Below are 72,089 nucleotides of genomic sequence, written 5' to 3' on the forward strand. Positions count from 1 at the left end.
CAATTTCATTTTGTAAGATAATTAGGTTGTCTAGTGTACAACGATTTTTCCTAAAACCTGATTGGGCTTTGTCAAAAAAACATTGCTTTTCAAGATACCAGATAAGTCGAAAATTTAGCATCTTTTCTAAGAGTTTGCAAAGTGTGCATGTCAGAGAGATTGGTCTGAAAGAGTTTACTGTGTTATACAGTGAGTCAGATTTCTTGATTGGAATAACAAGCGATTGTTGCCAAAGAGAAGGAAATTCTTGGCTTGTCCATATAATGTTATAAAGCTCAAGTAGTTTCGATTGTGTACTTGGATGTAGATTTTTAAGGAAAATTGAGGAGATCATGTCGGGTCCTGCTGCCGAATTTTTTAAAGTGGAAATGGCAAATTCGAGTTCTGACAAAGAAAAAGGAAGATTTATACACTCTATATGACTGGAATTTGTTGCGTAAGTTTTTTTGGATGTTTGCTGTTCTAAGGATATATTTTTACCTTTCGTTTTGTTGCTAAAATATTCAGCAATTATTTCTGAAATTTCCTGGTCATCGGTAATAACTTTATTTTCTTGGATGAGTGCAGGAATTTTATATGATGTGTTGTGTCCTTTCATTTGTCTGATTTTATTCCACACTTGAGAGGGGTTTGTGTTAGAGTTAATAGAGCTAACGTATTTTTTCCACGAATCCTTCTTGCTTTCCTTGAGGGTACGTTTCGATAAGGCTCTCATTTTTTTGAAATGTATAAGATCTGTTTCATTGCGTGTTCGTCGATATTTATTTAAAGCTTTTTTACATTCTCTTACAGCAGTTTGGCATGTATTATTCCACCATGGAACAGCTCTTTTTCTTGTGAAATTTGTATTGTATGTGCCAATGCATTGTTCAGCTGAAGAGAGTAAACAATTAGTAAATACATCTACGTTTTTGTTTACATCATATTCAAACAAGATCTGATCGGTTTTTTCCCTAACAGTTTCGCTAAAAATATTCCAGTTCGCTTTTGAAATTTTCCATTTAATCTTAGTTTGAATGGGTTGAGAAGTATTATTAGAGATGATGATTGGGTAGTGGTTACTATTGTAAAGGTCGTCCAATGTGTACCAGGAGAGGAGAGGAGCAGAACCAGGGTCACAAATACTTAGATCAATAGATGATGTGCTACCAGATTGGACATGAAAATATGTGCTGCTACCTGTATTTAGAACATTTATATTTAAATCATTTATCACCTTTTCAATTAGTTTGCCACGCGCAGATGTATATTTGGACCCCCACATAGGACTATGGGAGTTAAAGTCACCAACTAGAATAAATGGTGTTGGAAGCTGATTAATTAAATTTGTGATTTCAGTTGGAGATAGTTTGTAATTTGGAGGGATGTATAAGTTGCATATTACGATTTTTTGTGGACACCAAGCGGTTATTGCTGTTGCTTCGAGATCGGTGTCTAGATGGAATTGTTGATGGTAAACATCAGATGAAACGAATATTGATGTACCGCCACTTGCTCGTAGGCGCGAAGTTCTGATAAAATGGTAGCCGATGTAGTTTTTTAGAAAAGGTGTATGAGAATGGGTAAAGTTTGTTTCTTGGAGACAGAAAAACTCTGGGAAGAATTCAGAGGTGAGATGTTGAAGGTGTTCTAAGCGTGGATAAAATCCATCGCAGTTCCACTGGATTAGAGTGAATGGTAAAGTAAAGTGAAAGATATTATTTATTTTTGTGACTGTTGGGAGGTAAGAGAAGTATCGGAGAATGACTCGTCATCACTATGATCTGTTTGTAAAAGACACGGTATTGTTGATGTATCATTATTTTCTGCAGATTTATCATTGCATTGTTGTTTGATTTTTTTTATTAATCGTGTGAGTCTATTTTTTATTGTTCTTTCAGAAAGGTGTTTATACATAGAATGTAAATTGGTAAGAAGTGTGTTGATGTCGTTTGTAAACTCTAGGGCTTCATGGTAGGGGTCATTGCTACCTTTAGTATTTTCTAAAAATGCAAAAAGTTCGTTTAGAGAGAGGATATTTTGTGGATTTTTGTTGTAGTATTCAGTTATGTCCAGTCTAGTGATATCGGTGATAATAGTATCATCCGTTTTTCGCCTCTTCTTCTTGGATTTCTTATTACTTTTTAATTCATTGGGAATATCAGGAGGTTGCATTTCGGAGGTGTCAGCTAACGGAGATGTAGGAAGACTAGATTCGTCATTAAGTGAGTCCGAAGGAGGTCTTTTTAGGCCTGTTGCTGGAATTTGAGATGACTGGTCGCTTTTATTCATGCTTGTGCTAGGTTCAATGTTAATGGGTGGGTCTTGGGTCTCTGTCTGTGTAGGAATGATGGAAGATGAAGGTCTTTTTTGGACTGTTGCTTGAATTTGAGATGACTGGTCGCTTTCATTTATGTTTGTGCTAGGTTCAATGTTAGAAGTTGGGGCTTGGGTCTCTGACTGTGCAGGAATGTTGGAAGATGGGGGATTGTTGCAATTATTTGCAATGTGTCCGGTTAACTTGCAGAGGAAACATTGCATTATATCTGTAGAAAGGAATATTCTATGTTCGGTGCCATCGTATGGAATAAGTAATGATGTCTGTAGTTCGTAGTTTTCAGAAGGGGAATTTATATAAACTTGGCGCCTGAAACTTAATACGTGGCTGTATTCATCTCCAGGGATACCTGCTTTGAGAAACGATATGGGGGATGCTAGGTGTAAACCAAGGCTTTTTATAGCGTTTTCAGCAATTTCATGAGGAATAACAGGTGGAATATTCGAAATTAAAATTCTTTTGGTTGGAGATATAAGCCTTCGAATGTTGAGAGAAAATGTGTTGATTTGAATTAATGGGTGAGAATTTATCAATTTTTCAACTAGTTCGGAGTTAGATAAGTAAATACATACCCTATTATTAGATATTCTAGATGCGAAGCAAATATTCTTGGCTCCAATGATACTACCAATTGCGTGAACGTAGTCATAAAGTTTTAAACTGTTTTCGGCATGAAGAACTACTGCCTGATTTTTTCTCGGAAACGATGGCCTCGGGACGGCTTTTAATGCAGCAGTGTACGATAAGTTATTGTTGGTGGTTGAGTTGGTGTTGTTTGCAGTTTGGTTTGTTGACATTGTTGGTTTTGAGCTGTCCTCGTAGTCAAAGACAGCTTCTGCAGTTTGGTTTGCCATAATTATTGCGAGTCAGGAGGTTGCACCTTATTATTCAACTTATTATGCACCATAGTGGTGCAAGTTGCGAAAGTACACGTAGATACACTCTACACTTGTATACACTGCACTTTGTTTTTGTTCGGAACTAGTTTAAAAACATAAAACAAGTTTACAAACTATTTATAAACACGGTAATTTACGAGAACAGCAAAAACGATGTTCCTCGCTCAGGTACTCGTGTCAAACTCAAATTTTTTTTTTTTTTTTTTTTTTTTTATATTTGATGGTTGCATCTTAGACTATATAGGTTTCAGAGTATTTTATAAAGAATAACTTTTTTTTTCGTAAAACTGATAATAAAAAAGTTATTAATAGGTTCCAAGTTACGCAGCCATACTGTATAAGAGCTAAAAAATAAAAAAAAAATTGTTGAACATTTATTATTGTTTAAAATTTTCTCAAAAAGAAATAGTTTATTTTATTTCTAAAGTAAAATAATTTAGTGCATTTTAAAGATTATATACTAATCTTTAAACAATCTCCTATAAAATTGTAATAAATTTGTTAAAACTTGAGTAATACCGTCTTAAAATGGTGGTAATTTTTTAAAACTACGAAGTTATCAAAAATGACATTTTTTGAGGCGTCATATCATTTGAATTAAATTATTGAAATTTTTTTTTGAATAAAACATCGTTTAGTAAGATATTTGAAAGGTAAGTGGTGCAAAATTGAGAGTTTTATAAGAAAAATTGTATTAGTTACACATTTTTAAATCATTTTTAAACAAAATGCATTCCCAATTTCCGCCCACACCGTACCTATGCCCATATATTTTATTTCTTTTTAATGTAACCATAAGATAGCCTAATTATTCTTCTTTCATGTCCAATTTGTAAAATTTCATTTGATCCATTAGTTAAAGAAATACATTAAAATAACTCAACCGTGCACTTCTCCGAACGCTAGTTTACAGTGCGCCATAAATAAATAAATGTGCCCAAGCAGTGATACTGTCGGAAAAACTTTGAGTTACCGAAAGATGTTATGACATCGATTTAATATGTTCCACACATCCGTCTCCCTGATGCGAGAAAGATTCCTCGAAACAGATTGTACTTGTAGACAAGGACAAGAAGAAACACGGGTAACTACCACTATTCAATAGATTTTTAAGAATTTGTTCTCTTCGACAACGTTTTGTAACACATCGAAATCTATAAATTCAGCTTCAAGACGTACATACTAGACTACTAGACAAATTAGTCCTGAAGCTGTTTGCAAATGACTTAGTAAATAGGTACTACTTAACGTCTAAGATCACCGCTCGAGGTTTAGCCAAGTCGGGATAGCATTTGACCTTGCATTAGGAGCTGCCCCAAATTTTATTTTTCTAATCTTTAGGGAGGGTCAATATTAGTAGAAATTTAAAATCTCGACTGAATTCCACCGTTGCGTTAGCCGCCATCTTGATTTTAAACGAGAACCGTTTTTGCTCAATATCTCCGCCATTTTCAATTTTTTGACAAAAAGTGTAGAAACTGAAATTGTTGAAAATGCGATTTTCTATGGTTTCATTTATTATAATTTTTTTCGTGCGGTCGATATTTTCCGAGTTATGAGGGAAAAATCGTGACAGTTGTAGCATAATTATTGAATTATTGAATTATCTCGTTTATTATTAGTTTTACAACAAATATATACCTATACAAAAATGAAGATAATTAAATTTTGTATAATTTTAATGCCGTACATTTTTTTGATAAAATCAATATTTAAGGTAGTACGTATGTGGCAAAAGTCCGAGCATAAGACCTGATTGATTTTGTAGCAATTGTTTTTGTTCAATATCTCTGCCATTTTCAACTTTTCGACAAAAAGTGTAAGAACTGAAATTGTTGCAATTACGATTTACTACAATTTTTCGAGAGAACCAGTGGTGGGTCTACAAGGGGGGGAAATGGGAAAATTCCCCCCAACAGGGTTTAAAATTTAAAAAAAATTGTTGAAACATCACGATATATTAGCTGACATAAAACTTAAAATATCGACAGACAAATTCAACCAATCAAACCCGCTAGTTAATAAAATTAAGTAAACTTAATGCATATACTGTGTTTTTATGTCTTTTATATAGGTACTTAGTTTGGTTGATGTTTCATTGGAAGTTTCAACAATTGTATAAAATATAATTCTCATTATTTTTGTTTATGTACAATTATGTCGTAAAGTTAATAATAAATGAGACAATTCAATAAATATGCTTCCCCTCCGCTTCCATTATTTTCCCCCTTAACTCGGAGAATATTGATCGTATAAAAAAATTGTGCCAAAGAAATTGTAGGAAATTGCATTTCCAACAATTTTCTTTCCCACCATTTAGGTTGGAAAGTTGAAAATGGCGGAGATATTAAGCCACAACAGTTCTCATTTAAAATCAATATGGCGGCTAATGCAACCGCGGAATTCAGTCTAGATTTTAAATTTACACTACTATTGATCTCTGCTAAAAGATAGAATTATAAAATTTGGGGCAGCTCGGAAACAAAATTCAATTCAATAATTATGCTTCCCCCACCACTTTTTAATATTTTCCCATGTAACTCGGAAAGTATCAACCGCATGAAAAAAATTTTTAAAAAGAAATTGTAGGAAACTTTATTTTGAACAATTTTTGTTGAAAATGGCGTAGATATTGAACAAAAACAATTGCTATAAAATCAATCCGGTCTTACGCTCACGCCATTTCCGCATACGTACTACCTTAAATATTAATTTTAGCAAAAAAAGAAAGAGATCAAAATTATGTATAATTTAATTTTCTTCATTTTTGTATGGGTATATATTTGTTGTAAAACTAATAATAAACGAGATAATTCAATAATTCAATAATTATGCTCCAACTCTCACTATTTTCCCCTCATAACTCGGAAAATATCGACCGCACGAAAAAAATTATAATAAATGAAATTATATAAAATCGCACTTTCAACAATTTCAGTTTCTACACTTTTTGTCAAAAAATTGAAAATGGCGGAGATATTGAGCAAAAACCGTTCTCGATTAAAATCAAGATGGCGGCTAACGCAACGGTGGAATTCAGTCGAGATTTTAAATTTATACTAATATTGACCCTCCCTAAAGATTAGAAAAATAAAACTTGGGGCAGCTCCTAATGCAAGGTTAGGCCTGTTATTCGTCTAACCCGACTGGACTAGTTCTTTATTAACTGCAGTGCGTCGAAAGGAGAGACTACATTTTGCCAGAGAACACATAAATTAATTTGTTAGTGGCTGACTGGGAACAAGTGCTACTTACTGATGAATCTTGATTTTGTTTATACAATAACGACAGACGTGTTCGTATGTTGCGATGACCCAACGATCGATATGCTCAGTGTAACTTCTGACACACCACATTATTTGGTGGAGGATCCGTTATAGTGTGGGGCGTGGGGTGGTATTTCTTTAACCACACGTTTGGATCTAGTGGTCATACTAAATGAATACCTTACAGCTGACAGGTACATATTGGAGATCTTGGAACAACATGTAGAGTACCATTCGTCCTGTATCGCCGTATAAATATGTCTTGCTAATATAAAATAATGTCAGACCTCACCTTGAACAGATAGTCAGGAATTATCTAGAAGAGGTAAAAATTAACACTATGGAATGGCCAGCATGTACCACGGTCTTAAATCCGATCGAAAATCTCTGCGATATCCTTGGTAGACAATTAAGAGTGACCCCGATCTAACTAAACAACGTACAGGAAGTGGGAGAGAAGCTGATCCAGATTTGGGGAGAACTAGACAAAAATGAGATACGGCAATTAATTTTAAGTATGGATCGACGAAGTGAGGCTGTTGTATGTGGTAGAATTAGAAACCTTAACGTAGAAGGATGTTTATTAAAATTTTCGGTTTTATTTTTTTTTTCTCATGTATTTAAACCTGAATGGTGGTTGACAAATTGCTATAATTACTTATCAAATGTAAAATAAATCTGGAAAATTTTCATTTCTTATAATTTTACTAATATTGATCTTGTTATTTCGGTATTTTATTTATAGTACATATACAGAGATGGGAAAAATTATGAAATAAATTCATTTTCACTGAAATAGACGATTTTTGTGATAAATCCCGAAACAGGTCGATTTTTACTTTTAAATTAGTATACTGTTTTGGCATATGTATTCATACTAGTGAAGTTATCCATCTGGGCGTGATGACGTCATCGATGACTTTTTAAATGGAAATAGGGGTCGTGTAGTAGCTCATTTGAGAACGTGTTTAATTATCTATTCAGTAATGTAAAAATTAATATCAATTTTTATACAAGGTGACCAAAAGTTATTTTTGAATTAAATTAATTGACGTAAAAAGAAGAATGAATTTAATTTATTTAATTCAAAATACATTTTACTGCTATCAGAAAATATAAAAAAATGTTTATTTGATACCTAAATATTAAGTACTTTTCGCTTAAATTAAATGTTCAAACTGCCAAGAGGCAGATGAGAGGCTGTTTGATACGGCCGGCGGGCGAACTTTCGACACCAATTTGTGTTTGTACCGCCATGTACCGGGCGCATATGAAATGCCTCCCGAAGAAGGGTTTCTTACCTGTAGCTAAAATGGTCACATACGAATTGCCTCCCAAGCTCTAAATAAATTACATGCTTCTAATCTTTATGTGAAGGTGGGATGTTGCGACATCTTCGTCCCTTCGTAAACTTTTGGCAAAATTAATATTTTGTTATTTAATTTATTTTATTTTCAACCTTTATGTATTAAAGATTATTGACGCTAGGCAGTGTTTATAAATTTCAACTAACATACATAATATATAATTAGTTTTTTCTACAACCGTGTTAAAAATGCAATTTTTAGAACTCCATACGAGCGTTAAAAATGCTACTTTAAGGCACTAGTGCTTTAAAATTTTTAAGGCAATGCTGTTCGTATTGACCGTATAGGCAATTTTGATGTAATGTAAAAAAAATATAAAAATGGAATGTCAGTCAAGTTCAAGTAAAAGTTTTTGTAGATATTGTCCTGTAATTACGTTTGTAGAAAAAATATTGTATGATATGCGTGTTAAAAAGTACATTTTTAAGGCACTCATGTGAATTTCAGAACTCGCTATCGCTCAATCTGCAAACTTTCACATGCGTGCCTTAAACGTGTACTTTTAACACTTATATCATAAATAACTATCATAACCATCATATTATAATAATCATTATTTTTTGTTATTAATAATTTGACAAAAAATACAAAAATGTAATAAATATTTTATAGATTTATTAAAAATAACATCACAAAAAACTTATTTGGAAAATATTACAAAATGTGTATAAAAATATAAAATTACAAAATATTTTTCCTAAATATATATGATACTACTTTGACAAATTCTAATCTATTTATTTTACATTCTCTTAATCCTAAAATTTTTTCATTCAGAAAATTTATTTTTGCTGTACTTTCCGCAACAATTTTTTTTTGGTGTCGAAATATTTCATTTTAATGTAGGTATTTATTGGAAATTGTAAAATTATATCAACCAAATTATGAATGTTACGCTGAGGGCAGTAGAAAAAAGAATTATATTTAGAATGAAAACTTTCGCATGGGTTTGTGGTTCTTTGTAAGGATGAAGAGTGCTCAGCTCAAATATGTGGAAGAAATGTCGAATTTTTAGATATGTAATTATCAACAAGATCATCACAAAACTGGGTGACTCTTTCATCGACTGGTTTAATTTTTGCCAAATCTATAGCAAAACATCGCTAACATCTTCACGATGTAAGAATGAAAGACCAAAAATAAAAATAAGAAAATACTCAACATCTTTTTCTGGAACTCTGGAGCTAAGCCCAGTGCTTGAACCTTTCTATACCATTCCTGACCCAAATGAAAACGACATTTATGAAGATCTGCTTCAGGAATTGCCATACGGATACTATTATGAATGGAAATTTCAAAGGCTGAAGATATTACTTTAGGAGATACAGCAAAATTAATTTTAAAACATTCTTCTATGATATATTTAAAAGCGAGATGATATAAAGATGACTTTTATCTTGAAGTAAACAAAAGACGAGAGGAATATAATGTCCTTTTTCAATCCATGTATACTAAACCATTGAGTGAAAAAACGAGGACAGTATTCAAAAGTTCCGTCAACATACCAATTGGAAACAGTCGAAAGAAAATAAAGATTTGAAAAACATGTTAATATAACAATATGATCCTTTTTGTCATTTTTAATTATAAAATTTCCGTTTCTATTTGTAATAATTAGACTTAGGCAAATATGCATATTGCATATTTTGCATATAATGCATAAAAAATGCAAAAATGTCAAATTTTGCATAATTTTATAAAAGTAAGCATAAAGTGCATATAATTTGAAAATTTGGTGTTAACTATATATTTTTATATTCAAACTTACAGATAGCATGAAAATTCCAATATTTAATTTTGTGTTATAATCACTTGGTATTCAAATCCTTGGTATAGTAACTAATAAAAGACAGCGGCTTATAGTTTTGTCACGTTTTGTCCTGGAATTAAGGGTTTGTGTTTGCCAGTTTATGTCTCTAGGTAAAAATTTTTATTTTGACGGTCAGTTTAGCTTGGTTTCACTTTTGTTGTAAAATTGGAGGCGTAAACAACGTGTATTTCTAATTGTGAATAATTATTGTGCTTTGAAAATGACGAGTATAAGCAATGTTTCAACTTGGATAAAACCTTACAAAGAGCTATCTATGGATATGGATAAAGTTTATTGCTCATGTTGTGAGAAAACCGTAAGTACGTATTATTTTTTTATTTCATTTTAAAAATTTACATGGTGGTACAAACGAAGATTTTAAAATTGGAGATTATGTTTAAGAAAAGTACCGACACAAGGCTAGTTCGCAATAAATCGATGTATTTCTGAAGTTATACTTCTTTAGGCACGAGGGTGAATTTTTACATTCCCTGGCGCATGCGCACACCGACAGTATGGTATTAGTCGCAACATCTTTTAAGTTATGTAGCGCAAATAAGGTGTGCGTGAAAAGAATATATTACTAGTGTTTTTAGTAAATATATTTATTATAATTTTTATGTCTGGGGATTTGTCTTCCTCCTAATAAATATTATTGAAAATATTTATTTTCAATTAATGAACCTGTCAGCGTGATTGTAATTATTACGTCCGAGAAATGATCGGCTGAATACAAAAACGGTGGTAGATGATCGGTAGAGTATTCGCCTAGGGATCGAGAGGTCCCCTGTTCAAATCCCGACAAAGTCATATGCTTTTTTTTTAATTTATGGTATTTTTTTTGTTCGATCTAAAATTAGTTTAATATTTAAATACAATACAAAAAACTGTTTAAAGTAGATAGGTATATTGATTTCGTTGAAATCATAATATGAAGTTAGATTATACTATAATAGAAGTATAACTTCTTACGTGCGTGCAAAGTACACACACATTCTTTTTTCTTTTTTCAAGCCTTTTTTAAACACCTTGCGATAAAAAATAGGATACCTATTTAAAATTCAAATCATTCAATAGTCTACTGAAAGGTCGCTAACATTTTTTTCTAACAATAGCATATTTTTTTCTTTAAATGTAAACAGAACAGACCAAGAGCCTCTTGTAAATATTTGGGGGTTCTTCCTTCTTGCACAGTCATTTCTTGACATATTCAAGATTACTACACCGATTTTTATTTGATTTAATTTAAATATTTTAATTGTTATGCAAAAACGGTTCATTTTTAGTTTATTTCTACAATCTTAGATTTTAGAAATGAGTACAACTATAGAATATTTATATAATTTTTTAGATTTCATCTGAAAAAAAATCAAATACATCAACATGTCAGAACCGCGAAACATTTAGCTAAAGCTAAAAAAGTAAAAACCACATCCGGTGAAAAATATCAACCTTCAGTGTCCAAAAGTGCTTTCAGTCAAGTTCCAAAAAACAAACCGAACAAGAAACTTTTAACGAAGACTTGTGTCGTGCATTTGTTTCTTCTAGTATACCGATTTCAAAATTATCTAATGAAAATTTTAGTTCTTTTTTAAAAAAATATTGCAAACAAAACATTCCCAGTGAACGAGCTCTAAAGAGAAATAATGTCAATTTGTTATAGGTACTCCTCAGTTATTATACACTGACTCGGGTATACACTGACTCGTTAGGAAGATACATTGTGCACGTATTAATTGGTGTACTTAGCGATGAAACCTTTCCAAAATCGTATTTAATTTCCTGTTAGCAAGTGGAAAAAACCAACGCTCTAACAATATCACGGTTTCTACAAGAAACATTAGCACACTTTTTCTTCCTGCTGCTGTGCCTAATGATAAATTATTCCTTATTTTATCTGATGCCGCACCATATATGGTGAAAGCAGGACAAAATTTAAAAAAAATTTATCCAAACTTAATACATGTCACTTGTTTAGCGCATGGAATAAACAGAGTTGCGGCGGAAGTAATAAAAAAATTTACACTAGTTAACCGTTTAATAGCGAGCGTCAAAAAGGTATTCCTGAAATCACCGGTAAGAATACTATGTTATAGAGATATGCTTCCTGCTGTTCTACTGCCACCGCAACCCATTTTAATACGTTGGGGAACATGGTTGGAAGCAGCTAATTTCTATGATGATCATTTTGTTGATTAAAAAAAATAATTAAACTTTTAACGGATGATAGTTGCCAATCTTTATTGGAAGCTAAGCAAGCCTTCCAAAATAACATCCTCCAACAGCAACTGTCATTCATAAAATCAAATTATAGTTTTGTCCAGAAAACTAAAACTCAATTAGAATCCTCCAAATTATCATTGTTATAAAGTACAGTTTTAATTAAAGAATTTGAGTCATTGTGTCAAAACGTTAAAGGTACTATTGGAAAGGGAATTTTTCAAAAATTTAAAGTAACCATGGAAAAAAATAGTGGTTACCAGGTTCTTTCTGAAGTGGTTCAAGTACTAGCTGGGACATTTTCCGAACCACTTAATTTAGAACCGTCTATTATAGTAAATTTGAAAAATGCCCCAGTTACATCAGTTGATGTCTAAAGAAGTTTTTCTTTTTACAAATATATGTATTCAGATATAAGCCATAAGTTTTTATTAGAAAATTTTGAACATCATTTGATAATCTATTGTTACCACAATTCAAAATAATATTTATATTTTAAAATAATTGTATATGTTATGTATTTATAGTATTGTAAGTATTTTTCTAAATAAAAAAATATTGTAAATATTTTTTATTACATGCATATTTTCAAGATAAATATGGATATTTTGCATAAAATACTGCATATTTTTGCACAAAATACTGCATATTTATGCGCATATTTCATACTTTCTTATTTGCATATTTGTTTAAGTCTAGTAATAATAGAAGATGAATCAAGAGCTTTACGAAATTCAGATATATTTTTGGGAAGTTTAATTAAAGAATTAGTGGTTCCAGCATAATATAAATTTTTTCTCAGCCTATTGATATCATTGATAGTAAATATCTCTATATCTGTCTTCTTAAGTTCTTTACAGATGAGCTTCATTGGTTTTTCGCTGAGGTTTCACGGCTGCTCTTTTTATTGAATTGCTTACGGCTTTTCTATTGTAAATTTCGGCAAACAACTTCTCGTGGTTATGATTTAATATTGATTCAATTATCGTATTTTCACATCCCTGTGTGTTCACAAATTATGTATTTCAGGTTTTTTTAGTAATATCCACCGTTTTACTGTATCTTTGGCCAACAATTCTTGAAAAACGAATGTAAAACCATCAATTGATTAGGCCATCAGTTCAATATACAAAAGAGAATATAAACAAACAAAAAATTAAGGTAAAAGTACCTATTCATGGAATCATTAAGAAGAGATTAGAATCGGAATTGGAATTACCCAGAAAAGCTGGCTATTATGTTGTCGGGTAACACTTTATTTTCTAAAAAGAATTATGTCGTACTGTGAAATATTTATGTTAACATATTTTATGTACACTGCATTAAGAATTAGAAAAATCAGAATAGATCTTCTTCTCTTCTTCACGTGCCATCTCCGCGACGGAGGTTGGCAATCATCATGGCTATTCTGATCTTAGATGCTGCTGCTCTGAATAGTTCGGTTGATGTGCATCCGTACCATTCCCTCAAGTTACGCAACCACGAAATTCGTCTCCTTCCTACACTTCTCCTGCCCTGGATTTTCCCCTGTATAATCAACTGAAGTATGTTGTATTTCTCATTACGCATAACATGCCCCAGGTACTGCAGCTTTTGTGTCTTGATGTGTGTCAAAATAGATAGATAGTACCTATTATTATGATTTGGCAACATTGTGTCATTATACAGAGAATAAATAGACAAAATATCAGCCTAAATGATTAACGAAACGGAGGCATTTCGATTGTACCTGGGAGGCATTCTATTCAGCTGGGAAAGCAGATAGCTGGGTAATTACTTAGGTTTTCTCAATATTTATTATCACTTGCATCTAAATTTACACGAATATTAGTCAGTTATATTTTATTTCTTGTTTGACGTCTTGTTTTTATATATGGATAATACATTTTTATACAGTACCAAATTTTTCTCCAATTATTTACTATACATGGTTTGGAAAATGGACATTATGTTCCTTGCACAAATTGTCAATGACATACAAAAATTTATTTTGTTTACTAAAGTTTAAAATGTTTGCAACATTTCAATTATCATTAAAGTCAACTGAAATATTTTTGAAAAATTCATTCATTGTGCTGTATTGGGTATGTGACCCAATGTAAAAATTTGTGGATGCGGTTTTCACGTACAGCAAAACTGATGTAAAAAAATTATGTTTAAAAAAATTCAAGCATTGGGTTTGGTAGGTACAAGAATATAAGAATACAAATTCAGAAATTGCAAAATAATTAAGGAATACGTTTGATTTAACTTAACGAAGTTGAAGAATGCTTTGTTTTTAATTTCATGTCATACAAACCTACACACAGGGGCGTAACAGAGGCCCGCGCAGCATGAAACTTGCGGAGGGCCCCATCTTGTCGTCTAATATATCTAAAAATGTGTCATTGTTATATTATTTTGCGCATACATACGCAAGGTTTTTTAAGCAATGCAGTATTCAAAATAAAGTTGCCCATCAGATAGATATAATGTATTGTATGTAATGTATTGTATGTACATATTAATAAAATTGTAGATTTGTAGATATTGTATTCGCTGATAGTAGTGCACGAAGAAAGTTGTTCATCTCATAGAATAATAGTATGTAACAATGTAGCCGTTTATTAATTTTCTTTCTATTTTATTCTATACTTATAAAGATGAAAAATGTAAGTTGTCATAAACAGTGCATGAATACACTAATATAACAGTAAATGGCCGTTTTGGAGAGTAATTATCAGCGTCACGACGTATTTGCTTGGTAATTTGGATTTAGATTCTACTTATCCTCCACTTCAAAGTTAGAGTTGTGCCGTTGGTTGCTTTTACATGAGGGGTGAAAGTCACCCCTTCTCGTGGGTGAAAAATAAGTCAAAAAATGGATAAACTGACTAATTATAAGCAACTTTTGTTCTATAGAGCTTCTTTATCTAATATACTTTTTAAGTGACTTTCGAGTGAAAATGTTTATTTTCCAACAAAAAAACACGTATTCAGGCGGTTTTCGCAAATAACTCAAGTATTTTATCGAATTAAATATTATCGAAAAAATATTTTTAACAAAAATGTAGCTCATAAAAAACAAAAAAAAAATGGTTTAACTATTCATGAAGTCTATCGAGACAGTAAAAGGAAAGTTGTAGCTCATGAAAAATTGTTCTTATTCGTTCAATTTCAATTCGAATATTTCAACGTGAAATAACCAACAAACGAATCACTTTTCGGGGAGAACTCTTTGAAACTTTTTTTTTTAAACCAGCTTTATTTTTATTTTTTATAGCATTTTATAGCAAGTTTCTAGCATCAAAACTAAGCGAGTTACGCACAAAGTAAAGTTGGTCCATTTTTTACTAAAAAAACGTAAAAATCTCCCCCTAAGTTGGATCGGTTCGAAATTCTTATTTTTGAACAAAATTGGTTTTATAGTAAAAAAAGTTTCTTTAGTTTAGAAAAATGCCCTTTTTTCAAAATAACTTAAAAAGCATTAGCAAGGGCGGATCCAGAGAGACTTTGAGAATTTAAAATAATCTAAATTTTTATATTTGCAGTTCAAATGTTTTTAGTTTCAAAAACATATCCCGCTTGCTACGAGGAAAATGTTTTTTCCACCTAGCTCTACCGAATGTATACTTTTCCGGATCTGATTGTAGGGAGCAAAGTTGTACTTTCCCTCCCTAGGGAGGAAAAGTAAAAGTGCCGTCATGGTATTTCATTCATGAAATATAACTTATTGACGCCCTGTACAATATCTATTTTCTATTAGGTAAGTATTTATACATTTTAACGTTTATTTATAAAACACCCTGTATTTTGCAGAATGGTAAAAAACAGTAAATTGTTATTTTGATTTAACAATGTTTACATTAATAATTTGACTTTTATTTGACAGTTGACAGTTATAATGTACCTTATTAGTTTTAGTTCTGATAAATTTTGTTGGTTAGTTACATAAATAAATTAAGTAAAAATGAAAAAATTAGTTATTATTTGAGGAAGGTGGAAAAACCATATGTATAACATGGGAGTAAAGTGCCTTTTCCTCCCTCGAATGATTACTGCCCTCCGCTACGCGTCGGGCAGTAAACTTCATTCTCGGGAGGAAAAGTAGCACTTTCCTCCCTTGTTATACAAATAGCTATTAGCTTTCTGCTGAACGGTAGGAAATGTTGTGCTGAACGAGGTAAAATGTGAGGTAACCATGCTATGCATGTATCATAAAAAAAGTAAGTTCATGCAACTATATTTATTTGGTGTCGAATATTCCTGAGATAAACCGGCCTCTGGGGCTGGTGTCGAAAATTGCCATTAAATTTTAGTCGCTACCTGCTTAATATCGAAATTTCCTACGCCGGTTTGATATATTTTAATGAAAAGCAATGTTTATTTGTGAAGTAAACATTTTTTTCAATTTTCTGACAATGGTAAAATGCATTTTGAATTAAATTAATTAATTCTTTTTGGGTTAATTAATTTAATCTGAAAATATTTTTTGGACACCCTGTACAAATAATAATGTTAATGTTTATATTACTGAATAGAGGATTAAACAATCTTGAAAATGAACTACCACACGACCCTTATTCCCATTTAAAAAATCATTGATTAAGTCATCAAGTCCAGATGGACGACGTCATTAGTAGGTATGACACATAGGTATATGCCAAAAAATTATAATTTAAAAATAAAAATCGACCTGTGTCGGGATTTATCTTGAAAATCGTCTATTTTAGAAAAAATTAATTTATTCCATAATTTTGCCCCCCACTATATTTATAATCTAAAAGATGACGTAATTTCAGATGTTGAATGACCTAAACATCTTTATGATTTATAACACTGTGCACATCTTTTAATTCGCAAGACACTATTGATTTTTTTTTAACCCCATCGCAAGAAAGCAAAGACAGGCATACTAACAAAGGGTTGAAATGTTTTTTAAAATATGGTTCTGCTGTCGAGACATCGGTCGCCCGGCGTTGCGATAAAATAGTCTACAATCAAATGCGGCGGGAGCTCATGTCATTTGTTATGAGTATAAAAGGAGAGTTTGCTCAAAAATATGTTTCTATATTCCAGCGGACAACTAAATTTTGTTCGGGAGGTCCCCTCATTTATTATTGATGTTATAAAACGGCTAAAATAAGTTTTAAATATTTAATAAGCTGCTGTTTTATAAATAATTACATTTATCTCAAACTATTCTTCTTTTTTATCAATTAGGACATATAGGTAAATACCTATCTTATTTATGTTTTGGAACATGATTTCTTAGGACGCAAAATACAAGATACTTCTCGACTTTAAAAGGAGGAGTATTACTAAAGATTTATTTTTCATAATATGTTCCTACTCTTCTTCTTCATGTGCCGTGCTCGATTATCGAACGTTGGCTATCAAATTAGCTAAAGCAATTTTGTTAACGGCAGCTCGGAAAAGGGATGCAGAGAATTTGTTATACCATTCTCTCAGGTTTTTAAGCCATGACATTCTTCTTCGAACTGGCCCTCTGCTTCCGTCTACCTTGATTTGTATTATTAAATGGAGTATATTATATCTCTCAGGGTGACGCATAACATGGCCAAAATATTCAAGTTTTCGATTTTTAACTCTTCTGACGACTTCCGTGACTTTTCCCATCCGGTGCAAAACAACTTCGTTACGAACTCTATCCACCCAACATATTCGTAGGATTCTTCGGTTTGCCCAAATTTCAAAGGCTTCCAATTTCTTGAGAAGAGTATCTGTTAAAGTCCAACCTTCGACACCGTACAAAAGAGTAGAGAACACATAACATCTCATTAATCTAATTTTAAGATTCAAAGTAATGTTGTTTCCACATAAAAGTTCCTTTATCTTAAAGAATGCAGCTCTGGCCTTCTCTATACGTATTCTAATTTCTTTGCTCATGTCCCAGTTCTCATTTAGATTACAACCAAGGTAGGTGATACTGTTAGTTCTCTCTAATTGTTCACCATAAACTGTTACTACTTCCGGTTGTATTGGCGTCTTACTGACAACCATCACCTTGGTCTTTGCGGTGTTTAGCTTGAGTCCATATTCATCACACGTTGTGGTAATCCTATTAATCAGATGTTGAAGTTCTCATAATTGCTCGCAATTAACACCGCGTCATCCACATATCTCAAATTATTAATATTGACGCCATTCCTTTTGATACCACATTGAGCATTATCCACTGTTTATTGTCAACAAACTCAGAATAAATGTTAAATATTAGTGGGAACAAAATGCAGCCCTGCCTTACTCCTCTTCGTATTTGAAGTTCTTCAGACGTGTCTCGGCCAATCCTGATGTTTGCACGTTGATGCCAGTAAAGATTTTTGATAATGCGTAGGTCTTTATCACCAATACCCACTTTCTGAAGAATAGCAATTATTTCAGTATGTCTTACCCGAGCAAAGGCCTTCGTAAAGTCAATGAAACACATATAAACCGGATGTCCGACATCTCTGCATCTCTGTACCATAACCTGAATACTAAATAGTGCTTCTCTGGTCCCAACGTTATTGCGGAATCCAAACTGTGTATCACCAAGCTGTTCTTCTATTTTTTGGTACATCCTAGAGTCCAAAATTCGTAGAAATATCTTTAAAACATGACTCATCAAGCTAATGGTTCGGTAGTCACTACATCTTTTCGCGTTTGCCTTTTTTGGTATCGTCACAAAAGTCGACAGCAGCCAATCCGTTGGTATGTAGCCAGTTTGATAAACTTTACTAAAAAGATGAAGGAGAGATCTTTTACCTGAACTTTCGAAGAGCTTTATTATTTCACTCGGTATTTCGTCTGATCCCGTCGCTTTTCTGGTCTTTGCTAATCTTATTGCTTGTTCAATTTCGTCCATAGTTATGGCAGGTCCTGTAACTACTTCGTTAATTTCAAGCTCAGGCCTTTCATCATTAAACAGTTCCTCAATGTAGTCTTTCCATCTGTCTATTTTATCCAAATCAGCGATAATCAGTTATCCGTCTCATGTTCCTATTAGAAACTATTATTCTTCTAAATGAAAATAAACGGTTTCGTTTTGATTCAAATCAGGTCTCTTAACATCCCTCGACACGTGTTTCTAGGTCTACCCGTTATCAAGAAGGCTTTGCAAGAAGACCTATCTGAATCAAAACGTCCGTTCTGCTCCGGAGTATGGTTAAAACGACCTCTAAAAGGAAACGATGAAATAAGTGAAATGAATGTTGACAACGAATCAAGTATTTTTTTAACCCGGGTACAAAAATAACAGCGGGCGACCGACGCTAGGAAAATATTCCAACAATGCATCTCAGATTACCCGTTATGAAACGTTATCATTTTTGTACCTACTCTAATACAGAGTATAGTATAAAACAAAGTGAAAATAAACGGTTTCGAATCAAAAGGAAACACTGTATTCCTAAAAAATATATTTAAAAAAAATATCACTCTACAATTTTGCGTTGACATGAATAGCCACAACACCATCATCTTCATTCGTGGACAAAGAAATAGCCGCCTTACCACTTCCATCAACATTTACAGTTTTTCCTGTACAAGATCCATTTTCTAAACTACCAGAAATAACATCACAGTAAGTTCCAGCCGGTAATGAGGTTTGAATACTTTGATTGATGTCTCCTTGTAAAGTGAAAGCGATAAAGCCTTTGTTTCCTCTTCCAAAAGCGATTTGTTGGTTGCCGTCACTCCACCAGTTAGTGACATCTGTGCCAGCTACAGCGTTTCTGAAACCGACCATATTAAAGATTTCACGCCATCTGTGTTCGCAGACCCAACCATTTGTGCATGTGCCATCAGCGTTGAAACCAGGTTGTTGACCAGGTGGACCTAAAATTTAAATTCACCTTAAGGCTTTGTACATACGAGGGCGGTTTGCCAGCCGTTAACGCCGCAGTTAGCCGAGGTTTGTACCGTACACATGACAGCGGTTGACTGGCGGTTCCATTCCTTCCCTAGTAACTTACAACCGCCGCGGTTTGACGACGTTGAGCAATTGCATGTGTACGATACTATGCGGTTGCATTTTTGTTCCTTGGCAGCTTGAACCGCGGCGTTTGAGTTTTTAAGGTAAACCGCGACGTAACCGTTGGCAAACCGCTCTCATGTGTACAAGCATTAAAAGTTACAGTATACAGAAATTTGTTAGTAAAAATTAATAAATTTCATGCGAGGACACTAGGAATGATATGTAATGTTAACAGAAAATACTGAAACGAACTCTAATACTAAAATATAAAAGATATTGTAAGGGAAAAAATTTAGAACTAAGGGAAAAAATTTAGAACTAAAATATATAAAAACACATATCTATGCGCAGAACGGGAAGAAACGGAGAACCTGAACCTGGAACAGGAGACAATTACAAGCTGCAATGAATACATATATCTGGGAATGAAACTAACTAGTACAGGACGAAACGAAGAAGATATTAAGGAAAGGATAGTAAAGGAAAAACAGGAGGTGATAGGAGACCTGAATTCGGTACTGTGACAAAAAAAATATAAGAACAGAAAATAAAAACCAATTTACAACACAATATTAAAACCAGTGTTAACCTATGGAGCTGAAGTCTGGCAATTAACCAACAAGTACAAAGATAAATTACTAGCCACTGAGATGGATTTTTGGAGAAGGTCAGCAAGAAGATCAAGACTAGAACACATAAGACACGACGACATTAGACAACAAATTGAAATAGAAAGAACAATTATAGATGTCATCAAAAGACAACAGCTAGTTTGGTACGGACACGTAAGGCGAATGGACCAAAGGATAATCCCCAAAAAGTGTTAGAATGGACGTCCACAAAAAAAAAACGAAAACGAGGAAGACCAGCAACTACATGGATAAAGGGCATCTCCAAGGCGATGTGTGAAAGAAATCTAAGAGAGGAAGACTGCCACAATAGAAAGGAGTGGTGATTTATGAACGGAAAGGCGTAGAACGCTATAAAACCGATATACATAATATAGATAGAGAGAGGTAAGAAAAGGAAACATCTGAACAGAATCATATCATCATCATTGGCTCTACAACCCATGGTGGGTCTTGGCCTGTTCCAGAATCAGTTTCCATTTCTTCCTATCATTTGCCTTTTTTTTCTAATTTCGCACTAATAACACTCGCAAATCGTCTTCCACGTGGTCCTTAAATCGTGCTCTGTGCCTGCTTCTTCTCCCTACTCCATCCGGTCTTTGGCTATAAATGTGTTTCGACGTCTCTACCTAATTCGTTCTCTCTAAATGACCTAGCCACCGCAGCCTTTATATTTTGATGGATCTACCAATACCAGGCTCACTATATAGGTGGTAAAGCTGAAAATTATAGATATAGATATAAGTATCAAGGTTGAAGAACTTAAGGACTGGTTTAAATGCAGTTTAAACTCAGAGCAGCGATAAATGATAGTGATGATGATCTCCAACCTCCAAATGGAAGACGGCACTTAAGAAGGAGAAGATAAAATTACCAATCCACTAAGTAAACTAGCTACCTATTTTAGCCAAATAGGTATGTCAAGAAGACATTACATTTGGAATAAGATAAACAGAAATAGAGACCTGCCATCAATACTGAGCCAGATTTGTCTATATGCACTAACTATTCACAATATTATGTAATTTATATTACCTTGATCATGACTGTCAAAAGCATAACTTGACATTAACCTAGTAGTACCATATGGATGAGCCAACATGAAAGCTATTGCCATCTTATAAGGTTTGGGGTTCTTATACGTAAGAATAGCTGACGATCCATCTCTTTGGTTATCGTGGTTGTCAATAAAGGCAACTGCATCAGTACCTGCTAATAATCCCCATGCTGGACCCCAGTTTTCCAACCAGTGGAGAGCGTTGTGGCCTTGGAAGGCGTTACCCAATTCGGTACCGTATTTGAATTCCAGTACTGTTCCAAAGCTATTGTATTCTGTTTTCTTTACGGCCTCTCCTCCTACAATTAAAAGTAAACGTTAGAATAATATACATATAAAAAATTATACTAGCATAAAACGTATTGAAAAGTTCCAATTTGCTTATATTACCAAACTTATTTGATACATTTTGAGCTTTATCGATCAATGATTCTATCTATATAGTTATTTAATCAATGTTTAGTTCACTTTGTTTGCTTTTTATATTTAAATCTACTGGTTGTGTTTATAGTGCTTAAATGGAGTGATATTAGAGGCCAAGCGGATACTAGGCCGATTATGGATTAGTAACCGCGAGGCCAATACTAATCTATGAGTCGTTTCGGAAAATTGTCTGTCGAAAACAGGCCACCTCTAAGTTTTCTCTATAGACAAAAAGTCCTTTGAGGAGCTAAATAGGGATACATGCTTCCATACTTTGATATATGGAGAATTTGGTTTCATACGAAAGACGACGGACAAAGTAGGTTCGCGAAGAACGAACATCAGGGTTGCAGGCTGTAGCGATCACAACTTTGACGGTTCATGAAAAACAAAGAAACAGAATTAAGTGTAGAGCTCTAACGCAGCTATCGGAACTAAAACCCTAAGTAATAAGAACCTCCCTGAACGAATCAAGCCTGGGGAGAGCGCTAAATGTAAAATGACTGCAGTTCTTCCGAAAAAGGCCGTGCGGTCAGAACTGACGATAGTAGGTTTGTTCCAACTCGATACAAAACCGTTCTTGAATCGTTACGCGCTTGCGAAATAACGAATAATTTTGCGCAGTAACACATTTTTCATTACTGCGCATACTCGTAACCGTTCAAGAACGGTTTTGCATCGAGTTGGAACAAACCTAGTGTTAGTTCACCCAAAAGGTAAGAGACCACTGTCCATCGCCATGGAAAGAGAAGAGTTCTCAAGTTAGGTAGATTAGTAGGCTTCACGCTGCTTGTAGGTGAAAGTAAAAAAGTCCTGCAAGTAAACTTTCAGCATGCCAAGACTACATCGGCTATGTTGTGCAAAATTTTTGATAATAAGGCTTATATTTTGCCCTATTTCAGGAACCTTGGCTTTATAATGGAAAGATTGAAGGCCTGATGCAAGATTACAGACTGACGCCCAAACACGGTAAACTACTGTGTAATTCGTTTGTGGCAAAACTTTAAGTTTGCATAGGATATGGTGATGGTTTAAACTGATCTCGACGCTTTGTACCGAAGATGTTAATACAGGTTTGGGCATACCTGTAGACCGAATGATCCAAATCTTTGACAAACATTTTAATATTATAGTACCAAAGAATAAAGACTGAGAAACGGATCTGTCAGTAATTTCAAACTTAAGTTGGTGTACAGACGGCCACAAATCTTATGAAAATGCAGCAAGTGATCTATACAACACAAGACCAAGAACAGAAATCAAGCGAAACTTGGGAACATATGTCACCGTATATCACGGAGATGTTAACGCCACAAAAAGGTGGGTTATAGAACTAATATGATAGCAAATAAAGAATGATTCAATCTTGATCAACATCCATAGTCAAGCTGCTCTAAAATCGTTGAGTTCTCTGAATCTTGGATCAAAACTTGTATGGGACTATTTGGGTACCTCTTCCTGGTTTAAAGTCGGAATAAACTAATACTGGGTTCCAGGTAACAACGGCTACGTAGGAAAAAATGAGGCTGGTAAATTGGACCGAGAAGGTGTTTGTGTGTCATTAATTGGTCCATAGCCTTGCTTTGGTATTGCAACACACAAAAAAGAGCAGCTATTAATAAATGAGTGTAAGGAAAGTCTTTGGAATTCTGAAAAAATTCACCAGAAGAAACACAGGCTTAATAGTTATTAAAACACCATTCAGCCAAATTCATAGCCGACTTAATAACCCACAATCAAATGATTGTTAACGTAATAGTGGGGCTATTGACTGGACACTGTAGGCTCAATAAGCATGAGTGTCGTATATGTCGTATATGATTGATGGAAATAGATGTGTACTTGTCGGTTCCATCTAGAAAAAGAGGAAACCACTCACACTATCAGTGTGAAAGCCTCACAAGTCTACGGTATCTTAAACAAGGCCGTGGTAGAAAATTAAGAGAATGATGATTGATGAATAATGAGCTTTATGTAACAAAAAGAAGCGCAATAGATTTGTAAAAGTGACAGTGTATTAGACCAAGGACCATCAAAGTTACAATTTGCAATATGTATTTTTAACAAAAAGAAATACCGCATAATATCTTAGGACCGATAGTAGGTTTGTTTATAATTGTACATACACACAGATAATTAAAATATAAGTACTTGAAAAATATTCTTTGATGTCATACCTAAATCAATAACTTCTTGATATATGAAAGGTCTTCCACTCAAACCGCTTCCTGTCAGATCCTTAACGCTTCCATAAATAGCTTCTAGATCAGCTGGCCACATATGTTTGGCAGCATCCACTCTAAATCCTGCTACTCCCAAATCTACCAAATGGTTCAGGTATTCAACAATTTTTTGACGGACATAATCATGGCTCTATAATCAAAACAATATAAAAATAACAGTACAATATACAGAGCGCTGAAATAAGTGGTACCCCACTCCTCCCCCCCCCCCATATTAACTTATTAATTTTAGCACATAAGCAAAACGCTCGGACAAGTCGATTTTTAAAATAATCATAGTATATGATAGTATCAATGTTTCGAACTTTACGCGATTCCTCTTCAGGTGACAATCAAAACTTTGATTTTTTTGAATGGGAAAGTACATCATGTGACACCTCATTTACAAGTTTTTGAAATAGTGATTACAAAAATGTATAATACTTGCGCAAAATTTCGGTCCAACGTTTTTTAAATGCATTCATTTTTTTAAATCTTGCGAAAACCATTAAAAATTTTTGAAAAATTTAAACAGAGAATGAAAGATTACATTATTACCGAGGGCAGAAGTCCCTAAAAACTTCTATAATGTTTATTTTAATAACTTACAGGGGTGAAAACGAAGAGAAAATTTAGTATGATTTTTAATTTTAAATGTATCATTCAAAAGAAACTTTTGTTTATTCTAAGGGACTTTCGGCCCTCGGTAATTATATAATATTTCACTCTGCGTTTGAATTTTTCAAAAATACTCATTAGCGTTCTCAGGATTTGAAAAAATGAATGCAGTTAAAAAGTATTTGATCGAAATTTTGCCCAGGTATTTTACATTTTTGTATTCAGTATTTCAAATGCTTTTAAATGAGGTGTCACATGGTGTACTTTTCCATTAAAAAAAATCAAAGTTATGACTTTCACCTGAAGGGTTTAATGTAAAGAGAGCGAAATCATTAGACCGAAAGCAGTAGACCGAACTTATTAGACCGAAAAGCACTTTACCGAAACCTCACTAGACCCAACAGCAGAAGACCGAAAAGCAGTTCTTTTTACTTGTCGCAGTAAAAGAGATAAGACTAATGTAATTACAACTAAATGTTATTTGAATGGTCATTATAAACAGTTAAAATAGTGTTAAGGTCACTCTACCCATAATTTATTTTTACCTTCACTAATTTGTTTAACGGATGAAAATTATTTCATATCAGACTGTACAGAGTAACAATTTACACAGTCTATATATAAAATAATACAAAAAAATACAATAAACAAAAAGACAGATATACAAAATCTTAGCATAATTTACTTCAAACTTTTTAAATTTATTTACCATTTCGGTCTAATGCTGTTAGGTCTAGTGAGGTTTTGGTAAAGTGCTTTTCGGTCTAATGAGTTCGGTCTACTGCTTTCGGTCTAATGATTTCGGTCTAATTGTCGTGTACCCACCTGAAGAGGGATCGCGTAAAGTTCCAAACATTGATGCTATAATATACAATGATTATTTTTAAAAATCGAAATGTACGAGCGTTTTGCTTATGTGCTTAAATTAAATGAGTTAAGAGGGGTCACACTTATTCCATCGGACTGTAATTAGAGTATCACATAAAATATACTATTTATATTGTTTTATAAATCTAAATATAGATTTATAAAATATGTATGATTGGGATTCATTTTAGAACATACTAGTAATATAAAGGGCTCTTGAAAAAAATGTAATTTATTGATTTAATTTAGAACATATTATATTAGCACAGTATTAATTTAATAGGAATCTTAGCTAAGGCTTCTTCCTGAGCCGCCCTGGATTATTACAATAAACGTAAATCAAAATAGTAAATTTCAGCACCTCTATAAATAGACCAAACTAAACATTTCATCTAACGAAGCGGAAATTTTGACATTTTAATGATATTGGCACAGTATAAAGAGGGACAGTAGAACCACTCTCCGAAAAATTGGAAGTAAAATCTGTAGTCGCGCAATGTTGGCAGTCGCTTTTGCCTCACTCTCGCATTGCTATTAGCACAGTATAAAAATGGACAGTAAAACCACTTGCATGTCGGCACTTTGATCTCAGGAAGTAATACCGGCAGTATTGCGGTGGATGCGGGTTTTCCCTATTAAAACCAGTACGCTTCTATGCGACTAGCAATGCGAGAGTGGGGCAAAAGCGACTGCCAACATTGCGCGGTCGCCATGCGCGACTAAAGATTTTACTTTCAGCTTTTCGGAGAGTGGTTCTACTGTCCCTCTTTATACTGTGCTATTAGCATATAAACGTACGGATTTTAGCAGGGAAAACCTGCATCCACCACTGGTGAATTACCAATTGCATACTGCCGGTATTACTTGCTGAGATCCAAACGCCGACAGAAGAGTTATTTTACTGTGGAACCTCTATATACTGTGATATTGGTATGGTGAATTACAGAAGCTATGGAGTAGAAAATGATTAAAAAGGTAATGAAAATAATCAAAATATCTGACGTTCAATGCTGTAAGAATAAATTATGGCTTTTATTAAAAAGTTCAATATCGTAGAATGATCTAGGCCTTTGAATCGAAGCCAGTAGTTTACCTTCGCTATTTAATTCTTTAGTATAGGAAATGCAGTATATAGTCCAACAATATATCTAAGAGACGCAGTAATATTTAGCTCAGCGGGGTGCTACTGTTCAAAATGTGTACTTACGTAAACAAGTGATAATTCTATAAAACTCTATCTTGGATAATAAATACGTATGTACCGTTGTATTGGAATAACAAAGTTCTATCTGCCTCAGGTGTCATTTTTAGTTATAACTGTGTAAAGTTTCTATGTTATGTATTTATTTTACTATTATCGCCACTTGTATGTGTTAACAATTTAAATTTAAAAAAATAATAATAAATTTGTATTAACCGTAAAAGGTTACTTCAATAGTTAATGCAAAATTGTTACATAATAAAACAACTTGAAGATATTTGATAAAGTCTTATTGTTAACTTATAAACACTTTTAGTTCTTGCAGATAGGACCTTGTGTACTTAGTTGACTGATTTTTATGTTAGTCAGAACCTTGTTAACTATCAACATTAAAAATTCTATCAGATAGAACCTTGTAACTTACGTATTTCAGCCACCTGTAAATAGATGTCGGTGCTAGTATCATATTAAGGTGAAGACCATAAAATAAAACTAAGTTACATAAAACTCTCAGTTTAGACAAAAATTGTAGATAGAACCTTGTTATTCCGACGCAACGATATAGGTACGGTAGATCTCTTGTTTATAAAATTTAACACCTCAAACAATAGCAGCCCGCTGAGCTGAATATTAATGAGTATCTTAGATAGATTGTAGTACTATACTTTTTTAATTATTATGCACAAACCTGGTCCAAATCTGGTAATCCACTAAGCCAACAATTCCTAATATTGTTCGCATCTTGATAATTGTTGACATCACATTTAGAATGAAAGTCATTTGATCCGAAAGGTACTGATGGGTATGATAGAGATCCAACGTCACATGAACCCCCAGCAGTACCACCACCAGATGTCGCTGACATGTGGTTGAAGACAACATCGACGTATATTCTACGAAAAACAAGTAATTTATTAATTTTATGAAAAAACGCATTAAATCATAAATAGATAGTCATAAAAGGTAAAAAGAACTTTATGATACACTTATAATACCAATTTTTTACGTCTAAGTGACAACTAAACAAATCATAAATAACATAAAAATCAAAATCAAATTATAGTATAGGTATACGACGAATGAAAACTAAAAAGTTACGCAAGATAATTAGTACAGTGTTTCACGGTTTTTGCTTTAAATTTTAAAGAACCGCTTCGATTGATGCCAAAGATGCCAAAGAAGAAAAGTGATATTGTGCGGATGTGTGCTTTTGCCCTGGGCGTGAGTTTTATTCCATTTCGGGGGTGAAAAGATATATGTTCACAATAAGTCTGTAAATTGATAAACTGGCTAATTCTAAGCCACTTTTGTTTTATAGCATTTTTTCACTAAGTTAATACTTACTTTTCGAGGTATTTGAGAGTAAATATGTTATTATGAACGTACATTTTTTCACCTACGAGAAGACGTGAAACTCACCCACAGGGCAAAAACACACATAGGCACAATATGACTTTTCTTCATTGAACATGTCAATATTTAAATCTATGAACCTATTTGTATGCCAAATTCCATGTCAATCTCAGCGGTTCTTCAAAATTTATAGGTTTTGCAATATTTTACCGTAGAAGACACCTTCAGCCTTACACCTAAAGGTAGAAAGGCTTAGGACTAAGTAAGTAAGTAAGTACCGTAGAAGAAAGTACTAAATTACTGGACTAGAGTTGGGAACCATGCAGAAATAATAGATTGTTAGACCAATAAATCACTGGAAAATAGAATTAAGAAATTAGGCGGTAAAGAAAGCATGATGACGATGACAACAGAAACCTTATCGAAAAGAGGACAGAATTATAAATTATAATAGAACTTTTGAAAAAGCTTAAAATATTGTTTGCAAAATTCCAACAATTTGTGTAAATATAAAGGGAAGCATTCCTTTTAGTATTTGCTGAAATCTTATTGATATAGCCAAAACCAACAGTTTTAAAGAAAATATCTACAAATCAATTCCGGAAAATTGTTAATTTTGATTTTCACATATTTTAACATTGATAGCAAACGCATAAAATTCCTTATGAAAGGTTTTACGTTTTAAGGAGGATCTTAAGATGTTTTAGTTGTCGCTTTTTACACCAGGGAAATAAGGCAAAAATGTACCATGTTCGGAACACTTGACCAGCCAGGTTGTCAGGTTGTAAATAGGTTTTTTGGGTACTATATACCTAATATATTATAAATACAAAAATGCCCATCACAGTTAGGACGAGAATTTTAGTTATTAACTAATAAGGGTCAAAAATGGCAGTTTTTTTTGTTTGAATCTCTACAGGTAAAATCTGGTAAATAAATATCTTATTTGGTGTATTTGTCTTTTAGCAGATGAGCAAAGGTTTAAAATGAGAGTTTTTTAAATTTGGTCCGATCATTTGTTGCTACCTAAATTGCAAAATAAAACTAAAATTTCGAAAATAAAAAATTTGCTATAAGTTTTGCGAAAATGGACTTAAGACTTTCATATTGCACGAAACGTAGAGTCTAACAGTTCTTATAATACACAAAAAATTAGAAGAAAGAAGGCCAATATTTTTTATTTCTTTTTTAAATCCACAAAATGCATTTTTACCATTTCAAAAATATTTTAATGTAAAGTTATTTTTGGCATATAAATAGTTTGAAAAACTGTTAATATTAACTGTAGACTATATCCACTTTGTTGTTTTTTATAAAGCTGACATTTTTACACAAATTATCACAAAAAAGTTTGCCCAGAACAATTAAGGTCAAAATTAGCCACTTTTTCTTTAATTCACAGCTCTTTTGGTTATAACAATTAAGCAACCTAACCAGCGCCATTTTGAAGTTTAGGGTATATAGTTTTTGTGTAAAAGTTTGAACTTTAAACTTCAACAGAGTGGTTAATGAAGCTTTAAATATGACGTCTTAACGAAATAACAGGGTCGGTGGAGGGGACTTATTAAAATCCGTGCAATTAAAAAATTAAATTCATGTTTCAAACATGCTGCGATTAATATCTCCGGAACTTTTTGATGGATTTTGATCATTTTTTTTATAATTTTTATGTGCTAGTACTCTTGTAGAGTACGCTATGTATACATATCCCCACCTAACAATACAAAATGTAAGAGTTGAACCCCTTAGCACTCAGGGATATGAAAAATAGATTACGACCGATTCTCAGACTTACCGAATATACATATATAATTTCATAAAAATCGGTCAAGCCGTCTCCGAAACGTATCGCAAGTAACACTGCGACAGGAAAATTTTATAGATGTAAATGTATAGATTGCCATTAAAAAATAGGGGTTGGTGATAGAAGGGTGAAAATCAGGGGTTGTATGTAAATTAAAGCACCCAATTTTGTCCATAAAATATAAAAAATGTCAGGGGCCACCCCCTTATAATTTATGGGTATGATAAATAGATTAAAACCTATTCTCAGTTCTACAGGATATACGTGTAAAATTTCATAAAAATCGGACCAGCCGTTTCGGAGGAGTATGGTAACTAACACTGTTACAGGAGAATTTTATGTATATAGAAGTAACTATGAATTAAATAAAGAAAGTGGCTAACTTTGACCATAATTAATCCTGGCCAAATATTTTTGTTTGAAAATTTGTGTGAAAATACCAGGTTTTCAAATCCCTCAGAAGTCCAAATTAAACATTAACAAAGTTATTCAAATTGTTTATAAGCCAAAAATGACCTTACTTTAGTAAAATGTTTAAGGAATGGTAAAAATAAGTTTTTATTGATTTTTTTAAATAAGTTGAAAATGTAAGTATTCTTCTTTTACACAGTTTCCACGAAATTGCTGTATCATTATTATTTTCTGAGCAATAACATTGCAAAGATAAGCGGTTGGGGATAAAAAGATTGAATAAAATGTAAACTAATAGACGAATCGTCTTGAAATTTTTTGTATATTATAAGAACTGTTTGACTCTATTTTTTGTGTAATATGAAAGTCTTAAAATGTATTTCGCAAAACTTATAGCAAATTTTTGATTTTTCAAATTTTAAGCTTACTTTGCAATTTCCGAAGCAACAAATATAATCATACCAAAATTCAAAAAATGTCATTTTAAACCTTTGCCTATCTACTAAAAGACGAATACCCGAAATAAGATATTTAATTACCCTATTCTTAACTGTAGTGATTTAAACGAAATACTGATATTTTTTACCTTTATTTGTTAAGGTTGATCTGAACCCACCAAAAAAAAACTTTGAAGTTCAAAAATTTTGAAAAAATTTGAGAAAGTGTATGTGATTACTAGAAGTATTTTGACAAATTTTGAGCAAACTTCATGTTTTCGTTTTCGAAAAAACTCAAAAATACTCTTTTTTTCCAAGTATAAAGCGGGAAAACCAAACATACAATTTTGTTAATTTTCTTACAGCGTAAAGATATAATCCTAAGAAATACTTATGAATTTTTTGGAAATTTTTGATCTTACAGTTTTGCCACAATAGGAAAAAATAATATGTTTTGGCTTATAATAAAGCTACCGGTAAGAAATCGGACAAAATTTTAATAACAACATATATAAAACTGTAAGAGTGGAAAATATTTGCAATAAAATGTTGAATATTTTTTCCTAAACATATGAAAAATCTCGTTAAACAAGAATTATATCTTGAATTGCCGCTGTGAATGTGTGCCGCCATGAAGTGACTCCATCTACAACATCGGTAATATTTATGTTCGATAGATAGCAGTACCTTCTGCTAGAATCACGTCAAACATAACTTTATCCTAGCAGCGTTGCCATATCAATTACTTTGTACAACAAAATGTTTTATTGTATTATAGTTAGTAGGTAATATAATATAGATATAAGCATCAACGTGACCTTCTGAAATTAATTTAACTACTTTTCTTGAAATATTGTCAGTCCCCTTGGCCGTATTAGATTTTGATATATTTAGGGCCGGTACTTTCTGTCTCGATTAAACCCGAGTTGGCTTTTTAATGTTTTTAAGTAACGTATAAAGTTGTCTTTTTTATTTGTATTTTTTCATGTAGGTATCTCCGAAGCTTTGTATTTGACTATGAATTGGAGCATAAATAGTCTTCTTTTGTCAAATAGTTTTTCTAATAACTACCATCCATGGTGTTTCTCTGTTGTCGCACTTATGTTTATTAAAAATTATAATTGAAATCATTATATTATCTTTAAAGTTTTCATTGTTCATTACTTTTTGCATTTGTGGTGAGCTAAATTTAAAGGAAACAATTGGAAACACTTCTAAAATTAATTCAGGAAAGGTTAAAAAATATTTTCACCTTCATATTAAAAATAAAAAAAGGATCAATATAAAAGGAATAATAACAATCAATTTTAAAAATCTTACATCTATATTGATTTCTTCTATGTACAAAAACAACAGAAATAAATAAATATTAGCGAAGACAAAAGAAAAAATGTGTTGACACTTAAATATGTTAAATAAACGTATTGATTAGTCTGATGCAAGTAGAATTAGAACTGTTATATGGAGCTAATCTGGATCGATATAAATTAGACGAGAAAGAAAAAAATCTAATAAACAGTTTCTTTGAGAGCAGGAAGAGAAAGAGTATGGAATATTAGAAAATGAAAACGGCGCGGCAGAATAATCATCGATAAAGAAGTAAAAACGGGCGGCGAGAGACGGTTCCCCAATAGGAAGACGATCAGTGGGAAGACCACGAAAAAGATGGAATGACAACTTACTGGAGGCACATTGAAAAACAGACAGAGTAATGTCTATATAAAAAGAAGAAGAAGTAAAAAAGGAAACGCGATAACGATGTCTGGAACAATTGTTTTATCTGATAAGAACGAAGAAAAGCCAGAAATTGCTATCAAAACAAAAAATATAGTAAAGCAGTGTGGATTGTTTGTGTGATTGTAAAAAGGTTATCGGTTTTTATGAGCTTCCCCGGACGGGTTAGTACGTGACAATAAGTTTGTGGAAGTTAAGTGACTGTACTCAGCCCGAGAATATACACCTCTAGAGACAGCCAAATCCATAAAAACATGTAGCTTGAAGTGAATGTCTCTAAAGAAAACAATAACTTCTTCTTTAGCCCGTTTGAATCCACTCCTTGACAAGGCTCCCCATGACTTCTCCACTCTCAGGGCCTATTTTACCACTAGGCCAGTGAGGCACCTGCCTCGGGCCCGAATTTTAATGGGGCCCGGAAAGATCATCAAATAAATTTTATTGCAATAAAACAAGATAAATTTTCAAATTTGTCAACTGTTGTCTTAGAACAATTAAAAAGCGTGATATCAATATTAACCAATTAACTTAATTAATATTATTATTAAATTATATTTAGGGGCCCGAAAATTATGTAGTGCCTCGGGCCTGATTTGAAGTAAAATAGGTTCTGTCCACTCTTCTCTGTTTTGTGCTATTTGGTACCAGTTTCTCCCCACTTTTGCTTTGAAGTAATCTAGCAATCGTTTTTGTGGTCTTCCTCTGCTACTACTATGCTCGCGTGGTCTCCAATGTACAATGTTCTCGTCCACCTTTCGTTGTTTTGCCGTGCCACGTGTCCTATCCAGTTCCATTTCATTTGCGCAATTCTTCCAATTACATATTCCACCTTCGTCCTGTTTCGTACGTCCCATTTAGAATATGTTCTCTCAGAGATACTCCTAACATGCTGAATACCATTTTTTCTAGATTTATTGGTATCTTTTTGTTTTTCAACACATGACTGAGTCTTGCAACTGCTGCCCAAGTAATTCGGATTCTTCTAGTTATCTCTGCCGTTTGATTCTGTTTGCCTAGCTTGATCGTGTGACTCTTCGACACTTTCGATCTCACTTCCATCTAAGTCGATTCTGATATTTTGATTTGTCATCACTTTTGTTTCATTTAAATTTATTTTTAAACCGCTTTTCTCAGATTCCTGTTTAAGCATCTTTAGTATGTAGATTAGTTCTTCTGTATTGTTGCTTATGAGCACTATGTCATCGGCAAATCTTAGATGACTTAAAAATTTAAGTGACAATTTAACTTTTTCTTCTAAGACATAAGGCATCTTCGAATGCAACAGTAAATAATTCTATATCTGGAATCAATCCTTGCGTTGTTCATTCCGTCTAATACGGCCCAGAGTTCTATGGAATCGAATGCCGTATTGTAATCAACAAATGCCGAATCAAGAGGTTCATTGTATTCGTTACACTTTTCGAGAAGTGTCCTTATTGTCTGTATGTGTTCTACGGTACTATAACCTTTGCGGAATCCCGCTTGTTCAACAGGCTGGTAACTATCGAATTTATCTGATAGTCTGTTGGTCATTATTGTGGTAAGCAGTTCGTACGGCATGTACGGATGTGGTAACAGACTTATTGGTCTGTAATTTTCGAGTTTGTGTTTGCCTCCTTTATTTTGTAGTAGAAGTAGCTGCGCATTTTGCCAAGTGGTTGGAATAGCAATATCAAAGAGGCACTTCTTCATTATTATTTTAACTGCCTCCAAGGTAGTTTGACCTCCATCTCTAATCATCTCTTTTGTTATTCCGTCGTCTCTATATTTTCCATTTTTCATTTGATTTAAGGCATTTATAACTTCCTCTTAGTAATAAACCATACCATAATAATAACGTTAGTAATAAACTATACCATTTATACTACAGCCAACGATCAAATGTGTAATTTGGAAGAGAAGTATCAGCAGGGCCGCGTTTAAGTCAGTTGACGCCCTAGGCAATTCTCTACTAGCCGCCCTTCAAGCATGTACCATTTTTGGGCAAAAGCAGAATTTTTTGTTTCAATATGAATACACTAAAAATGGATTTAAACTACGATGTTTATATACATATACTTAACCGAAAAAATTGCCATTCCAGTTCGATTTCTTTATTGATTTTCTTTGGCGAAATCATCTATAACGTCGTCATAATTTATCGCCTTTATTACGTCACTTTCTATGGACAAAATCGACAAAATGGTAAGACATTGACATCGACAAAATGACCTTTCAGCAAGAATTCACAAATAAATGCGCAAACCAATGTCAAAATTAGAGAAAATATCTTTCAATCCACTCTTCTTTAAATATTTAGATATATCAATTTTTTTTTATTTAGCTAATGCCTCGACAACTAATGGCCATTGGCATGGTAGGTATATACGGTGAATTTTTGCAGTTAGGTACCTAGTGTCATGTGTAGTGTGTGTGTTGAGTAAGTGTCTTGTTACTTTGCAAAGTCGACATCATTGTCTTTGCAAAGAGACGCTAATTGTACCCGAACGTCTGCGGTCCCTCCGGTGAGTACCGATTCCACAAGGACAAAAACTATTTTCATTTATTAATTTATAATAAACGAAAAATTCCTGACCCTGATGAGATTCGAACTCACAACCATTCGGATCTTTCGATCCAAAGGTAGGCGCTCTTACCATTGAGCCACAAAGAAGGTTTAAATATATCAATTATTGGTAATTTTATTGTGGTATCCAAATGATCCTTTTAAGTGAATGCATTCATGTATGAATGATGTATCTAGGTCGTCTTTATAAATTTGTATCAGATTTTCAGCTTCTTTAATAATTTCTTCATTGTTTAATTTTGGCAAATCTTTTATAACACGAAAACCTTGATAAATAAGTCGATAACATTCCAGACGTCTATTCAGATCTCTTATCAAAGTGCCGATTTATAGAATGTGTGGATTTTTATCTCAGCTGAAAAGTTCGTTCGTCGGCTCCCTAGTCAAATTGAATTTTTTCTTTTTTTATTTCTTATTTCTTTATATGTTTTATTTGGGCACAATTTTTTGGCTTCCTCTTCATAAATGGCAAAATTATTTCTGATTGAGGTAAAGTAATTTGAAAGAGCTTCATACTCTTTAAGGACAGAACCCAGGGCCTCGATTTTTGACCCTTCGCTTCGTTATCGAACGTATGCGCTACGTATACTAAACAAATACGAAGCGAATACGTTCGATAACGAAGCGAAGGGTCAAAAATCGAGGCCCAGCAGATCCATTGCAGGACTCTGGACATACTTATTGGATAGGTTCACTCTTTCTAAAATATGTTGCCAAATGACAACTAATAATGTCATTTAAAAAGTGTCCATTTTTTCAAATATAGAAAGTGATTGATATTTCACAGCTGCAGCTTGACATTCGTCTTTGAGATATTAAAAAGCGCAGTTTTTATTTCGCTGAAGCCAGTGTATAACGCTTTAGTTGCGTCTGCCCTTGCGGACCACCTAGTTTCACAACAGGTGATTTGTTGTCAGTCAAAATTTTTCATCTATATGTGGAAGCCGAAAAACGTAAATAATTCTTGTAAAAAAATGAAAAAGTAAGTGGCGGTCAGACAGGATTCTGCTACTAAAGATCCTACCAAATTGAGAGAATGTTTATGGTACCTACGTACTCAGCAAGTTTATTGTGTTTTTTTATTCTGACCTGCAGTCCTGAATATTTTACAGATATATTGGATGCGTTATTTTATGACTGGCAGTGAAAATCACTTAAATCAATGGTTCATTCCTCTAAAGTCGAAATCCCTGTTGATTCCAAAGCAGCAGATTTGTGACCTTAAGAAGGAATATATTTGGAATATATTTAAAAAAATCTTTCAGTCGGCATACCATCACCAGAAACATAGCGAACTAAAAATGCTAGCTGATTACCATGAGACACGTCTGGTGTCGAAGTAACTACTTATAGTATTTTCTTGCTTTAATTCGCCAACAATAGTTCTTCTTACTTTTCTTCCCATCAAAACTATTATTTCCTCACATATAGTGTTTGACAGATAATTACAGTTCTCTTATGACCAATATTTACAAATTTATTAAGGTGCTCGCGTAAAATAGGATCAAATTCTGCTATGAGCACTAAGCAACCTAAAAAGTTGCCGTTTTGAACTGATCCTATAACTGAATTATCTCCTCTAATGGCAAGTCCCCTTGTGACCAGTGTAATTACTGTTGCAACAACACGTTACAAAACGTTGCGCCAGTATTGTACTTCGCTTCTGAATGTACTTGTTATGGAACAGTCTATTCTGCTTTTTAATTTACCTCGATTGAACAAACTCAAGACATTTGCCGTGTGGTCCTTTGATTCTTCATATTGTTTTAATCTGCCAGCATTCTTCCAGTCATTGAAACCTGTAGTGAAAGAAGTCGGTTGCGCCTGAAATAGATGGCAAGGAATACAAAATACACTCTTTTTAGATGTAGAATAAAGTAGCCAATTCCTAAACTTCATTTCACTGTTCAACATTTTTCTGGAAAATGATTTCTTGTTAGGGATCTGTTTATTTGTACATTTTGTACATTTGTTGTTAGGGATGTTCTCTAGAAATTAATGCCCACTTCTATTCCATTGATGGATGTACTTAAATGTTATTCGATTTTAGTATTTATATACAAATATTTTTTGTACAGTATTTTTGCCGCCCTCTCATAATTTGCCGCCCTAGGCAACTGCCTATATTGCCTAATGGATAAAGCAGCCCTGAGTGTCAGAAGAAATGGAGATAAGGAGAGGGGCCAGGCAAGGTTACATACTGTTGCCGTTATTGTTTAGTGCTTATTCTGAAGAAATCACACATAAAGATATATGTAGTGGAGAATACGGACTCTCTCAACATCAAAAAAACCAAATTTATGAAAAATAGCAAGAACAACAATACAAATGAAATATTAACGGTAGGCGGCCAGCAGTCTGAGAGAGTAAAAAAATATACTTGGGAATGATAATCACAGAAAATAACGATTAGACTGCAGAAATAAGAGAGAGAATTGAAAAAGCACGTGCCAACTTCGTGAAAATGAAAAAGGTTTTATGCAGCAAAGATCTGATATTGGTCCTCAGAATAAGGCTAATTAAATGTTATGTACACAGTGTGCTTTACTATGGAGCTGCATCATGGACATTAAATCGAAATGCAATAAATCGACGGTTCTCTTAGCAAGACAGAGACGAACTAGTTTTGGTGTTAGTGAAATAGTTATGAGTATTTTTTTCTGTTAACAGTCATTTTTAATATCTTTATTATAACCTTTTGGGTCTTATTCTGCGGTATCTCATGAAACTGATTACGCAAAAAGATCTCATGGGAATATTTTTTCCAAGAAACGCGAGGTTTTCGCCTTGCTTAAACATATTTTTGCTGAATTTAAAATCAAAATCCTATTATTACATCTACAGATGCATATGAAATATGATACTACATACATGGTCGTCGTCCACATGTTTACAACAAACATATTGTTTCTATAAACTATAAGCGCTAAAACAAATTTAGCAATTCCCCTATTCTACTTTGCAAAATCCATATAGTCATGTCACAACACTTGATTATACATTTGACGCACTGTCCGTCAACGTGTTAAAAGGTTTATGTGTATAAACAAAATTTGTGCAATGTAATACATTTTTACATGATTTGTAGACAGTGAATGAAAGAGGTCGTAAAATTTTACTACCATCTTTCAGTGTTAGATAAGATGAATGCCTGACTAACTTGAATATTTAGTTACAGAGAAACATAATATGTAATTAGTCTATGTTGTGAGGCCGCTCCCGTCTGAAAAAATTCTGATTTGGTTTCTTTGCGGATTCCTATTCAAAAATGTCCCCTTTAAATAAATCAGAAGGGTGCCGGCGAAATTTTTGGGCAGAAATTGTTTAAAAAATGTTTCTAAACAAATTCACAAGAAAACCATTTTTTGTACAGGAAAATATTTTTTCTTGTTTTTTGGGTCATTCTAAGCAAGAAAGTTAGACCGTTGTTTTTTAATTGTTAATTATGCACGTCCATCAGATTTTAATGCCAATGCGACAGGCTCTATTTCAACAATCTCCTATTTTGCCCTGTAATTTTTTAGGTTTTTTGGCTCCTTCTAAACAAAAAAGATATATTCTCATTTTTCTGAGAAGTTAACAGTTTTCGAGTTACAAGGGATTCGAGTTACAAGAATACACATCGCTTGCTGAGAACATTAGTGACGTAACTTCAAAAACGTAGTTTGTAGCGCCGTAACTGTATCATGTATGGATATTGCACAAAGAATAGAATATGTTTTAATGTAATACCGCCACATGTTGCGAGTTCTAGGGGTATTTTACAGAAACGTTTGCACAATATTCCGATGTATGGAAGAGTTGTAGAAGGAAGTAATAGGACAAACAATTTATGTTTTTATTTAACTATAAACAAATTAAGGAGAAGAGCATGCAAAATATTTTTATGAATACCCTTGATATTGGAGATCGATTTATTCGAACAAGTTGGGCTAAGTCAAAAGAGTATAACATCGTTCAGAAAGATAATAGAGGAAATCATCAAAAACGCACAACTATAGAGAAACTTAAGGAAACCGTAAGAAAACACATAAATAGCTTTGAGTGCGTAGAGTCTCACTATTTTAGAGCTAAAACTCGTAGAGAATTCCTTGATGGATTAACTCTAACTCAGATGTATAGATACTACAAAGAGTAACGAGAAGAAAAGCAGTTGCCATCTGTCAAAAGATGTACATATGAAACATTTTTTAACACAGAATGTAATATCTCTTTTTTTAAACCAACGAAAGATCAGTTCGCAACTTATGAGGTGTATAAACAATGCAATCAAGAAGAAAAATAAAAAGGCCAAGAACAATACACACGTCACATTCGTGGTAAAGAAAGAAGCCGAGAAGAAAAAGCAAAAGATATTACAAAGCCTACATAAAAAATAATAAACTCATAGCAGCTTGCTTCGATTTGCAAGCAGTATTACCTACACATTGTGGAGATATTTCTACATTTTTTTATAAGTCCTGCCTCAATTGCTTTAATTTTACGATTTTCGAAGTAGCATCGCAAACGGTTCCTGCTTTTTTTGGCACGAAGCCATTGGTATGCGAGGAGCAAATTAAATTGCAACATGCCTCTCTAGCTATTTATCTACTTTACCTGCAGGAAAAAGATATTATTTTTTATTCCGACAACTGCATTGGCAATAATAAGAATAAGGCGGTTTTGGTGGTACTTATGTACTTATATGCAGTTACGCATGCTGAAATAAATAACATTACTCACAAATTTTTAACTGTAAGTCATACCCAAAGTGAGGGGGATTCGATGCATGCAGTAATCGAGAAAGCAAAAAAGCGAGCATTAAGAAGTAACACAGTTTTAACTCAATCCATGTCAGTGGCCACCTCTAATAAGTGCTGCAAAAAAAAAAACGGTAGGCCCTATAAAGTGAATGAAATGGACGCTGAAGACTTTTTTGACTTCAAGTACCTTTCAAAAATTTTTGGGCAAAAATTCACCAAAAATTCGGATAACGAGAAAGTAATATGGAATAATATACAAATTCTTAAAGTAGAAAAGTGTTTTCCTACAAAAGTTTTTTACAAAACTAACTTATACAACCTATAAAACTATTGACCTTTCTACTCGTCATTTTTCTGATAATAATAATATTTTAGAGCAATGTAACTCAAAACCAGCCTACGAAAAGCCTCCTACTGTAGGAGAGAAAACAAAAGAGCATTTACTGGAATTATGCAAAAAAAATCTTATTGGAAATGTACACCAATCATTTTATTTCAATTTGTTGAGTTAATTTCTTGTAATTGATTTATAATATACAATTATAATTATTAAATTTATCTAGTAAACTACCATTTATAACTTTGTCTGGTTTTTCATTGTTAATCTGTATAATCGTAGCAGTTATGGTTGATGAGTTATTTAAAAAGATAATGCAATACCGCCATATCTTACAAATATTTATAACGGTTAAATATAGGGCTTTTCATTCAGTCATTTGTTTCGAGCTTATGTCATGTGTCATCAAATATTAATATATCTACGTCATACGTTATCGGTATCTACCAATGATACAAACCAAAGACGTATGTCGTAGATATATTAATATTATGTGACACATGACAGAAGCTCGAAACAAATGACAATCGATGAAAAGCCCTATTGCTTGTTTTTGAAAAAAGATATCCATTCGTGTGCTATTGAATTACTAATATTCTACTAATATTCAATTACTTGTCTTAAAATATCTATTTTGTAGAAGAAGAAAACCGCAGTTGTATCGGTATTGAATGGGATGTGCGGTATATTAATATAAATCTGAACTTTTAAGCTTCGAAAATGCGCATTATCGCATTTTTCAGATTTTAAATCGCCCCTAACTCGAAAACTATCAACTTTTGAGAAAAATGACAAGATACCTTTTTTGTTTAGAATGACCCAAAAAACCTAAAAAATATTTTCCGGAGCAAAAAACGGTGATCTTTTGAATTTCTTTAAAAAAATTGTTTAAACAATTTCTGGCCAAAAATTTCGCCCTCAGATTTCCTTAAAGGGACATTTTTGAACAGGAATCCGCAAAGAAACCGAAACATAATTTTCTTTCAGACGGCAGCGGCCTCACAACATGGACTAAATGTTTCTTGCTATTAACATTGTTATTAGGCATTGATAAAATTACGGTTAAACAATTTGGCATCATAGCCAATTGAGCTGATGGGTGTAACGATAAAAAAGTGTTCAGGTTTCTACATATTACTGAGTCATCATGTAGAAATCTACAATTAAGTTGAAAATGTTACCACAATGGCATGCTACAGTAGAGCCATCTCTCGGATCAGAAACAAATTAATTAAGGGTTCATATCAACGTAAAGACTAAAATTCGCTTAGGAACTGTGACGGGTATTTTTATATTTATAATTTATTGGGTATCTAGTACCCAAAAACCCATTTCCAACCTGGATGGTGAAGTGTCAAAAAATCCTTATTTCTCTGGACTATTTATAAGCTATTTCGTTACTTCAAACATGGTTTCAACACTTGCCACATAATTGAAAATAATTACTGATTAGAATATGATAGATCACAACAACAAAAAAAATAAAGACATAGCAACAAGGAAGGTTTTCAAAATATTCAGAGATGTAGTTTATAAAAAATCTATATAGGTAACTTGAAATCTATTAAGATAAAGAACTTGAAACGCAAAACTTACAACAAAAATTACAAAAACCATAAAAATGTTTTAGAAGTGATAAAATAAAATAAATGAATTACTTAAATACATATCTCATTTTTTACTCCTTAAGTAATCAAAAACTTTGTACATTTACTTCGTAACATAGGGACAGAACGATGGGAGAAAGAAGAGAAAAAAATACTAACCAGAACTATAAGAAACTTAAAGTCAGAATATTCGAAATACAAAGAAATTTTTCGGATTAAAAAAGAAACATAGTGGTAAATGAATGCAGCATTTATACAGGTAGATGGTTTCGTGTCAGAAAAATGTAATGGTGTTTCCTTATATTTTCAAACAATAAGGCAAAATCAATTTCTGCCTTTAAAGAATATCATTAAGTGAATTTTCTCACTAGGTGAGTAACCGATTTTTTGTTGGTACAAGTTTATTGTTGTGATTTGGTCTGGGCATATCACTTCTTCCTTTCATCTTCCGAGGTGGGTTTAGAGTGTCTCTATTACAGCAAAAAATCAGCAAATAACATAACTATATTAAAAAAATGAAAACTAAGCTGTATCTTTACCTGACTCCCACATTGTTACAACGTTGTACCATATTAGCAAATGCACTTTCATCTCCAGATCGGGTAGTGAGTTGGTAACTTACTGGTTGGTATCTTTCCCACCATGGTCTGTCTCCTATTACGGAATTTTCATTTGGTGGAGATACCTAAAATAATATTTATTGCATAAAAAGTGTGGTACACGATTAATCTATTTTTAACCTTAAGAATTAAAATTTTCTAAAGAGTTTAAGGCTAAATTTAAGGCTATTTTAAATTACTATTGTGCAAAATCCGAATGAAAATACATATAATATGTGCTAACAAAACACCAGAATAACACACCACATAGGTAAAAATCAAAAGCTTACACGATGACTCCACAAGAAATCTATTCCAAAAAAGAATAACAGAAACAAGCAGTAACATAATATAAGTATATTATGTCACATCAAGTGATGGTGTCGAAAAATGCTGGGAAAAATTAAGCAAATTTTAGTTAAATAAACTTTCAAATTAAATTTGAGGGATATTCCCAACTGAAATAGTAAATTGAATATCTTAGTTTCAGTAAACTATAACCCCAGAAAAGGTTAAAAATAAATGGAGAACAAAAAAAAGCAAAAAATATAAATATATGGGAACCATAAAAGTAATAAAAATGGTTAATATGCGGAATGTTTTAAAGAAAAACTCAAGAACACAACACAATAAAACAGATGAGACTACTGATATGCTATGTATTTTAAATATATTCATATCAAGTTACAGTTTTGACACTGATAAAAGATATGAAACAAATTGAAAGTCTTTCAATTTGTTTCATATCTAATGATAAATATAAATGCTAATAAACGTAAGCATGTGTTGGTTGGAAAATTGGAGAATATCAACATCTCATGGAAAGGAATGTTTAAGCTTGCCTTTATGAGTGCAACTGAAAATATAAGGAAAGTGTTGCATTCTCTAGTTGAATAATTTGAGAATATGGTTTAAATGTATTATGTATAGTTGTAGGTATGGACCTGTATGCCAGATACTTAAATTGAAGTTTAAACATTCAGCTTCAAGATTCTGAAGAGTGGTTGCGTCTAACCTTAATTTAAACCGTCGTTTTTAATTGTTAAATATGCATGTCCATCGCTCTTTATCACAGTTTTAAAGTTATAAGCGCTTTAAAATCCGAAAATGCGTTTTTTGCATTTTTCGGATTTTAAATCGATTATAACTTTAAAACTATTAACTTTTGAGAAAAATGTCAGGAAACTTATTTTATTTAGAATATCCCAAAGAATCTAGAAAAAATATTTTTCGGAGGAAAATATGAGATTTTTGAAATAGAGGGGGCCGCACCGGCAAAAAAATCTGATAAACACGCATATTTCTGTTACTCCAGTGAATAAGTGGTTAAGTCAATTTTGAATAGTTTTCAGGAGACGACTTACAAGTTTTGACAACATGTCATAAATCGATTTTATATGATGGAATGGTAAAACACTTAAAATTAAGATATAATACCAACATATTATTGGTCTCATTTTGTAACTGCTAAGTGATTAGGTTAATGAGATATGAGAAGATATGAGACTTAACCATTTATAAATGTAAAGACTGAAAAAGTTTTGTACACACTTATGACAACAGGTAAAAGGGGGAGAAGTGTACTTTTGAAGTGTGTAAAATTAATAATTCTTAGCTGAGCGCTTTCGGCTTATAAAGCCATCTTCGGAGCTATGGTCAAAAAGGTCAAAATACCACTATGAAGAGAGATGGGTTCCATTTATGATATGAAATACTTCTGTTTCTTATGTAGTTTTTTATTGGTTGGAAAAAACCTTGTCTGTCTGTTTAAAAAATTGTTCAATTTGCCGCTGGTTGTTTTTGTATCCAGAAAAGTTAAACATCAAGAACGAGCACAAAGGACTTTCACACGAAAATTACATTATATATAAAACGAATATTTGATCATGGTAAGGTCAAAAAAGTTAAAAATCCTCCATGCGAGGCGACCATTCTGCTATCTGACACCGCAGTATTCAAATGGTAAGGTCTTTTTGACCTTACCATGATCAAATATTCGTTTTATATATAATGTAATTTTCGTGTGAAAGTCCTTTGTGCTCGTTCTTGATGTTTAACTTTTCTGGATACAAAAACAACCAGCGGCAAATTGAACAATTTTTTAAACAGACAGACAAGGTTTTTTCCAACCAATAAAAAACTACATAAGAAACAGAAGTATTTCATATCATAAATGGAACCCATCTCTCTTCATAGTGGTATTTTGACCTTTTTGACCATAGCTCCGAAGATGGCTTTATAAGCCGAAAGCGCTCAGCTAAGAATTATTAATTTTACACACTTCAAAAGTACACTTCTCCCCCTTTTACCTGTTAACCATTTATTCACCGTCGACTTACCCAGTTATTCACCCAATATGTTAATGAAAATAAGTCATTAGGGAGTTTTTGTTGCTACGTAACGTACGCATCTCCGTATACGTAAAGCAACTAACGTGTCGTAGAGGATGAATGTTAAAATAGGTAGTTTTTGTAACTGCCTTAACGTAACGTAAAGCAAATCGTAAAGTCACTTTTAAATTCCGTTGACATTCAAAAAAATAAAACAATGTTCACACAATATACAATTAATATACAAATGTAAAAAAAGTAAATGAATAATGAAATTGTATGGTTTTAATTGCTTCTATTTAAATATAAAAATATTATTTTTCCTTAAGTTAAAATTTTTTTATTTTTGTTTATACCTACTTTTTAGTTGTAAATTATTGTATACCTACATCAGAATTCCAGTAGGTATAATGTAAATAGTGTGGTAATATTTATTTGAAAATTTTACTGAAACTAGGTAATTTGTTTATCTAGTTATTAATTGTGGTGATCACTGTATTTCTTAAATTAATACAAGATTTGTTTGTTTTGCTTTATTAATAGACAACTTAAAAACAATAAAATTTTAAATCTATTATGAAGTTCCAATTTCCAATTACAAACAGAATAATTTTACTCAAATAGACTAAACCAATAACCAATATAACCTTAAAATGTTTATAAACGGATAGTACGCTGATGAAATGTTCATTTGGTAGGTAATCGGGCAAGATCCTCGTGTGCATTCGGTGACTTTCGGCTCGATAGGGATGCGTATGAACCTAACGTACCAGCCCGTAACCTTAGGTAATACGTATCGCGATACGGGAGTTCAACCATTAATGCGCAAGCGTATATGTCAAAAAGATGCGTTACGTTTACGTATTTGTGTGCACAAAAACTCCCTACTCTATGTATTTTATTTTTCGGTTTAATGACTTAAAAAAAATATTTCTTTATTTAAAATTTAACAAAAACAATTTTATAGTTTAAAAAACATTTATTCTAAATTAGGTTGTATATCTTGGTCAGGATCCAATTCCTCCAGTTCAGGATCATTGACGACATCCTTTTTCGTTTTCAGATTTTGACAAAATGCATGGAATGAAGTAACTATTAAAGGCAATAAAGACAAAAGTCTTTTTTCTTGTCTGTAGCTATCGACACTCATTCCTTGTTAATTTTAGGTAAACAAAACAATATAGTTGGACGTCTTCTATGAGCAAAATTTATTATTGTTTTAAAAAGATATTTTCGTTTTAATGAGCATCTAAATGAAATTTCGGCGCCGTTTTTAACATATTAAAGCCATTGGACTAGTTTCCATAGAAACATCTCGCCATCATTATCAAGTTTTTTAATAATCTTGATAATCTAAGGGTCATGTTTCGTCACAAGTGAATTGAAATCGAAGAAATTATCTTTCAACATCATTACAATTTCAAAGGGATCCTTCTGTTTAGCAATTCTGATTACCTGTACTCAGTCGTTAGGATGATTTATTTAAATTGTTTTTCCTGGCTCTTTCAATAACGGAGTGGTCAGTATCACACTCCCTATGTGTATGACAACTAACCAAAATTTTGTGGATGATCTACAGGTTTGCATTTGATTAACAAAATTAAGAAACATTAATGCAACGATATTATTTTTAATCTGACCACTACACGTACCTGCATAAAATTTTACTTCGGTTTTTCCATAAAGCAAGTGTGTTAAAAAATGATTAAAGTCGACTTTAAACCACATGATTTATCATGTGATTTGTCATATGATTTTCCCATGACGAGCCGCATGACAATGCTTATGACAAAACGATAGTCCAGAAAGCCACTGCGCATCCGCTAGAAAAAATATTCTAATTCGGATTTTTTGCACAATCTTACTCAACAAGGACCCCTTTTAACAAATTTACATGTTTCCAGGACCAAAAGTTGGTCAACAATTTTTTAAACGTTTTTTTTTTGTTTTTTTCCTAAAATTCTTTTTTTTTGCATGGATCAATTTTTTTTTAGGTTTCTTGGATCATTCTAAACAGAAAAGGTCTTTAGTGACTTTTCTCTAAAGTTGACAGTTTTTGACATATAAGCGATTAAAATTTGAAAAATTGCGACATCGGCCATTTTTAACCCTCAAAAACTATGTGAAAAATTGAAAATTTTAATGTTGCCAAAGTAGGTAGATATTCTTTAAACATCGATTGATGAAATCGAAGAAGAGTTTTTTGCAATACAATATTCAAAACTCCTTTGTTTTTTAATTGCTTATCAAGCGTGCGCGACACTATTTTCCACCGTTGCATGTGTATGCAGTATGGTGCAAATGAAAGGAATAAATTCGTTATTTCATAAACCGGCGACTTTAAGGAAAAATCCCGAAACAGGTCGATTTTTATTTTTAAGTTATGATATTGTGGCATATATGGTATACTAGTGACGTCATCCATCTGGGTTTGATGACGCAATTGATGATTTTTTTAAATGAGAATAGGGGTCGTGTGCTAGCTCATTTGAAAGGTTCTTCAATTCTCTATTCAGTAATATAAACATTTACATCATTATTTATGCAGGGTGTCCAATAATTTAATTGTTTTTGTCAATTTGCCAAATGATTTAATTTAATTAAATTTTTTTGGACACCCTGTATAAATAATTATGTAAATGTTTATATTAATGAATAGAGAATTGAAGAAACTTTCAAATGAGCCAGCACACTACCCGTATTCTTATTTAAAAAAATCATAGATTACATCATCACGCCCAGATGGATGACGTCACTAGTATACCATATATGCCACAATATCATAACTTAAAAATAAAAATCGACCTGTTTCGGGATTTTTCCTTAAAGTCGCCGGTTTACGAAATAACGAATTAATTCCTTTCATTTGCACCATACTGCATACACATGCAACGGTGGAAAATAGTGTCGCGCACGCTTGATTAGCAATTAAAAAACAAAGGAATTTTGAATATTGTATTGCAAAAAACTCTTCGGGATTTCATCAACCGATGTTTAAAGAATATCTACCTACCTTGGCAATATTCAAATTTTCAGTTTTTCACATAGTTTTTGAGGGTTAAAAATAACCGATTTCGCAATTTTTCAGTTTTTAATCGCTTATATTATGTCAAAAACTGCCAACTTTAGAGAAAAGTCGCCAAAGACCTTTTCTCTTTGGAATAATCCAAGAAACCTAAAAAATTTTTGTTTCATGCAAAAAAAATAATTTTAGGAAAAAACAAAAAAAAACCTTTAAAAAATATTTGACCAACTTTTGGTCCTGGCAACATGCAAAATTGTTAAAAGGGGTCATTTTTGAGTAAGATTTTGCAAAAAATCTGAATTAGAATATTTTTCCTAGCGGATGCGCAGTGGCTTTCTGGACTACGAGCCGTATTAACAATGCAAAATCATATGACAAATCACACAGTGTAAACATGTAAATTTCACTCTATGACCAAATCATATGACAAATCACATGATAAATCATGTAATGTAAAGTCGACTTAAGGCAAATAGCAAGTTGTTTTGGCTGATTCTCTGTTACCATGTCATGCACCGTGAGGTTAAAGCTCCACAGCTGCCTCTTGTGGAAAGAAACTGAGGTTGTAAGGTAAGGGGTAGGCAGGCATTGTTGCAAGCCAAATGCATAAACTCCTTTCGATTGATTTTCTTTAGCAATTGCTTTGTCTTGACTTTTAGGCTCATAAGCAAATTGGGCCATGCTATGATGTTCGTCACTTTAGGCTATTAATTGGATTTTAGTTTCTTCTTCTGAGGACAATTTAATTTGTACTTACATTAAAATTGTCACGTTTGTGACGTGTGCTGCTTTGGTTTTTAAAAGCTAAACCTAAATCACGAAAATTTTTAGTATAAATAGGTAGGCAAGCAGAAGATGCTCGTCCTTCCTTATATAAATCAAACATTTTTAAAATAGTCAAACTGGACGGTAATTTTTTTTTATTAGTTCGATTTCAACAATAGTGGCTCTCGTAAGTGGGAAATGACAAAATATATCTGCTTTATATTGTAAATTAGTCATAAAATGTCGTGATGTAATAACTATAAGTATTATAGTTAAACAGTTATGCACAGTGGCCAGAGTGGACCAAAAGACGTCAACTCAAGTTAACCTGTTTAGCACAGTAAACGATTATTGGTCATAACTGGGCAGGTTACTTTAACCAGTTATTTCCTAAGATATTATTTTATTAAGTTTTTAGGCAAGTCGACTTAATCTAAATAGTACATCAATTTCAAAGATGGACAAAGATACACATACGTATAACCTTGGCTAGAGTTCGCTCACAGCTTAACTACTTATTCACAACATCTGAGATGTCATTCTGCACCCATTGGTGCACTTAACCCATTTTGGCAAAAAATCGACTTAACCACTTATTCACTGGAGTAACAGATTTAACAATTAAAAAGCAACGGTATAAATTAAGGCTAGATGCGATCACTTCAGAATCTTGAAGCTAAAGGTTTAATCTTCAATTTAAATATCTGGAAACCTCAAAAATACTAATTTAAATATTGAGTTTTTAAGCCTCGAGAATGCGTATTTTAGCATTTTTCAGATTTTATATCGCCTATAACTCGAAAACTGTCAATTTTTAAGAAAAATTACAGGATATCTTTCTTGTTTAGAATGACCCAAAACACCTAAAAATATATGTTTCAGGGCAATAAAACGTGATCTTTTGTATTTGTTTAAAAAAATTGTTTAAACAATTTCTGCCCAAAAATTCCGCCCGGCACCCTTCAGATTTTTTTAAAGGGGACATTTTTGAATAGGAATCCACAAAGAAACCGAATCAGAAATTTTTTCAGACGGGAGCGGTCTCACCACATGGTAGATGGTAGACAAAAATATAGAGGTTTCTAAACTCCGGCATGTCCGACGGTGGAGTACACTTAAAAATTTGTCGGACAATAAGCGCTAACATAGACGGAGCGGCGTACGTCGACTAAACCCCCGCTGAGATGTCGAAAGCGACGCATCCCTTACTATACTTTGATGCAATGACACACACCAGGCGCTCTTAAAATTTTCGTTGCAGCGGCGGTACCGCGACCCGTCCTAGAAACCATATGTCGCCAGTCGGTTTTACGACTTCAACGGCATATAATATATGCGTGTATCTTGGTACAACACAGACGTTTGAGCTAGCGAATTTTGTGGTGACATGTTGCCAAATATTGTTTAATGATGGAAATTACAGACTAGAACTATATTTTTACTTGAATTTTCCCTCCAATATAAAATTATTTTTATATGGGACTCATTGTATTTTTAATTTTTTTATCTTATAGCTTAAAGGGCAACTTAATTAGGTACATTTCTCTCTGGAAAAAAGTAATCTACTAAATAAATTATTTTTGAAACACTTTGAACCTAATTTCACAAACAGTCAAACAGAATTTTCAAATCTGTTACCATTGACCAGTTTGACTTGACTTGAATTATTTGTCAGAACAATTGACTTTAATAAAAATAAAATAAAAGATAAAAAACAGTTATCTTACCTTACTTATTATTTTATTTATTATGCTCTACAGGCCTTGTATTTACAATTTTACATAATACAGTTTATACTAATAACTTATAAATATAATTTTTCCACCTACCTCTACCGAAAGTATACTTTTCCGGAACTGATTGTAGGGAGCAAAGTTGTACTTTTCCTCCCTAGGGAGGAAAATATTTTTCCTCCCTAGGGAGGAAAAATAAAAGTGACGTCATGGTATTTCATTCATGAAATATAACTTATTGACGCCCTGTACAATATCTATTTTCTATTACGTAAGTATCTATACATTTTAACGTTTATTTAAAAACACTCTGTATTTTGCAGAATGGTAAAAAACACTAAATTTTTATTCTGATTTAACAATGTTTACATTAATAATTTGACTTATATTTGACAGTTGACAGTTATATTGTACCTACTTGTTAGTTTTAGTTCTAATAAATTTTTTTGGTTAGTTACATAAATAAATTAAGTAAAAATGAAAAAATGACTTGTTATTTGAGGAAGGTGGAAAAACCATATGTATAACATGGGAGTAAAGTGCCTTTTCCTCCCTTGAATGATTACTGCCCTCCGCTACGCGTCGGGCAGTAAACTTCATTCTCGGGAGGAAAAGTAGTACTTTCCTCCCTTGTTATACAAATAGCTATTATTTGATGTCTATTATGTAAACAATGCTGAACTATGGTTCTTCACTATATCCTATTTTTCGTCTTCTCTTTCCAGTGTATAATTTTCATCGATTCTATATATTCCTGAAACTTTCTTGCAGTCTTTTTCTTGGTCTACCTCGTCTCCTAGCCCCAATTGGTCTTTGTATCAGTACCATCTTTGGCATTCTTTCCTTATCCATTCCCTTGACATGACCTGCTCACCTGAGTCTTTATGACTTTGTGTATCTTGTTATACTTTGTTCCTTGTAAAGCATCCTTAATTCTTGATTGGTGCTTCTATGCCAGCCGTCTTCTGTATCTGTATACTTTCCCCTGAAAATAGCTCTCAGTACGTTCCGTTCTCAACTCTCTATCATTTCTTCTTCTGTTTTATTTTTGCACCCATGTCTCACGTCCTAAGGTGACTGTTGCTCTTATTACGGTTTTGTATATTCTGGTTTTCGTCTTTCTCTCGTACTTTGACTCTATTTTGAATCATTTTTTTGTTAATATTAATTTGTGAAACATCACTATTTCCCAATTAATGGGAATAAAGGGCATCAATTTAGCACCTGTATTTGCTCAGTGGCGTACCATAGAATGGACAGCCTCTTAGCGTTATAAATAGTTTTTCTTAAGTGATATGCTTTCCCTGATAACGGTGTTATTTCTTGAACATGGCTCTTTAATACTTACTACTAACTCCTGAAAAGATTTTTTAGACATTCTTGTAAAATTAAAAAACTTCTCTGGGCCTTTATTATATTAATTTCGTTATATAATGTGTAAAAAATTCCTTACACTTTCGTTCCTTTATGATAGAATGTATCCAATATCTGCGTTTGTTTTTTTCTTTAATCTAAGGTAAAGTAAACTTTAAATGCAAAATAGACAACACTCGATAGAATTGGGGGAGGCCTATGTCCAAAGTTTGATTACTGAAGGCTGTAGAAGAAGAAGAGTAAACCTGCATTTATTACAAAAACAAATCGTCATAACTTTCAGACATCGTATCGTACAGCAGCCAACACGCGACTAAATTTGGCAACAACGAAATACAAATACTTTAAATCGTAGCATAGCTGCCTCTATGCTACGATTGTTTTAAGCTGCCTCGATGTCGACTCGACGCGCGCCGCCTGGTGTGTCCTTGCTCTAAGTAATATGTATGTATATATTTTTATCAAACAATCCAAAAGGGCGGGCAAACGCATCATAAATAGTCATAAAATACCCTCACAGCTGAATTTGCAGGATTGTTTGATAAAATTATTTTCAATTAACTGGTAATATTGTCCGACAAATTTTTAAGGGTACTCCAGTTGTCGGACTCACCAACGTTTAGAAACCTCTATATTTAGGAAAGGCCCCCCTCCTAAAATTTTTCCGAAATAGAAAAGTTTTTCTACTCGACATAAATAACTGATTAAAAAAAGTCTCATGGGAAAGGTCATATTTTTTTAATGGTATGTTCAAGACCTAATACGATCTGATGCTGTACGGCGTTATCGAAATGCCTCCCACTTTTTCAGGTAAATACCTCCCAGGTTTTCATACATGAAATGCCTCCCAGGTACAATCGAAATGCCTCCGTTTTGTTAATCATTTAGGCTGATATTTTGTCTATTTAATCCCTGTATAATGACACAATATTGCCAAATCATAATTTAAATAGGTAGTATCTATTTATTTTGATTTTCTAATTCGTAATGCAGTGTACATAAAATTTGTTTCACAAAAATATTTCGCAGTACGACATACATAATATTTCTTTTTAGAAAAGAAAGTTGTTACCCGACAATCTAATATCCAGCTTTTCTGGGTATTTCCAATTCCGATTCTAATCTCTTTCATATTTATAATTTAATTTTATAATTCCATAAATGAGTGCTTTTACCTTAATCTTTTTGTTTGTTTATATTCTCTTTTGTAAATTGTGCTAACAGGCTAAATGTTGTATAAATATTTGAAAGTTTATTAGTTCCTGCATCAGTCAGTTCGTCGATTTCAAGATCAAATTGTGTTTAATCATAACATCCGAAATAATGGAATCAACAATAAGTGTCAGTCAAAATGGTAAACCTTTACTATCAATTGATGGTTTTACATTCGGTTTTCAAAAAATGTTGGCCAAAGATACAGTAAAACGGTGGACATGTACTAAAAAAGCCTGCAAAGCATTTTTTAAAAAACAGGGATGTGAAAATACGATAATGGAATCAATATTAGATCATAACCACGAGAAGTTGTGTGCCGAAGTTTACAATAGAAAAGCCGTAAGCAATTCAATAAAAAGAGCAGCCGTGGAAGATCTCAGCGAAAAACCAATGAAGCTCATCTGTAAAGAACTTAAGAAGACAAATATAGAGACATTTACTATCAATGATATCAATAGAGTGAGACAAAATTTGTAGTATGCTAGAACCACAAATTCTTTAATTAAACTTCCCAAAAGTATATTTGAATTTCATCAAGCTCTTGATTTATCTTCTATTATTACAAATAGAAATGAAAATTTTATAATTAAAAATGACAAAGATAATCATATTGTTATATTAACATGTTTTTCAAATCTTCGTTTTCTTTCGACTGTTTCCAATTGGTATGTTGACGGAACTTTTGAATACTGTCCCCGTTTTTTCACTCAATTATTTAGTATACATGGCTTGAAAATGAACATTATATTATTCCTCTTGTCTTTTGTTTACTTTAAGATAAAATGTCATCTTCACATTATCTCGCCTTTAAATATATCATATAAGAATGTTTTAAAATTAATTGTCCTGTTTCCCCTAAAGTAATAACTTCAGACTTTGAAATTTCCATTCATAATGGTATTCGTATGGCATTTCCTGAAGCAGATCTTCATGGATGTCGTTTTCATTTGGGTCAGGCATAGTATAGAAAGGTTCAAGCACTGGGATTAACTACAGAATACCAGAAAAAAGGTGTTGACTCAACCGAAATTACGCATTTTCTTATTTATATTTTTGGTCTTTCATTCTTACATCCTAAAGATGTTAGCGATTTTTTTGCCATAGATTTGGCAGAAATTAAACCAGTCGATGAAAGAGTCACCCAGTTTTGTGATTATCTTGTTGATAATTACATTTCTGAAAATTCGACATTTCCTCCACATCTTTGGGCTGAGCAATCTTCATCTTTACAAAGAACCACAAACCCATGCGAAAGTTTTCATTCCAAGTATAATTCTTCTTTCTACTGCCCTCATCCTAACATTAATAATTTTATTAATGTAATTTTACAATTTCAAATAAATACCTACATTAAAATGAGTTCTGTTTTGACACCAAAAAAAATTGTTGCGGAAAGTACAGCAAAAATAAATTTTCTAAATGAAAAAATTTTAGAATTAAGAGAATGTAAAATAAATAGATTAGAATTTGTCAAGGTAGTATCATATAAATTTAGGAAAAATATTTTGTAATTTTATATTTCTATACACATTTTGTAATATTTTCCAAATAAGTTTTTTTGTGATGTTATTTTAAATAAATCTATATAATACTTAAAATGTTTTTGTATTCTTTGTTAAATTATTAATAATAAAAAAATGGTTATTATAAAATATATATTATTATGGTTATAAAACTAATTATATATGTATAAGGTAGTTCAAATTTATAAATACCGCCTAGTGTCAATAATGTTTAATACATAAAGGTTGAAAATAAAATAAATTAAATAACAAAATACCAATTTTGCCAAAAATTTACAAAGGGACGAAGATGCGGTAACGTCTCACCTTCACATAAAGATTAGAAGCACGTAATTTATTTAAAACTTGGGAGGCAATTCGTATGTCACCATTTTAGCGACAGGTAAGAAATCCTATTTCGGGAGGCATTTCATATGCGGCCATGCTGTAGGTACGATGGAATACAGAAATCGGGTGCCTTTATTTATCTTATTTATTTTTGATCGCATGTAACAATACTCTTTTATGTAACTTCATTTATGTAACTAACAAAAAAATGTATACAATACCTGAACACCAGCAAATCCTTTAGGTCCCAAGAAGTTCTCGCATTCACTAGCAATAGCATCCCAGTGCCATTCAAACAGGTGTACAATGGTGTTTCTTCCTTGAGCGAAGTGATTATCTTTTTGTCCAATTACACTGGATACAGTAACGCTCAAGGCGCAAAACAATATTACAATTTTCATGTTGGCCACTCACTCGTGCCTACCCTATCAAAAAACTTCTCATAAACACGAGAACACCTATCTATTTATACAATAAAACTGCGAATTAGATCTTTATCGGCATAAAGTGTGTTGTTTTCAAGATGATTTAGATTATAGATAATTTCAAATTGAAGTTATTGAAAAATTAAAAGTATAGTTCAAAGATTCATTAGTCAGTGCTGATAGAATAAATGAGAATATTAATATACAGGGCGAGTCACCACTAACGCGAAGATTACAGCGAAACGGTAAAAGATTTGAAAAAAATTTAAATTGAATAGTTTGTAAGTTGATAAAAGCTACTATTTCAAATTATTTTGAAATATACAGGGTGTCCCAATAAATGGCGGCGTATCAAAGTTATATTTTTTCTTATGAAACACCCTGTATTTTATTGCATTTTTTAATTGTCCGCAAAAAATAAGGTATAGTTTCATAAGGCTTCCCTATAGCTACAGTCGGAAAAATGAAAGAATACCCATGAACGAACATATAAAGCACGCTGTATTTTCCTGTCACCGTGTCACAAAGAAAATTGCCCAGCGCAAGTACATGTAATAATAATTACACTAGTTTTGGTAGGGGAGCCCAAGCGGGGATTTTTGCAGTTACTCGAGCGCGTCAGATTATCATATGGGGAGAAACCTGGTACCCTGCATATGTACCTCTACCATATATTGGCTCTTAACACAGGGGAGTTCGTTAAGGGGGGCCCGAAAAAAAAATCTATCCTTAAAAAAAGTCGAAATTGTCAGATTAAGATAGGGTAAGTTGAGTACATGCAAAAGAGTGTATATTTCAAAAATCTGACGATTTGAGCCAGGCGTAAGGAAATGGGTGAGTCCCAAAATTTCACAAGAAAAAAGCGAATATTTCGCGAAATGAATGGCAGATCGAAAAACTAAAAAATATGTGCTCAATATTTTTTAAAAATCTATCGAATGATACCAAACACGACTTCCCACGGAGAGGGGTGGGGGTAAATTCAGTATTTTAAATACGAATCCCGCGATATTTCGCGAAATGAACATCAGATCGAAAAACTGTAAAATACACTTATTTAATATTTTTAAACAATATATCGAATGGCACCATACACGCCCCCCACGGAGGTGGAGTGAGGGGTTACTTTAAAATCTTAAATAGGAGCCCCTATTTTTTATTGCAGATTTAAATTCCTTACAAAAAAATAAGTAACTTTTATTCGAAACATTTTTTCGAATTATGCACAGATGGCGTTATAATCGGAAAAAACGATTGTTGGAAATGGAAAATTAAATTAAAAAATGGCAAGCGCCCACTAAAATGGAAAATGTTACTTAACTTTTTTTGGTTTTAGGACCTACTCTTCACAACCCAATAGGTCTCCAAAGCGCTCGAGTGACTGCACATTTAGCATACTTTGCTCCCCTGCCATTTACAACCAATTTGCGACTGGAATGCAATATGTTTTTTTTGTTAATTTTTGCTCTCTGAATATGATTATGATGATAAAAAGTTCCTAACACGTGAGATTTTAGAGTTATGATTTTTTCAAAAAAAAGATGAGTTATGATTACGACTTCTGAGTTATGAATATTTTACTAAATGTTTTTCAAATAGTCATTTGTAATATATCCGGAGTGATGTTATCAAATTAACATTTTTTCTAAAAATTGTGCATAATTTGACAACACTGGGATATCTATAATGTCTACGAATAACACATTAACATTTAAATAAAGAATAAACCAAAGGTAATCCTTAATCAGTAAACCTACCCATTTAAACTTATATAAGTAGTTCTAAACCGTTTTAACGACTGTTACTTCTGCATGACAAAAGTGTCTGTGTTTTCAAGGAAAAGCAAGCATAGCATTGAATATCCAGATATTATCTCAGCAATAAAGCCGGTTTTCCATGAATAAGATTTACCAGCTCCAAGACCCACGGCAAATTGGGAGGAAGATTTGGAAATGTATGGCGATAAAAGTAAACCCGATGATGTATCAGAAAAAAATGATACTTATTTTCACGAAAGCGACGAAAAGCACCTTATTGCATCCAACAAGCCGAATTACTTGATTTAGTTCGAGACCTTCACTTGTCCAAAGGACATGCTTAACTCTAGTTTCTTGATTGCAATATTGGATTTTTTTAATGGAATTTACTGGCCAGTAAAACTTATAATATTTAGGAACCGTAACCAGGAGCTATCCTAGTTTTTTACTATGCAGGATTAAATTTGTGTTCGTGTTAATCCACATAGTGTTATGGGAAAATTGGGATATGCACAAAATTGTGTACAAAAGACTTACTATAGTTTTTGTTTCTAGTTCTGAACTTATGTGTATAGAGTATAAAGGAATTTTTATATTAAGCAGCAATATTTGATGCATTCTATAACTCAAAATCTAACATTTCACCTGACAAGACAATGTACGCGTGCACGGCACCTTAAGGCCGATGTCAGATTATGCGTTTTGACCGGATGCGTTTCCGCCGCATCCGGTGAAAACGCATAGTGTAACAGCTCGGTCCGGTTGCGTTGGAAACGGATGCGTTTTGAGTCATCGGTACGCGCTTACAAACTGCACCAGACTAAACGCATAGTGTAAGAGGTCGGTCCGGTTGCGTTGGAAACGGATGCGTTTTCACCGCATCCGGTCAAAACGCATAATGTGGCATCGGCCTAAGAAGAAGATGACTCAAAATCTATACGTGGTGGAAAATTTTAGTGTTTGAATTCGCATTCAGGGCGCTTTAAACTCCACGGTACAACCATTTTAACATCTGTCGCAAAAATTTTTTGTTTATTTGTTAACTAGTGTTATTACATGTACTGGCGCTGGCCAATTTTTTGTGTGACATGGTGACAGGAAAATACAGCGCGTTTTATATGTTCGTTCATGGGTATTCTTTCATTTTTTCTGCTGTATGTACAGAGCGTTCTGAGTTATGTTGACTTTTCTTAAAATGTAAAGTTTTAAAAGAAGGCTTATTCTAAAGTTATTTAAGAAATTATAAAAACATTACTTTTACATCTAAATAGCTGGATATTGGTTGAATGTATTTCATGATTAATTATTACACATTTGTCTACAGGGTGTTTAAAATTCACAGTTTCATTATTGGAGTATTCAATGTGTTATATGATGCTTATTTTAAATGGAACACCATGCATGTTAATAAATAATTATACTTAACAAATTTACCTTTTTCGAATGGTGTATAGATGTCCTATACCTAGGTCACATAGTTTTTGCGTAATTTACAATTTATTATTTAGATTCTTAATCTGTAAATCGATTTTAAAACAAAAGATGAAGTTAATTAATGTCATTGTATGACATTCCTATTTTATGACAATACAGTCTGGTAATTATGTTATAATTACTGCATTCCATGATTGATTATTACACATTTATTTACAGGGTGTTCAAAATTTACAGTTTCGTTATTGGATTATTCAATGTAGCATAATATGATGGTTATTTTATTAGAACACCATGTATATTAATCACTGATTATACTAAACACAGGTTCCTCTTTCGAATGGTATGTAAATGTTCTATAACTAGGAGTCAGAGTGTTTGCGTTATTTATAATTTTCTTAAACGGTACATCGATTTTAAAAATATTTATATTCACTCTCAATTTTTAAACCCATCATCTTAGCATAGTTTTGTTATAGAGTGTAGTTGTAAATAAAAATATGTAGCGTTTTTCAAAAGCGTTTAAAATTATTAATTTCATAAAAATATCATCTGAAGCAGTAGGGTAGGAAGTGTAGCATTTAAAATATTTTTAATATAACCCCATTTAAAAAAATTCATCTAGGTCAATCCTGGTGACCTAGGTGGCCAAATATATGGACCGAATATATCTATCCATTTATTTCTAAATTTTATGTTGAGGTTGTTCTTAACATCACGTCAAAAGTAAGCAGGAACTCCGTCGTCAAATTGGAGCCACATGTTTGCTCGCACGCTTAGTGGAAGGTTTTAAGATGGATCCAAAAAACTTGTTTTAAGAAGTTTAAAAAAGTTGCTCCATTCAGATTTTCGTCAAAAAATATGGGTCACGAATTTCGATCAAGTACCTACTCGCTCAGAATACTGCCCCAAACATTAACACTTCATCGATGTTGGCGATCAACAGTAAAATGTTTGTTTACTGTATCATAAAAAAATGAAAGCTATGTCTGTTAACTAGACGATTATTATGAAAAGTAGGTAGATTCGTCTGTACACAATACATTGTTAAAAAAAATCAAGATCTTCTCCAATTTCTAAAGTTTATAAACGAAAAGTTAAACGTTCCTGTTCTGTCTAATGCTGGTGTAGTTGAGTTTTATACGGATGATAGTGGTTTTTCTTACATACACTCGTTTGACTGATTTCCAATTGACTCGAAATTTTTCACGTACTAGTATTTGGGTTTCCCCTAACAGAAAGCAGGACATCAAGTTCGTTGACGTCATCAAAAATAAATGGTTTATTTTTATTTAACTTTTCGTACCTATGCAACATCACCAGTAGTACGGAAGCTATCGAGAAATCTCTCAAAAACGTCCTTTTTTTGGGTCTCTTCTATCAGGATAGGTACTTTTAAGCGTAAACTTTAGAAGCTAAGAGACAATTTTAAAAATATTCTCCAATGCAAAGTAGCATGTCTACTCTTTCATAGATAACGTGATTATTCATTTTTAGGAACAATTAATTTTGAATGTAATTGGCTCCGCCAAAGCCATTTTTAGGTAAAAAAAAATTTGAATATCATACACGGATGTTTATAGTTTTGGTAATTACCAGACCGTATTGTCATAAACTGACAATGTCATACAATGACATTAATTAACTACATCTTTTGTTTTAAAATCGATTTACAGATTAAGGATTTAAATAATTGTAAATTACGCAAAAACTATTACACCTAGATATAGGACATCCATATACCATTCGAAAGAGGTACATTTGTTTAGTATAATTATTTATTAATATACATGGTGTTCCATTTAAAATAAGCATCATATGACACATTGAATACTTCCATAATGAAACTGTAAAATTTGAACACCCTGTAGACAAATGTGTAATAATTAATCATGGAATACATTCAACCAATATCCAACTATTTAGATGTAAAAGTAATGTTTTTATTATTTCTTAAATAACTTGAGACTAAGCCTTCTTTTAAAACTTTACATTTTAAGAAAAGTCAACATAACTCAGAACACTCTGTACAAAGGTATAGGGAAGCCTAATGAAACTGTACCTAATTTTTTTCAAACAATTAAAAATGCAATAAAATACAGGGTGTGGCATAAGAAAAAATAAAACTTTGATACGCCGCCATTTATTGGGACACCCTGTATATTTCAAAATAATTTTAAGATGTAGCTTTTATCAACTTACAAACTATTCAATTAAACTTTTTTTCAAATCTTTTACCATTTCGCTGTAATCTTCTGTCCCGTTAGTGGTGACTCACCCTGTATAAGTACTACTTATATTATGTCTCGAAGTAATTCGGAAAAGTTTTAAATGGAAGTATGATCGTATGATATTAACCCTAGTATAAAAACAAACAAATCAACTATTCGGGTTGAGGATTATTAAAAAAGTATTCTAACATTTAACCCATATCTAAAACATATCCTACTCATTAGTGGAGTCACTGAAGGTTTTCACCTCCGATTTCGTTGAACCTCCATCGATTTTCATGAAAATTGGTGAGTGGTTAGAGGATACCTTAAGCAACAAAGGTGACATGATGCAAACTTGCGCTTTTACCTTGGGGGAGGAAGCCACCCCTTCTCAGGTATAATAATTATTTTATCAAAAATATTACCATAAATCGATATAAGTATAAATTCTAAACAAAATTTGTTATATAAAGTTATTAATATAAAACGCTTTTTGACTTATTGAAGATCAAAGATTTTATTTTTTCGTAAAAAAATGCATGCTTTAAAGCAGTTTTTCACGTATAACTCAAAAATTATAAGCTTTCTCAAAAAAGTTATTATTACCAAAATTGAAGATAATAAAAAACTGAATACATTCCTCACTTAAAGAACTAAACTAATGTTAAGTCAAAGTGAGTTCTGGGTAATTGAATGTAAATTTTTTTCGACGAGTACTCAAATCTAAGTATTCAAGCTTAAATAATGGGAAAACGATGCATTTTATAAAGTATACCTGTTAAGCAGTTGTCAAATAACTTCTGATTATCTATCAATTAAGCTTCAGAAGAAGTTAATAGCATTAAAATTAAGCAAGTTATGATAAAAATAAGAGAACCCTTTCGAATTTTTTAGGAAAAAGTGAAAAATAAAACATATGTTATTTCCACAAAAATTAAAATTTATAGTAATCCTTACAACGATTTCTTTATACTAACATAAGTATTGATATCAACAATTTTGACCTGTTTTGAATGAAAATTTTTGAAAAAGTTATAATTTAAAAAAATCAGAATTTTTCAAATGATAGTAATTTTAATTTTATTTTGATAATAACTCCAAAAATACCTTAAGACACTTTAAAAATTATATATAACCAAATTCTAGTTTTTTCTGTGTCAGAAATTTTACCTTTTCTATAATTTCTATAGGGTAAAAAATAACCGAGATAGAAAGATTTAAAACTTAAATTTTGCCACGAGAACCATGTAACCGGGGCCATTTATCCTTTTATTTTTAAAAAGGTAAGGAGTTTAAAAGATTAAATTTAACGCCGTTTAATTGCCCTTGGAATTAACTTTCAAATGGTTTTTAGGCGAACCTGATATCCTAAAAATTAACGAAGTTGTTTAAAAAAAAACAATAACATTTTTTGGAAAAAATGTTAAAAGATAAATTTTGAAAAATTTTTGGAGCATAAATTTTAATGCTATCAACTTGTTCTTCTAAGTACTTTGACAAATGTTCACTGGTGAAGCGTCCATGTAACCACTGTTACCATTGGTAACAATTAAAAATCTTGCAAATAAATATTTTATGACGATGAATAATTTGATTTACCAATATTTTTACCAATAGAAATATATTATTATATTATGTGGTAATAGTACCCAACTCAGTAAATAGCCAACTACTCGTAGACACGAAAATATTGGCGAGTTTATGTGACTCAGTTGCACTTTATTATATACTCTGTTACCAGACTCATTTCTGGTTACAATGGCTATATACCCACGCTGGCGCTCGGGACCGGCTTGTGACTGAAAATTTTGAAGAAGCGACGGCATAAGCGGGCTGTGTATCAGTAGCGCTGTTACCAGATTTAAAATTGGTGACAGTACCTATAAAAAGTGTGCGTGCGGTTAACCATGGATGAGTGTCGCTTCTTAATCCATCAACCACTTGAAAAGTAATTCTCCTTGTATAATTTTGAAGAAAAAAATGATATTAAAAATGAAAGACCTATTTTAAACAATTTAAAAAAGGAATTAACAAAAGTATTTCGATATTTTAAATTTAGTTGGTACAGTGAAAATCCTTGGTTATATTATGGTTGCAAGACAAATATACTGTACTGTTGGCCATGTCTTCTAGTTTCTACAGAAAAATGGGTGGACCAGGTTCACGATTTAAATAGTGTTAGATTTTTAAAAAGGAGACATGAAATTTCTCCGTTACCTACATGTAAGATGTATATCCAATTTGATTCAGTTTGGCAAAACAAAAATGAAAAGTTCTCTTAACCAAGCTTTTAAAGCAAATATTGCTAAACATAATGAGTTTGTTAAAAAAATAGATAGATATATCCTTAGCACACTTATAATAGATACTGTATGTTTTTGGACCAAACAAGAACTAGCGTTTCGTGGTCATTTTGAGTGCGACGACTCCAAGCAATTAGAGGGAATTGTTAACATTAATTGCCAAAAAAGATCAAAAATTTTGTCAACATCTAGAAACATCTGTTTTTTTTTGAGAGTTTCAAGTGATATACAAAATGATATTATTGAAGCTACACTCACCGGCACAAAATTCCGCCACCCAAAATTTTTGATTAACTTTGACAATTTATAACTTTATTATTTGTGCTCCGATTTTCAAGATTCTTACACCAGTTTGTAGGTACATGTATATATTGTTTAATATTATTCCTCTAACAAAAAAATTTGGCTTGCATATCATTGTACAGGTGTGAAAGGGAGCGTTGTATTTTCTCCTAATATTAAAAAATTCTGTGGAAAAATGGAATATAGTACTGTCATATTTTCCCGGAGGCATCACCAACATTTTTTTTGAATTATCCGAATATCTTTTTTCTTGTAAGAGCTGTACCATTTTTTGTAAATAAAAACACTGATTGACTCATACAATTGAGGTTGGATTGATAAGATTAGAATGGCCCGCATGCAGCCCAGATCTCAATCATATTGAGCATTTATACGTTGAATAAAAAAAGCTATTTGCCGTCATCCTAGGCCTCCAGAAAATTTGGTACAGTTATGGCCTTCCTAGAGGAATATCGGGCTATTCCCCAGGCAAGGAAAACACACCTTTATTAGATGCTAAAGAGATTGCGAGCAGTCGTTGCTGCAAGAGGTGGACATAACCGCTATTGAATTGTTTTGTTTTGTTGTTAAATTTGTTTTGTTTTGTTAATTTTAGTGCGTTTGTTATTTTTAATTAAATAAACCTTCACAGCAGTGTTTTTAATTACAGCTCTTACAAGAAAAGAGATATTCAGATAATTCAAAAAACAAGACCTTAGTGATACCTCCAGGATGATACAAAAGGAGTATGAAACACAATCAGCCCTCCAATTTTTCCACAGAATTTTTTAAAATTAGGAGAAAAAGCAACGCTGACATCATATTGCAGAAAAAACAACATCCATTGCAACTAAATTGATGGAATCAGTTATTCGCGAATCGGTTATGAACTTTCTCTTAAATAATAATAGAATTCCTAATTCCCAGCACGGTTTTGTACCTGGAAGATCGGTAGTTACTAATATGTTAACATGTGTTAATGACTGGTCTCTTTGTTTGGACAGTAATCAACCTGTTGATATTATATATTTAGACTTTGCTAAGGCTTTTGATCGAGTTCCTCACAAGAGACTACTATTTAAGCTTGAAGATAACGGTATTAGAGGAAACTTACTTGAGTGGATTAAAGGATTTTTAATAAACCGTAAATTTTGCGTACGCGTTGGTGACTGTTATTCCTCAATGTTTAGTGTATACAGTGGCGTTCCGCAGGGTTCAGTGTTAGGGCCGATTTTGTTTCTAGTGTACGTTGCTGATCTGCCAATTCACCTTAAAAGTAACATGTCGCTTTTCGCTGATGACACAAAGTTATATGCAAATCCCTTTTCTGGTTACAATCAATTACAGACCGACCTTCAAGAGGTTGCTAAGTGGGTAGACGATTGGTGCTTGCCATTGAACACATCCAAGTGTGCAGTTCTACATTTAGGTAAAAACAATCCAAGGAATCGGTATGTACTTTCAAATGTTTCTCTAAAAACTGTTTCGCAGCAAAAAGACTTGGGTGTACTTGTGACGGAAACATTATCTTGGTCTGAACATATCCAGTCGGTATGCAATAAAGCTAGAACATCAGTTTACTTATTATCTAAGACTTTCTCTAAGATATCGCCAACAAATTTTGTTGCTCTCTTTAGTGTATATGTAAGACCTATTTTAGAGTTTGCCGGACCCGTGTGGAATGTCGACTGGCAAAGGGATTCTGATCGACTTCAATCTGTGCAAAGACGGGCAACAAGAATTTCTTATGCCCGTCGTCGTCCTTCCTACGAAGAACGGTTAACCTACTTAAATTATCCTACATTTATGGACCGACGACTTCGTGGGGATTTAATAATTGCTTATAGAGCGTTACAGGGAAGGTTTGGGATAGATCTCCCACATCTTTTCCCTTTGAGTAACGACCTTAGATTACGGGGTCATCCATACAAATTAGCCAGACAACAGTTTCACAGTAAATGTCGTGAGAACTCTATATCCAATAGAATATTTTATACCTGGAACTCACTTCCACACGACGTCGTCGGGGCTGTATCTGTAAATTGCTTCAAAAATAAATATGACTCTTTTATTTCTGTATCACGGGAAAAATAATTTTTCGTTTCTTAAATTAAATTAATTTATAAGTCGTATGTAGTCTTAAGTTTAGGTTTCTTTTTGCATAGTTCTTTTTAGTCAAATGGAGCTATATAGGTCCTAGACCTCGGCTCCTTTTTCTTTAATAATAATAATAATAATAAGGTGCTGCGCTGGATCATCAGCCGGCGCTCACTCAAGCGGGACGACCGAGGCAGCGCATGAAATGGACTGTGTCCATTAATGAAAACATTTTGCGCTTCTACTACAAGGTGACAAACCTCGGTCAAGAAACAATCGGCTACCGACAACAGTTGTATGCCGAATTTTGCAGGACATACCCAGATATTCAAGTATCGGAGCAACGAGTATCAGACCAATACCGGGTAATTATAAGAAACAACCTTATCCCAGAGGCTAGACGCAACACCATCAGAAGCGAAGTCGAACGGAAGACTCAGAACGATGTTGTAATTGAAGATCAAGTCCCTGTTGAAGTTCATGAGCAGATTCCTGAGCTTGCCATACAAGAAACTCAACCTGACAATACAGAGCAGGAAAACAACGAGTTACGTGATAACCTAGTAAGCGAAATGGCACGTGCGGTACAGGAGTTTAATGGAACAAACCCACTTAGCAGACCACCGCTTCCACGAATAAACTCTTGTAAAAAACTAGGGGCGCTGTTACAAATTGTGAACACTGAAGTCCTACCCAATTACGTCGTAGAAGCCCACACATTAGAATATTTGCACATGCTAATCTACTGTGCAGCAACAGCAATTGCTAATGTAATGGGCGTTAAGATCAGAACACGACGGAGTACTAATAACGAAAGAACTGGTAACAGAATTGCACCCTGGGAAAAAAGGCTGCTCGGAAAGATTGAATTACTACGTAAGGATATTGGTATAATCACAGAATACATACGAGGTGTAACAAGTAGAAAAGTAATCAGGAGAGCTGAAGAAATAATGCTGAGTACCGCAAGACACTCAAGATATGATCCAGAAAACAACACAGCCCATCAGTGTCTGGATAAATTAAAACAAAAACTCTCTGTTTATTCAGGGCGACTAAGGAGGTACAAAGTTAGTAACAAACGCAAAAGCGACAATGCTCTTTTTGAGAGTTCTGAGAAGGCGTTTTATCGAAAACTCAATTCCACTGTAGAACGTGTCGATAAGACTTACCCAAGCAAAGAAGAAATTCATGAGTTTTGGGGAAATCAACTTTCCACACCAGCTGCTCTTAACAACAATGCTGGGTGGATAGAAGATACGACACAGAACTGCCAACACTACATTACTACCCTTTACGAACCCTTCACTACTGAAGAAGTCTCAAATATCATCAAAGAGCTTCATAACTGGAAATCTCCTGGACCAGATGGAGTTCAAAACTTTTGGCTCAAGAAGTTTTGGAGTGTTCATGAGTGCTTATCAACAGTAATTAATCATGTTATTTCTAATCCGCAGGATATACCAGCATTCCTAACTCAGGGTACCACTTATTTAATACCGAAGGATCAAAATAACACCCAAGACCAAGCCAAATATCGCCCAATTACTTGTCTTCCAACTTTGTATAAATTGGTCACATCCTGTGTAGCCCGGCGTATCTACCAACACTGTGCTCTGAACAATATCATAGAACCTCAACAGAAAGGATGCGCTAAGGGTTCCATGGGATGCAAAGAACAACTCATCATCGACTCAGTCATTTCTAACCAGGCATATTCCAAAAAGAGGAATCTTTTTACTGCCTTCATTGATTACAAGAAGGCCTTTGATTCAGTGCCGCATAAATGGCTTATAGATATATTGAGAATATATAAAGTCGATGATAATATAGTGACCTTTTTAGAGCATATAATGACAGAGTGGAAAACTAGAATTCACCTTCAAATACCTGGTGAAATTAACATCGAAACTGAAAATATCGCAATCAGCCGGGGCCTGTTTCAAGGAGATTCGTTGAGTCCTCTGTGGTTCTGTCTAGCTATGAACCCACTATCTCAGCTATTGAACTCCACAGACGCAGGTTTTAGCATCAAAAATAACAACAATGTGGTGGCGAAGCTTAATCATTTATTGTACATGGATGATTTGAAATTAATGGCTTCCACTCGAAACCAACTCGATGAGATGCTAAAAACTGTAGAAACTTTTTCTAATGATATTAGTATGCACTTCGGACTAGAAAAGTGCCGTATTTTAAATATAGTCAGAGGAAAAGTACAGCCTGGAGGATTCGATATGCAAAATGGCCAGAACATCGAGGCCATGGGTGAAAAAGATATGTATAAATATCTTGGAGTAAAGCAAGCGCGGAAAATTGACCATAAACAAATGAAAACAGAGATAACTACAGAGTTTATACGAAGGGTAAAACAGCTGCTTCGCTCACAACTTAACAGTAGAAATTTGTTTAAGGCACTAAACACCTACGCATGTTCCGCGCTTAGCTATTCGTTTGGCATTGTTAAGTGGACAAAAACGGATATAGAGAATCTTCAGCGAAAAGTAAGAACACACCTCACAAAGGCACAAAAACACCATCCTAAAAGTGCAGTAGAAAGAACAACATTACCACGGAATCTAGGAGGAAGAGGACTTATGGATATAGGTGAGCAATTAGATAAACAAATTGCTAATTTAAGAAATTATTTTCAGTTGCAAGCTGAGACATCTACTTTACATCGCGCTATTTGCGCAGTAGATGACACAACAGCGATCAAACTGAGGGAACCAGAAATTCGCATAAACCACCTCACTAAAGACGAAAAAATGCGCACCTGGATGGGTAAACCTCTGCACGGGCGACATCCCAATGAGGTCAGCCAAGACTATGTCGACAATACAGCGTCGAACTACTGGTTGACATCAGGAAAGATGTTCCCTGAAACGGAGGGTTCATTACTGGCCATCCAGGATCAGGTTATACCAACCAGAAATTACCTGAAATATATCGTCAAAGACCCTCAGGTTCAAAACGACAGATGCCGATATGGATGTCAAGCCCAAGAAACCATCCAACATATTACAAGGGGCTGCCAGGCATTTGCTGCAACTGAATACAAGGAACGGCATGACGCAGTGGGAAAAATCCTTCATCAGGAGATAGCTTTCAAGCTGGGACTTCTCCAAACGGACCATCTCCCGTATTATCAATACGTCCCTGAGAGTATGCTTAAGGATGGCAACTACAAGCTATACTGGGACCGCACTGTGCTCACAGACCAAGCAGTGGCACATAATAGACCAGATCTTGTACTAGTTAATAAATTAACAAAACAAACAACACTAATTGATGTGGCAATACCTAACAACAATAATCTACGTAGTAAATTTACTGAAAAGATCACCAAGTACAGAGATCTGGAAATTCAAATACGAAGGCAATGGAGAATGCAAAGTACCCAGACGATACCGATTATCATGTCTACTACTGGAGTCATTCCGAAAACCCTCCTCGAAAGCATCAAAAAGCTGGGTCTGAATGAACATCTTTATAAGACCATGCAGAAAGCTGTACTACTCGCGACGGCTAGAAGTGTACGAAAATTTTTGGGAGATACACCTGCATTCCAAGTCACCTAGGGCTCGATAACACGGAAAGAGTCCCACCAGAGCTCAATCCTTTTGATACCGTAGGTATCTGGGATGAGTCAATTTTCCCCTTAGAGGGAGTGTGAGCCGTATGGCTAAATCTGGGATACTCCTGTGGGAATATAAAATAAAACTCCTGTGGGAGTTTTTTGTCAGTTCTTCTATCAGGCGCGGCCCCCTGCGAATGGGGGATGCTTTCTGGGTATTCGTAGCGCCAATACCCAGAGAGTAGCAGGGATACTTGCCGTGGAACAAAAACTGACACCTGGCAGTAGGTATAAAATGCACACCCATGAGAATGGAGATAAATAATTTATGTTTAGGATCGCTGCCTGGGGATCGCCAGGGCACGTCTGGAGCCGGCGCTGGACGTGACAGCATGCGGGACGTCGGTGGCAGGGTATAGAGGAGGCGGGCCCCTGTCATACAATCAGCTACAGCCCAACCACAAACACAACCAAAAGCGAGCCAAACAACAACAAGAGCTCCACCCGCCGAAGTTGCTGCGCTGGATCATCAGCCGGCGCTCACTCAAGCGGGACGACCGAGGCAGCGCATGAAATGGACTGTGTCCATTAATGAAAACATTTTGCGCTTCTATTACCAGGTGACAAACCTCGGTCAAGAAACAATCGGCTACCGACAACAGCTGTATGCCGAATTTTGCAGGACGTACCCGGATATTCAAGTATCGGAGCAAACAGTATCAGATCAGTACCGGGTAATCATAAGGAACAACCTTATCCCAGAGACTAGACGCAATTCTATCAAAAGCGAAGTCGAACGGGAGATTAATAACCAAGAACAAGTTTTAGATCAAGTCCCTAATGAAATCCTCGATGAGCAGACTCCTGAGATCCCCATGCCAGAAACTCAACCTGATAATACACAGCAGGAAAACAACGAGTTGCGCGATAGTCTAGGAAACGAAATGGCTCGTGCCGTACAAGAGTTTAATGGAACAAACCCACTTAGCAGACCACGGCTACCACGAATAAACTCTTGTAAGAAACTACGTGCGCTGTTACAAATTGTGAACACTGAAGTCCTACCCAACTATGTCGTAGAAGCTCACACGTTGGAATATTTGCATATGCTAATCTACTGTGCAGCAACAGCAGTTGCTAATGTAATGGGCGTTAAGATCAGAACACGACGGGTTACTAATAACGAAAGGACAGGTAACAGAATTACACCCTGGGAAAAAAGACTGCTCGGAAAGATCGAATTATTACGTAAGGATATTGGTATAGTCACAGAATACATACGAGGTGTAACAAGTAGAAAAGTCATCAGAAGAGCTGAAGATATAATGCTAACTACCGCAAGACACTCAAGATATGATCCAGAAAACAACACAGCCCATCAGTGTCTGGACACATTAAAACAAAAGCTCTCCGTTTATTCAGGACGACTAAGGAGGTACAAAGTTAGTAACAACCGCAAAAGTGACAACGCTCTTTTTGAAAGTTCTGAAAAGGGGTTCTATCGAAAACTCAATTCCACTGTAGAACGTGTCGATGAGACTTACCCAAGCCAAGAAGAAATTCATGAGTTTTGGGGAAATCAACTTTCCGCGCCAGCTGCTTTTAACAACAATGCTGGATGGATAGAAGAAACGACACAAAACTGCCAACACTACATTACCACCCTTTACGAACCCTTCATTACTGAAGAAGTCTCAAATACCATCAAAGAGCTTCACAACTGGAAATCTCCTGGACAAGACGGAGTTCAAAACTTTTGGCTCAAGAAGTTTTGGAGTGTTCATGAATGCATATCAACATTAATTAATCATGTTATTTCTAATCCGCAGGATATACCATCATTCCTAACTCAGGGAACCACTTATTTTATTCCGAAGGATCAAAATAACACCCAAGATCCAGCCAAATACCGCCCAATTACTTGTCTTCCAAGTTTGTACAAATTGGTCACATCCTGTATAGCCCGGCGTATCTACCAACACTGTGCTCTGAACAATATCATAGAGCCTCAACAGAAAGGATGCGCTAAGGGTTCCATGGGTTGCAAAGAACAACTCGTCATCGACTCAGTTATTTCTAACCAGGCATATTCCAAAAAGAGGAAATCTTTTTACTGCCTTCATTGATTACAAGAAGGCCTTTGATTCAGTGCCGCATGAATGGCTTACAGATATATTGAGAATATATAAAGTCGATGATAATATAGTGACCTTTTTAGAGCATATAATTACGGAGTGGAAGACTAGAATTCACCTTCAAATACCTGGTGAAAATAACATCGAAACTGAAAATATCGCAATCAGCCGGGGCCTGTTTCAAAGAGATCCGTTGAGTCCACTGTTGTTCTGTCTAGCTATGAACCCATTATCTCAGCTATTGAACTCCACAGACGCAGGTTTTAGCATCAAAAATAACAACAATGTGGTGGCGAAGCTTAATCATTTATTGTATATGGATGATTTGAAATTAATGGCTTCCACTCGAAACCAACTCGATGAGATGCTAAAAACTGTAGAAACTTTTTCTAATGATATTAGCATGCACTTCGGACTAGACAAGTGCCATATTTTAAATATAGTCAGAGGAAAAGTACAGCCCGGAGGATACGATATGCAAAATGGCCAGAACATCGAGGCCATGGGTGAAAAAGATATGTATAAATATCTTGGAGTAAAGCAAGCGCGGAGAATTGACCATAAACAAATGAAAACAGAGATAACTACTGAGTTTATACGAAGGGTAAAACAGCTGCTTCGCTCACACCTTAATAGTAGAAATTTGTTTAAGGCACTAAACACCTACGCATGTTCCGCGCTTAGCTATTCATTTGGCATTGTTAAGTGGACAAAATCGGACATAGAAAATCTTCAGCGAAAAGTAAGAACGCACCTCACAAAGGCCCAAAAACACCATCCAAAAAGTGCAGTAGAAAGAACGACATTACCACGGAATTTAGGAGGAAGAGGACTTATAGATATAGGTGAGCAATTAGACAAACAAATTGCTAATTTAAGATCTTATTTTCAGATGCAGGCTGAAACATCTAATCTACATCGCGCTATCTGCGCAGTAGATGACACAACACCGATAAAACTGAGGGAAGCAGAACTTCGCATAAACCACCTTACTAAGGACGAAAAAGTGCGCGCCTGGATGGGTAAACCTCTGCACGGGCGACATCCCAATGAGGTCAGCCAAGATTATATCGACAATATAGCGTCGAACTACTGGTTGACATCAGGAAAGATGTTCCCTGAAACGGGGGG

General features: G+C 33.6%; 1 protein-coding gene across 1 annotated transcript; it reads right to left on the bottom strand.

Annotated features, from left to right (window-relative positions):
• Positions 1–19,264: 19,264 nt before the first annotated feature.
• LOC114328464 (alpha-amylase) lies at positions 19,265–55,240 on the bottom strand. The gene is made up of 6 exons (XM_028277323.2): positions 54,957–55,240; positions 42,384–42,529; positions 27,542–27,746; positions 24,123–24,318; positions 21,501–21,821; positions 19,265–19,697 (listed from the first exon to the last, which is right to left on the bottom strand). Exons 1-6 carry the CDS (start codon positions 55,134–55,136, stop codon positions 19,300–19,302), a joined length of 1,446 nt encoding a protein of 481 aa, XP_028133124.1. The 5' UTR covers positions 55,137–55,240; the 3' UTR covers positions 19,265–19,299.
• Between the last annotated feature and the right edge of the window lie 16,849 nt (positions 55,241–72,089).

This window comes from Diabrotica virgifera, chromosome 5 (genome assembly GCF_917563875.1).
Source record: "Diabrotica virgifera virgifera chromosome 5, PGI_DIABVI_V3a".
NCBI lineage: Eukaryota > Metazoa > Arthropoda > Insecta > Coleoptera > Chrysomelidae > Diabrotica > Diabrotica virgifera.

Coding starts and splice junctions, on each gene's coding strand:
- LOC114328464 (XM_028277323.2), bottom strand. CDS start 55,136: ATGAAAATTGTAATATTGTTTTGCGCCTTGAGCGTTACTGTATCCAGT. Junction 42,530..54,956: donor AAGGATTTGCTGGTGTTCAG/GTATTGTATACA, acceptor ATATTATTTTAG/GTATCTCCACCAAATGAAAA. Junction 24,319..27,541: donor GATTACCAGATTTGGACCAG/GTTTGTGCATAA, acceptor TTTTGATTATAG/AGCCATGATTATGTCCGTCA.